At 38.0% G+C, this 72,089-nt stretch overlaps 4 protein-coding genes across 5 annotated transcripts; 3 read left to right on the forward strand and 1 right to left on the reverse strand.

Moving 5' to 3' along the window:
* The first annotated feature begins 2,050 nt into the window (after positions 1-2,050).
* LOC122022801 lies at positions 2,051-2,833 on the forward strand. Its single transcript, XM_042580917.1, has one exon. It carries the CDS (start codon positions 2,051-2,053, stop codon positions 2,831-2,833), a length of 783 nt encoding a protein of 260 aa, XP_042436851.1.
* A 6,343-nt stretch (positions 2,834-9,176) lies between these two features.
* LOC122024723 (isocitrate dehydrogenase [NAD] catalytic subunit 5, mitochondrial-like) lies at positions 9,177-13,250 on the reverse strand. Of its 2 annotated transcripts, none has more exons than XM_042583396.1 (8): positions 13,132-13,250; positions 12,576-12,772; positions 11,113-11,433; positions 10,824-10,985; positions 10,663-10,737; positions 10,068-10,177; positions 9,926-9,998; positions 9,177-9,685 (listed from the first exon to the last, which is right to left on the reverse strand). In XM_042583396.1, the coding sequence occupies exons 2-8, from the start codon at positions 12,744-12,746 to the stop codon at positions 9,494-9,496; spliced, it is 1,104 nt and encodes a 367-aa protein (XP_042439330.1). In that variant the 5' UTR covers positions 12,747-12,772; positions 13,132-13,250; the 3' UTR covers positions 9,177-9,493. The 2 variants fall into 2 exon arrangements, with proteins under 2 accessions (XP_042439330.1, XP_042439329.1); XM_042583395.1 differs by lacking the exon at positions 13,132-13,250 and adding an exon at positions 12,990-13,123.
* Positions 13,251-18,419: 5,169 nt separating this feature from the next.
* LOC122022802 lies at positions 18,420-20,116 on the forward strand. Its single transcript, XM_042580918.1, has 3 exons — positions 18,420-18,666; positions 18,720-19,238; positions 19,482-20,116. Exons 1-3 carry the CDS (start codon positions 18,420-18,422, stop codon positions 20,114-20,116), a joined length of 1,401 nt encoding a protein of 466 aa, XP_042436852.1.
* Positions 20,117-38,970: 18,854 nt separating this feature from the next.
* Positions 38,971-40,430, forward strand: LOC122025277 (1-aminocyclopropane-1-carboxylate oxidase-like). Its single transcript, XM_042584055.1, has 3 exons — positions 38,971-39,227; positions 39,304-39,539; positions 39,627-40,430. The coding sequence occupies exons 1-3, from the start codon at positions 39,129-39,131 to the stop codon at positions 40,234-40,236; spliced, it is 945 nt and encodes a 314-aa protein (XP_042439989.1). The 5' UTR covers positions 38,971-39,128; the 3' UTR covers positions 40,237-40,430.
* The last annotated feature ends 31,659 nt before the right edge of the window (positions 40,431-72,089 follow it).

Genomic DNA, 72,089 nt, shown 5'->3' on the forward strand with positions numbered 1-72,089 from the left:
TCGCAGTCGTCGTCTTGATGACTCGCCATTAGTGCGAGTCCGGAGAATGCTTCGACTTCCGATTCGGACGAAGTATCGTCCCACGTCGCCTTCAGGGCCTTTCGTTTCTGGATAGGCTTCTTACCCTTATCCTTGTCTTTGTTCTTCAGCTTGGGGCAGTTGTCCTTGACATGCCCTTCTTCGTCGCAGTGGTAGCAGCGGATTGTCCTTTTCTTTTTCCCCTGCAGATGGTTAGTAGATCTAGATTTACAAAGTTTCTTGAATCTTCTTACCATCATTACCATTTCCTCGTCGTCGAGAGAGGATTCCGACTCAGGTTCGTCTCTCGAAGCTTTGAGGGCGACGTTGTTCTTGGGCTCCTTCATTCTGCACATCTTGACTCATGGACTTCAAATGTTGAAAAAAATTCTTCTAATGAAATTTTTTCTAAGTACTTAGAAATGTAAAAAGCATCTACTAGTGATGCCCATTTTGAATTTCTTGGAAATGAATTTAACGCGTACCTGAGCGAATCTCGGTTACTTACCTTTTCTCCGAGATTCATGAGTCCGGTGATGATTTCTTTTATTCTGGAGTGCAGATGTGCGACTGTCTCGTCTTCCCCAAGTCGCAGGCTGGTGAGCTGATTGCGAAGCAGATCTCGTCTAGCGAGCTTGGCTTCGGACATACCTTCATGCAGCTCGAGGAACTTCTCCCAAAGTTCCTTTGTGGAGTTGTATTTACCGATCCTGTTGACTTCTTGAGGCGGAAGAACGCTTAGCAGATGGTACTCTACTTTGTCGTTTGCCATGAAGTCGGCCTGCTCCTTTTTTGTCTATTTATCTATTTCCTTGTCCTCTGGTGCTTCAAAGCCAAATTTCATTGTTAAAAATACTTCAATATCTGTTGTAAGAAATACCTGCATCAGTTTTTTCCAGGTAGCGAAATCCCCTTCATATTTTGGTGGGTGGATGCTTGGTCCGGCCATTGCGTTGCTTCGTTCGGCGGTTAGTCCTCCTGAAGCGCCTCGGCTCTGATACCACTTGTAGGACCGTTGGGCCGGCTAGAAGGGGGGGTTGAATAGCCCTGTACAAAAAAAATAAAAGCAACCCTTCTCGAACTTTTAAACTAACACTTGTATAAAATTAGCTAAGCAGAAATACAAGAAAGAAACGAGGCACCGTGTTTGACTTGGTTATAACCGGGGAGGTTGTTAATCCAAGGAAAGTGATCGCACTAAAAACTCCTTCGGGCGGAGAAGCCTCTTACACCGATGAAAGCACAAAAACAGAAGCTAAACTAGAATAGTGAACGCACAAGTGTTTGGAATGCTAATTACTGAGTTGATGAAAAGCTTCTGGACCAAGGCTATATTTATAGCCTTGGTCGGGGCGCCTGGAAGGGTTCCGGGCGCCCTGGGGGGATAAAACTTTATCCCCCAACGTTCAGATCGCGTAAATTGTGATCCTGGTCAAAATCAGGGTCCGGGCGCCCGGAAGGGTTCCGGGCGCCCCGGACTGTTCCGGGGGCCCCGGAGCCCAAAGTCAACATCGTTGACTTTTTTTGTCCGGGACCTCTTCTCTGGTTCAGTCCCTCCTCAGTCCGGTTCTTCTCCTCCGGATCCGCTCGCTTGGGTGATCTCTGCCATCCGGAAAAGGGCTCACCCGAACCCAACTTCCGGTCTTCTCGAGCGAGCTTCCCTCCGGCTTCTCGTCCCTCAGAATCGCTGCGTGTTTCCTTCTCGTCCGCCGGCGTACTCATCCGCAGTCTTCGTCCCTCAGACACACCGCGTGCCGTCCTTCTCGCTAGCTGCGTCTCTTGCTCCCCGAGCAATCTTCCGCTCCAGCTTTCGTCCCTCGGAACCACCGCACGCTTCCTTCTCGTCCGCCGGTGTACTCTTCCGCAGCACCTCGTCCCTCGGACTGCCGTCCTTCTCGCTAGCTGCGTCTTCCGCTCGACTACCTGTGTTCCTAAGCTCCTGCACACTTAGACACAAGGTTAAAACAAACAGGACCTACCTTAACTTGTTGATCACACCAAAACAACCTTGGGGTTCCAACAGCTTCATATGATGCAACAACATGAAGGGGATGTTGATTGTGTGAATGATGATGGTTTTGGAAATCCATTAACTTCTGATGATGAGGATGAAATACGAGATTTCCCTATTTATGATAAAAATACTGATTCCGAAAACCCTCAATTGAAGCTTGGGTTGATTTTTAATTCGAAGAAAGAGGCAAAATTTGTAATTGAGAGTTATTGCATCAGAAAAGGAATGTCAGTTATGTTCGTAAAGAATGATGGCAAGAGACTTAGAGAAAAATGTAGAAACAATGATTGTGGATGGTTAATTCATGTTTCGATGATGACCAACGACACGTGTTGGCAAGTTAAAACTTTCGAAGAGAAACACAACAATTGCGTTTGGACGATTGAAAATGAATGCATTACCTCAAGTTGGTTAGGGAAAACATTTGTCAAAAACTTCATGACAAATCCCAAGATAGGAAGCCTTGAGTTCAAGAATGAGATTCGTGAATCGATGAATGCAGAGATTTCTAGGAAAGTGGCTTACCTAGCGAAGAGAAAGACATTGAGTTTGGTCGAGGGAAGTGTTGAGGAGCAGTTTGGTAAAATTAGAAATTATTGTGCTGAGTTGATACGGACTGATAGAGATGCCACCGTCATTTTGAAGTTAACTGAGGATGAAGTTAGACCGAGGTTTCAAAGAATGTATATTTGCTTTTCTGCATGCAAGTTAGGTTTCCAGGATACATGTAGGCCTGTCATTGGTGTTGATGGTTGTTTTCTTAAATCAAAAACAGGTGGACAGTTATTGTCAGCTGTTTGATTAGATCCAAATAATAATATATTTCCAATATGTTATGCCTTAGTTGAGGGAGAAACAAAAGATACTTGGATGTGGTTTTTGCGGTTGTTAGCTGTTGACATAAAGTTAGGAAATGACTGTGCATGGACATTTATGTCAGACAAACAGAAAGGATTGATTCCTGCTTTGGGCAGTTTGTTTCCGAATGCTGAGCACAGATTTTGTGTACGACATATGCATATCAACATGAAAAATGATGGATATAAAAGTGTATCCATTAAAAATGCTTTGTGGGATGCTACAAAGGCGACAACAGTTCAAGAATTTCATAAGAGGATGCAAGAGTTGAAGGAGATTGATCGTAATGCATATGAGTGGTTAGCAAAAAAGCATGAGAATCATTGGAGTAAGGCATTTTTCAGCACTATCCCCAAATGTGATATATTGTTAAATAATATGTGTGAGTGCTTCAATAGTTTGATTTTGGATGCAAGAGAGAAATCAATAATTGAAATGTTTGAAGTAATCAGAAATTTGTTGATGCGGCGGTTTCAGTTAAATCGTGAGAAGGTTGAAAAATGGAATATAAGAAACTGTCCAAGGATAAGAGCTATCGTAGCTAAAATTTCTTTGGAGACTGTCAAACTTATTCCTATGAAATCAGATGATATGCACTTCCAAATTAAGGCAACAAGCAGTCAAGATCAGCACACAGTGGACCTTTCTACAAATTCTTGCAGTTGTAGACAATGAGATTTGACAGGTATTCCATGCAAGCATGCATTATGTGCACTTTGGTGTAAACATGAAGACGCTGAAGCTTTTGTTAGTCACTACTACAAGACTGAAGCTTACAAGAAATGTTATTCAAGATCAATAATGCCGATTAATGGGCCTGATTTGTGGCCAGATTGTGTGTTTCCACCTCCACTTCCTCCAGCTTATAATAAGAAAAAAGCTGGAAGACCGGCCAAATTGAGAATAAGAGAACCTGACGAACCTCCAGCAAAATGTCATACCAAATTGAAAGCTCCACATAGACAAAACAAATGCAAGAGATGTGGCCATTTAGGTCATAATCAAAGGACTTGTACAGATGACAGAAACACACAACAAGAGGCAACTTCACAGCAAAGTAGTGTCCAACCAGCAAACATCAATTCGGTACTCAATACAAGGGAGAAAGTACAAGTTAGTTAAAAACATTCTATGAAAATAGTTTCTTAAAGTTTTGTTAACAATTGTAATTTTGATACAGGTGAAGAGACAAAATAGAATTGAGATACAGATTGGAGGGAGCTCGAACACCTTATCAAATGTGAATGTAAGTTTACTTAATTTCATTTTATGCTTTTGCTTCCATGTATTAAACTATTAAACATATTGTTGACAGATGACAGACAGAAACACACAACAAGATGCAACTTCACAGCAAAGTAGTGTCCAACCAACAAACATCAATTCAGTACTCAATACAAGGGAGAAAGTACAAGTTAATTAAAAACATTCTATGAAAATAGTTTCTTAAAGTTTTGTTAACAATTATAATTTTGATACAGGTGAAGAGACCAAATAGAATTGAGATACAGATTGGAGGGAGCTCGAACACCTTATCAAATGTGAATGTAAGTTTACTTAATTTCATTTTATGCTTTTGCTTCCATGTATTAAACTATTAAACATATTGTTGAAATGAATTTAGGTGGATCAATCTACCATCATTCAAACACCAGTGTTTGTCAAAGGTGGTAGAAATTACACCACAATCTCCAAACTTCGATCGATATCAAGTGATTCAAGAAGACAAGTTCAATCAATGTCTCAACCAGTGTCAAAGCCTAGGTCTGGCCCAAATATTTTGAAGAAGAGAATAACTTCATCACAATCTTCTGTCATCAAGAAATGATCAATGCTTGTTGTATGAATTTTGGATTTTTACTTTTGGTACTGGTGTTTGTTGTGTATTGATATTGGTGGATATTTTTTGTGCTTATGGTTGTTATGTTTTGGTTAGGCACGATATTTTAGTGTTGGAGTTTATGTTTTGGAACGATGGATATATATTAGCTTTCTTCCAACCCCATTTGTATAAAGGTAAATAGTTTCTTTTAACACACTTGCTCATTATTAGCTTTCTTCCAACCTCATTTGTATAAAGGTAAATAGTTTCTTTTAACACACGTAGACTGCTCCTTGATTCAAGCAATGCTAGCACATTAGTTTTATACAAACCCATTTTATTTAAATTCATCAAGAAGCATAATCTCACTTTGCACATGCTATCGCAAAGAGAACCTATCGCATAGCCTTCTGGTTCATTTGTTTAAAATACAAAAAAAAATCTATTTCTATGGTAATTAACAGTTTAAAAAACACCATATCACTTGCTTATTTCCTCATATAAAAGGGACCATTAAATATGAAAACCATAACTAATAGATCATTCAGTTTGGTAATGAGTGATACAACACAAAGAGTTAATATCTGAGAACAAGATTAACTAATAACTAATAACTAATAACACAATTGAGTAGTAACAATAACAAGTTCCATCGCCATCACAAGTGCAAGGATTCAAATATTGTATCAATCTTTTTATATATCTTCACAACTCTTGCTGCATGATCGTGATTCTCACGTTTTAACTCCAGTTGAGCATCTCGTAGCTTAACAATTTTTTCAAATTTGTTAGGTGTTGTACTTGAACTGGAATTTGAAGTTGAAGTCACAGAATTGTTGTCACTGAAAGCAAATGAAGCAGCTACGGGTTGTTTCGACTGTGTCTTTAAAAATGCACCATAAGTTTTCTCTGCCTCTTCTCTACTCCAATATGATTTTTGTAAAGCACCACTAAATTTATTCACTTCATTATGTGTTTCTGCCCAACTATCATAAATACCATGATTACGTCCAACAAATACAACATATGTTTTGCTCTACATCAGAAATAGATTTAAAAGCACATTATTTCCAATGAGAAAAAGTATAAATTGCATTAAAAGATTTAAATTTTCAAAAGGCTCACCATTTTAACACGAGTCACTTTAACAAGTTCAACTATGTCTGCATAATATAGTCAATATTCCATAATTAAAACTTTTAAATGTAAACACAAAAGCCACAACAAAATAATTAGCCAAAATTAGTTGACAGTGCTTAGTGAGGGAGTATATCTGTATATGGCATTGTGATCAAACTTCCAACTGTACAAACTTTTAAAGCTTCCCTTTTGCACTTCGAAAACAAAATAACATAACAAACTAGCATATTTTTTCTTTTGCAAAGTAGGGCACAGAAATTGAATCGGTGTAGCCTCATGGAGGATTGGAAAGAGTAAATCTTTTTGAGAAACGGAGAGAAAGTGAAACTCAGTGAGATTAAATTATACCAAGTGCCTATAGCAATCAATCATTCACGAAACTCGATGACAGATGAATGCTAAGCTTGACAAAACTCGGTGACAAATGAATGAAAAGCTAGAATGTAAAATAATAGGATGAAAATGGTGGAAGGAGAGGGGAGACCTGTTAAAGGATGAAATGGAATCAGAGAGGAGAAAGAATGGCAACAGCAGCAAGAATCTGTTACCTCTCCCGAAATCGTTGAACAAGGCAATCACTGAAATATTCTACCTCTAGGTCATCTCTAGAATGGGGAAAGAACGCAACAATAAAAACAAGACGATTCGGTCACTTCCACCGGTTAAACAAGTCGCCCCGTCTACTTTAACAAAGATTTGGACGGAATGATTGATTTGGGAAAACGTTCGAAAATTAGAAGGCTAAATTTGGTCAATTGAAAAATGAGGGACAAAATCAGCACTACGTCAAATAATAAGGGACTAAATTGAGAATTACCCTAAAATTTAATAATGATTATATAGGGTCTATATTTATAAATTTTAAATATGATAGAATCAAGGGAGTTTTAGGAAGATATATAGGCCTTGTTCTTAAATATGATGATATTGAGTGCATTAGTGATTTTATATCAAAAAAACACCTTTGAATTTATTTTAGAAACTTAAATAGATTAATTAGAGTGCAAAACTAGGTCGGTGGATTTGGATACACTAAGGAAACTCTTAGAACTGTATTATTTTTAATTTGAATTGATTCTGATAAATCTAAGTTCATAAATGAGTTTGATCAAAAGTCATTTATTTGTGCATAGAATCCAAATTCACAAATTTTCGACATGGTCGCGCGGAAGAATAATATGTAAGAGAAGTGTTGTTAAATGAATACGATGAGTCAAAGTCCAATAGTGATTTCTCGCAAAGCTATATAAGTCTAATTTTGTTTCAGAAATCAGTGCATCCTAACTAGGATGAGAAACTAAGATCGAAGGATATGATTTCACCCAAAATAATTTTAAGAGTATATTAATTTTGATTTAGATTGAATTTAATAAGCCTCATGCTATCAATAAATTTTAATCAAAATTTACTATTTTTAACATGATTAGATCATGAGAGTTTCAATTATAACAAAAGATGATTACGTTTATCCCAGACGTCATTTACAGTCTGTCTCCAGATTATATAAAAAGAGATAAATCACGAGATCAGTCTATAGCTGATCGTCAAATAGCTAAAGAGTGATAAAAGTTTTTCTCCGATGACATATGTTTAGTGTTATTGTTAAGTATCATATGATGAGCCTAAGTTCAGAAATAACTTTATGTCAAAACTATATAAGTTTAAATTTATTTCAAATACTTGTAATAAATTAAATAGGGTGCAAACGATAAGTAGGTTTACACTCAAGAGATTCTGAAGAATACATGTCGATTTTGATCAAATTTAATAAGCCCAAGTGTCAAGAAATTTTAAACATTATCAAGGAGAGTCCCAGAAATATTGAAAATGTAAATAAAAATAAAAGGTAAATTTCATTATGAACCCATATTAGAATTTTCAAGACAAGGTTTTTTGTTTATATTGTTGCACAAATATGTATGTTGTGAAAAAATTCATGAATAAAGACTCTCTCACTGAACTAAGTTAACTTGTATTGACTATTTGTCAAATGCCAACTAGTGAGAAGTTGAAGTTGAATTTATAATTACAATTCAACAAATTTCCTTTGTCCGTGGTTGAGTAAATATGTTAAGTGTAAATCCATTTGCAACTTTTTAAAGTAATATAATTTAATCAACTCTGTTCTAAGGTATAATAAAAAATAATATTTTAAATAATAAATTACGAATAAAATAATATTATAATAATTTTTAAAGAGTGTTATCTTTTTTATAATATAGATAATTAATGATCCTCTTTTGAGTTTTTTTTTTTTTTTTTTTTTTTTTTTGCCTACAAAGACAATCTGATAAACTAAGCTCTCATTATGCGTTAAGAGGTCATGAAAAAAATCGATCATAGATAATCTTATCCTACTTTTTTTGCAAAAGATTGTTTACTATGATCTTTGATCACAAAATAATAATTTTATCATTACGCCAAGACTTCAATATTTCATACCACTAAAAAAACTAAAAATAATATTTACGGTAATTGAGTAGTAACAACTAAGATGGTAAATAAAAAAGACAAACAAACACCACATAAGTCTTATTTATGTTCATTTTACAGTAAAATAAATTCTAAAAACTAGTAAAACTCAATTTGTTAATATTCATAAATAATTAATAAATAAATTTATTAATTAATGTTTTTAAAATCTTAATTATTAATTTTTTATTTAAATATATAAAAACATAATAATTTAAATAATAAAAATTTAATCAATATTTTGTCTAAATACGGAAAAAAAACAATGTTATTGATTGAACTCAATAAAAAAACGCTTAAATTGAATGACAAATTTAAATAAAATTGATAATAATGAATAAACTTGAACCCATAGCCCCGCTTTATTTTTAATACATTTAAATAAATTTGATTTAAAACAAATGAATAAACTTGAATTTACACCCCTAGCTCCAAGGGTTCTAGTTGACTTTGCAGTAAATTTTACAGTGAAATCAAGGCTATTTTTTAAATTTAAAAACAAAAAATTGGGCATTTACAAAGGGAACTAATGGAGCATTAATGAAATTTGCAAATAACTTTTTGTTTATTTGAAATGTTCATGGCACATCACCACTTAACACAAGTAGAATGAAATAATAAACATATGATAAATACGTGAACACTTCTGAAAGAAAAATGACAGTTCAAATACAACAACAAAGGAAATATATGATAGATTAGTTTAAAGATGAAAGTATGTGAAAAAACAAGCAATTAACCCTTTTAAGAATACTCAATAAGGCCATTTTTTTGGAAGACTGAAGATTTCATAACAAATCCTCTCATGATTGGCATGAGTAATTGCAACACTCTTAAAATATTGCAACGAGCTAGTGATAAATGCTTTGAAATGTTAATATATGCAACCCAGGGAACTGGAAAGATTCATCCAAACATCATTTGAAACAATAAAGTTGAACATGAAGGGAAATCTCGTGCATATTTTTAAGTTGATTATGAAAGTGTTACCTCACCGGAGGAATGTGGAATGTAAACGAGGAAAAATCTCAAAGAGTATTATTGATATAATAATAATAATAATACTAATACTAATAATACTAATAATAATAGGGTGGGGGTGCACCTCATGACTGCCTCCAACCAAACTTTAGAAGAATTGCCTGAGAAAAATGGGAATCATGCAATCCTTAGAGATGATCACATACTGCTTTGGTAAAGTCTGTCGTCGATGAACTTCCACCAAGATCAACAGTCCGATACTTTCCTTCCGCAATAGTACTAAGTATAGCATTATGAATTTGGTCAGCTTTGTCATTTAAATTCAAGTGTCGTAGCATCATAACAGAACTCAGGAGGAGGGCCGTTGGATTTGCAAGATTCTGGAATAATGGATTACAAGACAGATCCATCATCAAATTAAATTAATAAAGATGTCATTGAACAAGGTGGCTGAAATGACAGCTAAGGTACAATGGATTATAAGTGAATAAAAACAAGTATCATAGACAGTTAAGTTGAAGAAAAAACCTTCCGACTACCCATACATGGTGTCCAGTTCAGAATTTTGATTAATTAATTCGCAGATAAGATACTGAATAATAGATATAAGAAATTGATACCTTGCCAGCAATATCAGGGGCTGAACCATGAACAGCTTCTGCTAGGGCAATGCCACCTTCACCAATGTTGCAACTAGAACACAGCCATTAAGATATTAGTTCACACTGAAAACATTGACCTGTAAAAGCAAATCACACTCACCTAGGGGTTAAGCCCAGACCTCCAATTAGGCCTGCACAGAGGTCACTGATTATATCTCCGTATAGATTGGGCATCACCAGTACATCAAAGAGAGAGGGATTTTTCACAAGCTGTCACGTTTAAGTAGACTAAACAACATTAGAAATCCCAGAGTTTCATGTGTTAACTATCCTTCTAGTTTATTAACTAGTGAAACAAAGATTTCATAATGGATTATGCGGGTATCTTAGCCAACAGGTTTTGGCTAACTCATGATTTCATATAGCTACATCATTTCCTCCTTCAGAACCTATAGGATTAACAGAGACTATTGAATTAATGAAGATTATTTATATTTAAAAGAGATTTCTAGTTCCATGAGAAGTTCAGGTTCTGGGAAAAATTTACTCCAGACACGCTGCTAAGATTGAGTGCTACTATGGTTAATGTCAATGAGCCAATTTGTCATGGCCTAATCAAGGATTCCATACAATGTTGTTTGTAATTCTTTAGCTAACCAAACATAGTAAAAGAGATGATGATGGCAGGAACCATATGATGAAAAGGATCACAATAATATTATAGTGAAAGGTTCTGAACCCTCATCAACACATACCATCATACAGCAGTTGTCAATTATAACTTCCTCATAAGTTATTTCTGGGTACTTTTCTGCAACCTCTCGGCAACACTGCAAGTATCAACTGAGAAGCCTAAAAACTCTGACCTAATTTAGGGCCTGGAAATTCTATGTACAAATCTGTGTATCTAAAGTACCTTGAGAAAAAGACCATCAGTCTTCCTCATAATATTGGCTTTGTGTATAGCAGACACTCGCTGGCGGCCATTTACTTTTGCATAATGAAAAGCATACTCTGCCACCCTTAAGCTTGCTTGTCGAGTAATAATCTTTAGACTTTCAACAACACCTCTTACGACCTAGAATTGTGCAGAAAACTACATCATGAACCATCAATTAATCATATCATACGTAAGAGTAATATCATCTATAAATCATACCACAAATAAGAGAAATACTAATCTATATTTCAGCTCGAAGGCGTACCTGGTGTTCAAGGCCACTATACTCTCCTTCTGTATTTTCACGGATGGTCACAAGATTCACACCATCATATCGTGTTTTATAGCCTGGAAGGCTATAGCAAGGTCTAACATTGGCATAGAGGCCAAGTTCTTTCCTTAAGGTGAGATTCAATGAGCGGTGACCTTTTCCAATAGGGGTAGCCATAGGACCTTTCAATCCAACCCTATTTCTTCGAACTGATTCCAGACTTTCCCATGTGAGAAAGCTCTCTGTTCTTGGATCTACTTTGTCACCCACAAAATGTTCCTCCCATTCTATTGGAATTTGTGCTGCATTGAACACCTGGAGTAACATAACCAGTTAAATAAGCAAAGTTAGGTCTGAACAATCATGCCATGCTTTCAGTGGTCATGATATTAAAGAATGGTGTAAAGTTCATATCTTCTTAATTTTCTTTTATATTTAATCCTTTTGCTTTCTGTATTTTTTTAATTATTTCCATATTATCATCTTAACACCAGGAAGTCACAAATGAAAGAAGATCTCCAGAAGAATGGATGAAATTATCAACACAATGATGAATTTAAGTCAAAAGCATAATCAATGGTCACAACTTGGATGATTTATATTTGACAACAAAATTCTAGCTATTTATTTTGAAGTGGAATCAACAAATGGCAATACGAAATATATGGCAAGTATGAAAATTGGAAAACATGAGCATTTCTTGTCATCAATCTGAAACTCTAAATATGCTATGAGATAGTTATACTTGCATTTGACTCAATCATACTAGATAGTCTACTTGGAAGATATATATAATTACTAGTATGATAAAATTGTCAAGAGCATTTTTCCTATGATTTTCAAATGTAGTTAATGTAGTTTAGTTTAATCAAACCCTTATAGTATCCTGTTTGTATATAATCATAAAGGAGTCCAAAAATTGACTCCAAGATGAAAATTAAGTCATTTATATATAATTACGATGCATGTCGTATTGGATGGATTAAAGGTTGTTCACTTCAAAAGAAATAAAAGGCAGGCACAAGCATAAAGGGACCAACATATAGTGATATAATTCCATTAATGCCTGCATATCAAAGAACACAGATCACAAATGACATGAGTGATATAATTCCATTACATACAAAATTAAGTTTACTGCTGGAGGCCAATGGTTTTACAACTACGCCGCAAGCAATTTTATGGGCAATCAAGCTAAATTAAGAATAGCATCCAAATAACCTTATTGCAATTTTTTTTTTCTTTTCTTCTCTCCAGCAAAGGTGAAGAGCAGAAAGAAAAGAAAACTCTCAATTAGGCGTAAAATGAAATCAACTTTCAAGCAATAAATAAATTAATTTGCTAAGGTAGACATGAACAATCTAAAATCCATCAATTCTTAAATAATTTAGATAGAAAGCAACATAGCAAGAGTAAGTACTATACAGAATGACCTAAGTAAGATCCAGTGAAACTACCTGCTTAACAGATTCAGCAATCTCAGGTCCAATTCCATCACCAGGAAAGAGGGTAGCACGGATAGATTCGCTAGGAGAAGCAGCAGTTAAAAACGATTGTCTCAAAGCAGGAAAAAGCTGATTCGGAATCTGGTTAATAGAAGTCCTCTCAACGAGCCGTCGAAGCGCCATCGGTAAAGGTGACTACACAGATCAACCTGCATCACGAAAGGCAACCATTTCTGAGAAGTCTGTACGCAACGAATAAAGACAACCATATCACGGACACAATATACGAACAGAAAATCAACTTGAGAACGACGAAGAGAGAAATTTGAAACATCACGTCAACTACCCAAGGAAAAGAAAGGCGACATCGAAAAGAACATTCAGATAACTCAAAACCCTAAAGAGACAAAGACAGCAAACTCAGACCTGGACAGTTCAACGAAGAATGAGAAACAAAAAGCGCTGCAAACTACAGGTGGTCGATCCACAGTTTACTTCTAAAAATACGAACAAATAAACAAGAGACAGAAGAGATCTAGTAGAGATCGGAGAAGCGAAAGAAGATGACCTGCGTTCTTGCACCAAAAATTGATCGAATATTGTTCCTGACGCTAAATCTAAACAGAGAGGAAAGGGAAGAAGAGAGACGGATACCCACAACGTCAGTTTTGGGTTTGGCAGAGGCCCGTCAAGTATATTTTATTCCAAATTTTAAAGTTAATTAATTAATCTATCGTGTATTGTGACGACTGATTCGGTAAAATTTATATAGGTAGATAACTCAGAGTCCATTAATTTAACGGTAATTTATCAAATCACTCACCTAGATATCTTAATTGACTAAAAAACGTATGCTACTTTGGTATTTACCAAAAGATACACTTTTTCAAGTGCACTTCCCTTTCTATCCTTATGACCAATCAAACTTTTTTTTTGTCGTTTTTCTTTTCTCCCTCTTCTCTTTCTTATCTCCTCTTTCATCAACGACATTTAAAATTTAGTTAATTTTTTGATAACATTTTAATACATTTAGATAAGCTAAAATAAACTATGAATAGCAAATTTGAACTCCTTGCAACATCAGGAATCTACAGGAACTGAAATGGATGTAATCTGAGGTCTCTAGGTCCATCAGTGGATTTCGGTCAAAACCCACTAATGGACCTAGAGAGCTCCAATTGCACCCATTTCAGTTTCTATGGATTCATGGTGTTGCAAGGAATTCAAATTTGCTATCCATTATTTATTTTGACTTTTAGAAAGTATTAAAATACAAGAAAAAATAATCAGCAAAAAAAATTCATATCAGGCCCACGTTGGGCCTGATATGATTCCATATCAGGCCCAACGTGGGCATGATATGATTCATATCAGGCCTAACGTGGAGTCTTTTTGCTGATTCTTTCTTTTTATATTTTAACACATTCTAAAAGTCAAAATAAACAATGGATAGCAAATTTGAACTCCTTGCAACATCAGGAATCTACAGGAACTGAAATGGGTGTAATCTGAGGTCTCTAGGTCAAAACTCACTGATGGACCTAGAGAGCTCCGATTGCACCCATTTCAGTTTCTATGGATTCCTGGTGTTACAAGGAATTCAAATTTGCTATCCATTATTTATTTTGACTTTTAGAAGGTGTTAAAATACAAGAAGAAAGAATCAGAAAAAAGACTCCACGTTAGGCCTGATATGAGAATCAGCAAAAAGGTTTCACGTTAGGCCTGATATGAATCATATCAGGCCCACGTTGGGCCTGATATGATTCCATATCAGGCCCAATATGGATCTCACTCTATTAAGAATTCTCAATTGTTTTAGGAACTCTTTATTTCCAATGTAGCATTTTATTTTGACTTAAATCTCAGTTCATGATGTATGTCTTTGTTGGGGGTTTGAAAAATTATGCGGAAAAACCTTAACTGCTGAATACCTCTTCAAATATGTTGGATTGGATATTGAAAAGTAATGATTTTTGCAATTCCTCTACCTTTTGCTTGGTATCTTTTTCCCATTTAAATAATTGACACACTTTTCTTTCAGCCTTCAGAATTTGGAGTGGTGTCTCTTTGTCCTTTTTCCTTATTTCTCGTAAGTGATCTCATTTTCTGGATTAATTTTCTTTTACAAAGAAAGAAGAAATAAGTGAGTCATGACTTATTTGCAGTTACATGCTAATAGAAGAATTAGGTCTATCTGGTATTGTGTCAATTCTATTTATTGGAATTATACGTATCTTCTCTTTTTTCAATAACTATACTATGACTATTTGTTCTAAGTGTTTGCATATGTATTTCTTATAGGTAATGAAACATTATACATTCTCTAATTTGTCAGAGAACTCTCAACGTTTTGCTACTACCTTTTTCCACTTGATTTCATCACTAGCTGAAACATTTATGTAGGAGGATATGCATTGATGCTCTTATCTATTTTTCTACTTAGAGCAATCATAAACACATCCATTATGAAATGAAGAGTTCCTAAAACAGTTAAGCATTCCTAATAGAGTGAGATCCACGTTGGGCCTGATAAGGAATCATATCAGGCCCAACATGGGCCTGATATGATTCATATCAGGCCTAACGTGGAACTTTTTGCTGATTCTTTCTTCTTGTATTTTAACACATTCTAAAAGTCAAAATAAATAATGGATAGCAAATTTGAATTCCTTGCAACACCAGGAATCCATAGAAACTGAAATGGGTGCAATCGGAGCTCTCTAGGTCCATCAGTGGGTTTTGACCGAAACCCACTGATGGACCTAGAGACCTCAGATTACATCCATTTCAGTTCCTGTAGATTCCTGATGTTGCAAGGAGTTCAAATTTGCTATTCATAGTTTATTTTAGCTTATCTAAATGTATTAAAATGTTATCAAAAAATTAACTAAATTTTAAATGTCGTTGATGAAAGAGGAGATAGGAAAGAGAAGAGGGAGAAAAGAAAAACGACAAAAAAAAAAAGTTTGATTGGTCAGAAGGATAAAAAGGGAAGTGCACTTGAAAAAGTGCGTCCTTTGGTAAATATCAAAGTAGCATACGTCTTTTGGTCAATTAAGATATCTAGGTGCGTGATTTGATAAATTGCCGCTAATTTAATATTAAGATAAAACAGAAAATGTTTACAGTAAATAATTTATTAATTAAGTATTTTTAATCTGTCTGTTAAAATAAATTTATTCGTTAATTTATTGAACCTAAGACTTAATACTTAGATGTTAGGAAAACTGAAAATACACCTTACCGTTGAACTATTGTCTCAAGATGAACGACCCATTGTTGCCTTTATATCATAACATTTAAGATGTGCCCATTGTTGCCTTTATATCATAACATTTAAGATGTTTAACAGCTAGAGTTGCAACTGTAACCTCTAATATACATAAAACACAAGATTAAAACATATAACAATTCATAGTGATCTCTCAAGATAAAGTTGATCGCTACTTGACGTCGGAAGAACAATCACAAATGAAACCGAAAAGTCCTTCAAGTTTCACGAGTCAAATCTCTTTTGTCCAAATGTTCTTCTTTGCCCACCGTCCAAGGGCGGAGGCACATACTAAGGGACCCGAGCTGTAGTCCGGGTCCCAATTTATTATCTATATATATATATATATATATATATATATATATATAATTTAAGTTTTACTTTTATTTTATTTTGTGTATCATTGAATTTTTAGCCCGGTAGCCCATGCCCAACCTAGCTCATGTCCTGCTTAATTTCTAACCTAATTCTTTTGCCCTCTTGAATTAAAGTCCTTCGAATTTCACGAGTCAAATCTCTTTTGTCCAAATGTTCTTCTTTGCCCACCGTCCAAAGGCGGAGGCACATACTAAGGGACCCGGGCTGTAGCCTGAGACTCAATTTATTATCTAATTATATATATATAATTTAAGTTTTACTTTTCTTTTATTTTAGCCCGGTAGCCCATGCCCAACCTAGCTCATGTCCTGTTTAATTTCTAACCTAATTCTTTTGCCCTCTTGATTCTATCATTGGGCAAAACAAGATTTGCAATCATGTTTTGTCCGCCCAGTTTATTTCCATGACATTTTATTTTTTAACAAATTTAAAACGAAACTTAAAAAAGTTTATTTTTATGACATTTTATTTTTTAACAAATTTAAAAGGAAACTTTAAAAAAAATTGTAATAAATATCCCTAATTCCTTTTTACTCTTCGTCTATTTTTTTTCCTCCCTGTGTGTTTCTTGCCGTCAACTCATTACTCCTAAGATTCTCACGATTGCTCCTCCGTGACTCTGATTTCTTTAGAGTTCCGCTGATCCCTCTTTTCCTCTTCGGTGATTGCTAGTTTGCTTCGTGATTCTTATTGCTCTCTCTCTCTTGATTGCTGCACGCCTGCACAAATACGACGTTGCAATTGCTCCACCGATCCTTACCCCTCCTTTTCTCTTCCGTTGTTGCTTCGTGATTACTACTGCTCTACAATTTCTATAAGTATAAATAACTGTTATCTCTGTTTTAATCTTCAATTAAAATGTTTTTTATTTTGCTTTGATAGCTGATTCCAATTCCCAAGATTTTTTTATCTAATTGAAATGCATACCTAATCAATAACCTAATTATAAGATTAAAATGCATTCCTAAATCCATCACAGTTAAATGTTTAACCGAATCAAACAACTAGTTTGAAATGTTACAACAAACGCAAAATGGTTTGCTTTTATTTGTTTGCTTAGTTTCACTTTTTAACTTTTATTCTATTAATTATTTATTATCTACTATGGCAAGAAATACTAGTAATGAAATGCATAAATATGCATGATTAAATGCTTAATCAAAGTTTTTAATACAATGTTGAAATTAATTAAAGATTCTTTTACTAGATATACGACCAAGCTTTAATTTTTAATATGTGATTACGCTTAAGAAAGGGACAACATATTTCTATTTCTTTTTGTTGATCTTTTTCTTATATAGAATTAAACCAGTTGATTTCTTAATTATTTTTTACTTTAAATAATGTTGAATTTTTAGCTATTGCAGTTGATATTGAATCTATTTAAGAGAAAGTGAGAATTATATTAGAAATCATTATTTAAAATTCATAAGATTTTACCATGTCAAAATATGTTTGTCCTAGGTTATTTTAATGCCAAATCAAGAGAGAAAAGGGGGAAACAATATTCTATCATTCTTTAAACCAAGAATTGATAATCCTTCATCCTCCGAGAGAACCGAGATTAATACATCAATTTCTAATGAAGAGTTCGAACCTCCTTCTAAATCTCAAAGAGTTGAGTTTGATGAAACTTCACTTGAACGAGATCCTGGATTGCGTATTCCCATGTGGAGACATCCTGTTAATCATCGTGATGAAATTAGACGAGCTTATATCAAAATGGGGCCATATCAACCCAAATTGCAGGAGTACCCACGGTCTGAATCATGAAAGCAACATCGTCGATTTCAATATGTATGGTTTAAAAAATTTCCATGGTTAGAGTACTCTCCTTCAAAGGATGCAACATTTTGTTTTCCATGCTATCTTTTTGAATTAAGTGAAGCACAACAATCTACATTTACAATAGAAGGGTTTAAAAGTTGGAAACACATTAATGATGGAGCCAAGTGTGCCTTTTTGTCGCATATGGGAAGTTATAACTCAGTGCATAATAAATTTGCAAAATCTGTTGTTGATGTGATGAATGTAACTCGGCATATAAATAAAGTTATGAATCGAGAATTTTCTGAACAGATTCAAAGAATCGATTAAGACTTACGGCAACAATTGAGAGTGTCCGTTGGCTTAGTTTGCAAGCATGTGGATTAAGAGGTCATGATGAATCTTCAGCTTCCTAAAATTGTGGTAATTTCATTGAGATGCTAAAACTTTTGAGAAAATCGAATGCTAGTATTGGTGATGTAATCTTAGAGAAAGCACCGGGAAATGCAAAATATACCTCACCAGAAGTTCAAAAAGAAATCTTGCATATTATTGGTAATAGAGTCAGAAACAAAATTTGTGCTGAAATTGGAGATTCTAAGTTTTGTATTTTGGTGGATGAAGCAAAGGATATATCTAACAAAGAACAGATGACTATAATTTTGAGATTTGTTGATGCTCATGGTTTTTTACGGGAGCGTTTTTTTTCCAAATTGTGCATGTTCATGACACCACAGCTGCAACACTTAAGAAAGAAATATGTGATGTCCTCACCAGATATAATCTAAAAATACACAATATTCAGGGTCAAGGGTATGATGGTGCTAGCAACATGTGTGGTGCTTTTAATGGATTGCAAGCTTTATTTCTTAAAGATTGCCCATATGCATATTATGTACATTGTTTTGCCCATCGACTCCAACTAGCGTTAGTTGCAGCTGCTGAAAATGAGATCTCTATATGGCTTTTCTTTTCAAATTTGACGACTATTGTTACTCTTGTTACATCTTCGTCCAAACGCAATGCCGAGTTACAATCTGCTCAAGTTAATGAAATTGCACGTTCTGTTGTTGCTGGTGAACGCGAGACTGGACGAGGAGCTAATCAGATTGGTACTTTGCATCAAGTAGGAACTACACGTTGGAGCTCCCATTTTGATTCTATTTGCGACTTAATAGATAAGTATAATGCAACTATTAATGTACTTGAAAATATTATCACTGATGGTTCCTCTACTTCGATGCGTGGGGAAGCTGGTGGTTCCTTAATAGTGATGAAATCTTTTGATTTTATTTTTATTTTGCATTTGATGCATAAAATTATGGCGATCACAGATTTACTTTGTCGTGCCTTGCAACAAAAATCTCTTGATATCGTAAATGCAATGGATTTGGTCTCTACAACTAAAGCACTTCTTCTGACATTGAGAAATGATGATTTTGATATTCTTCTTTCATATGTCAAATCATTTTGCACAAGATTGGATGTTGATATACCAGAGATGAGTGCTCGTTATAAACATTCTAGTCGTTCATGCCAGCAAAAGGATGTCATCACAGTTGAGCATCACTTTCATTATGATATATTTAATGCTACAATAGATTTTCAATTGGAAGAGTTAAACTCTAGATTCAATGATGAGACAGTAGAACTTCTTATGTTTAGCTCTGCTTTGGATCCAAAAGATAATTTTAATTGGTTCAACATTGATAAGATTTGTAATCTCGCTGAGAAGTATTATCCTGAGGATTTCACTGAACAGGAAATCTATAATTTGAGATGTCAGCTACAACATTATGAGCTCGATGTGGTTTGTCATGAAAATTTTCAAAAAATGTCCACTATCTCAGAATTGTGTCAAGGGTTATTTGAAACAAAAAAATTACAGTACTATAATTTGATCGACAAGTTGATTCGTCTAATTTTAACTTTACCCGTTTCTACGACAACTACAGAGTGCGCATTTTCAGTTATGAAGCATGTTAAAACAGTTCTTCGTAATAGAATAGGAGAAGATTTTCTAACAGATTCTATGATTATCTACATTGAAAGAGAGTTTGCTTCAAGTATTGATTCAGATTCTATCATTGATGAATATTATACTTTGAAGAATCGTAGAGCACAACTTCAATAATGTGTATGTATATATGGATCATAAAATAATTTTTTTACTTTGTGAGTTATCTGTGCTAATTAATTTTTTTCTATTTTTATTTAAGAAGTTGATGGTGTGAAAGTTTTTCAACTGAAAACTGCAGCTAGAGCGCAATTCAAGTGGTTGGTTGATTAGATACATTTTCATGTTTGTCCCATTACCTGCTATATATTTCATTGGCCACTCAACCTTTCAAGACTTTTTATTTGTTTGTGTTTGCTACACCTAATATTTTGGATTAATGAGGTGAGATTAGTTTTTCTTTTTATGTTATTGAATTTTATACCGCTAACATTTTATACTTGTCCTCTCGTGTTTTGCAGGATTCGACCTACAAATACTTCGAGGTCATTACTGTTGATGTAGCTCATAGTATCATTATCCGCAATGACTCAAGGATTAACTCCAGAGTTACCAACTTGCTTTTATAGTTACCTTTTGTCTAGAATTTGATGTGATTTCAACTCAGAATTTTAGTTACCTATTTGATGTGCTTGTCTAGTCCATAAGTTTTGTGATTCTACTCAAATTTAAACTTCTATAAATCTTTTAATAATTTATATTTTGTTATATTTTTAGTATCTATCATTTTCCTATCTAGTTGATGAATGAGACAATGAGTGTTTGTATAGATTTGGGTTAAAGTAATAGATACAAGTTATAGTTGTTCTATTTGTCTTGTAAAAATTAGTTTCTAAAATATTTTTGTGGGATAATATTATATATTTTTCTTAATATTTTTTTTAAAATATTAAGAAATTTAATGACAGATATTAAATTTCATCGCTAAACAACGGATATTAAATTTTACAGCTAAATTTAATGATGAAATCAAATTTTCTTTACAAAATGCATTAGCGATCAAAATTTTTATGACATATTAGTTTCTAATAATTATTTGTTCATGTCTAACGCATATATATAATTTTATTTTTAGTTAAAAAATTTTAGCCCTGATAGATTATAATTCCTAGCTCCGCCATTGCCACCGTCGCCTCCACTGTGCACACACTGATCACCCTCTTCGTCTTTTCTGGATTGCTCTTGGATGCTTCAATATATAAGAAGAAAGCATTGGTTTGTAACCGATGCTTTGATGTCATATAATGGAGGAAGATGAAGGTGAATGAACACCCCTTCATCTTCCTAACTTTGCAACTAATGCAACATCCAACATTTGCAACTAATGTAATGTCCAACATCTCCCACTCGTCCAAGTCAATCCATAAAGGTTATCTAATCACATAGATCATGTCAGTCACATAGACTATAAGATAATCATGTTACAAGGCCAAAGTCAAACATTAATTAGTCACAAAGACCAAATAAGTCACATACACTATATGACGATCAGGTCACAAATACCAGAGCATCAATTAATTAGTCATAAAGACCAAATAAGAACATTCATTCCATACATTAGGGAAAATAGTTAGTACGACAGCAAACACATTGAGCATTCATTACTAAGAAAATTATTACACCTTACATAGCTGCTCTATAAAATGAATCGGAGACATCAAAACTTTTCTTTACCCCAGATTAAATTATTTATATCAATATGAATACCTCTAATCCCTCATAATAACTATTATGTCAAATGCATATTCAATATCTCCAATCAATACAATTATTCATAATTACATTTTATGTACTGAACTAAAAATATAACTGGTACCAATGAATAAATATCACATATGTAAATCAATCTTAATCTTCTTTTTAAGCTAGAATCTATTCATTCTCATCAGTCGTTTTCCTAGTTATGCTCCATAGACCGAATCGCCCTTAGCTAATAGAAAACATACTAAAGTAACAGATACTGATCAGAACTTCAAGTAGACAACTAAATAGTCACTTAGGATAAGATTGAGATTAACTTATAATCTCAAGGGTCTCACACAGTAGAGAAGCAGAGATTCATTCTCCTACTACCCTTCTTGTCGCCATAGCACTGTGGTATGAATCACATGCTACGATGTTACTCTCTTTACTAAAAAGAGCACATGTTTTTTTTCCAAAATTTAGCATCGTACAGATTTCGATCTACACATACCTAATGTCTAATCCAGAATTCAACATATAAATTCCAATCTGGCCTTAAGCAGAATCAATAAATGGTGGGTTCATTTACTCTGATTATTACATAAATAATCTCATCTTGACACAATTATCAAGACGATATTAACTTATAAATATATCTCTATTCACAACTACATAAGTTGTCTCATAAGCAATGATCTTACCTCTATTTATACTTAACAAACAGAGATGATTGTCCATGTGAGTGGACCAATCTCAATCTGCCAACATGTTTATCAAGACTTTTATTTGAATATACCAAAGACATATACGCTGAATAGATTATGACATTTTTCATTTATTAAAATATCTTTATAATAAGTTACATTCTTCGAAGTCCCAAAGATTTCATATGTCCTTAAAATGACTCTTTAGTCAATGACTTAGTAAAAGGATCTACAAGCATATAACATGTTGGGATATACTCAAGAACTATCTTTTTCTTGTCATTAATATCCCTTACAAAATTATACTTAATTTCTATATGCTTGCCTTTGCTGTGATATTTGGGATCTTTGGAAAATGATATAGTAGCTTAACTGTCATAGTACAGTGTAACATAACTCCCACTGTGCTCAGTAATTTTCAGATGCTTCAGAAACCTTCTTGACCAGACAGCTTATTGTACAACTGATGCACAAGTCACACAACTTCCATTGTCGACAAGGCTACACAAGCGCAGTCATATAGCTTCTATTATCGACAATGCTACAAAAGACAAGCCACACAACTTTTATTGTCAACAAGGCTACATAAGCATGCTTGTTGCTATTCCATGAGATGGCGCCACCATTCAGCAAGAAGGTATAGCTAGATGTGGATTTTTGTCAACAAGGTCCCTAGCTCAATCTGTATCTATGTAGTCACTCAGGCTCATCTTAGATCCTTAAAAATAGATACACAATCTATTATCCTTTTAAGGTATTTTAATATCCTCTTCACCGCTTTCCAATGTCTCGATCCTGGATTTGACTGGAAATGACTAATTAAGCCAACAACATATAGCTTATATCAGGACGAGTACACAACATATTGTACATTAAACTACCAATAGCACTGGCATATAATTTTTTTCTTCATTTCAACTATTTCCTTAGAAGTCTTGGGATATATACTTTTGCTCAAAATAGTACCTCTTGCTATAGGTGTCTGTTCAATGTTGCAATCTGACATATTGAGATGTTATAGCATCTTAGTGATATAAGTTTCTTGAGATGAACCCAAAAACCTTTTAGATCGATCTCTGATGATCTTCACTCTTAAGATGTACTTTGCTTCTCTTATATCTATTATGTCAAATTATGATGAAAGCTAGGATTTGACTTCTATAACATATTTTATGTCACTTCGAGCTATTAACATATCATTAATATATAATGATATAATAATAAACTTTTCTTTTTTCCTTTCTTAGGTAAACACAATGATCCTCATTGATCATTTCAAAATCATAAGACAAAATGACTTCATTAAATCTTATGTTCCATTGTTTTGATACTTTCTTCAGCCCATATATAGATTTCTTAAGTCTATACATACTTTATTTTCTTGGCTTTCAGCAATATAACCTTATAGCTGTGTCATATAGATTTTTTTCATCAAGACTACCATTAAGGAAAATTATTTTTACATCCATCTGATGTAATTCCATGTCAAAATTTGCTACTATAGCTAGGATGGCATGTATTAACACAAACTTCACAACTGGGGAGAATGTCTCTTCAAAATCAATACCCTCCGGTCGGATATATCCTTTTGCAACTAAACGAGCCTTGTATCGATTAATCAAACTATCTGCTTTCCTCTTTATCTTGAGAATCCACTTATTCCCAATAGCCCTTTGGCTTGAAGGAAGATCGACTAAATCCCAAACTCAATTCTTTCTCATTGACTTCATCTCCTCATCCATTGCAATTTTCCATCTTTTTTCTTACTGAGCTTCTCAAAGCTTCCTCAACTGTCCAAGGTTCCTCATCGTCAACTGGAGAATCATCAATACCTCATTCTCAATGTCAAACCTTCTCCGAGGAATAATCTGACGACTATTTCTTCGTAGGTTAGACTGTTGAGAAATTGACTCATTTAGTAGCAAATTACTCTCACTATATTGACTAGATTCAGACATCTCCTGATTTGTCGATAAAGAAACATTATTCTCCTTCTCTATCTCATATAGTAGAATGGTCTTATCAACTTCACCTTATGTTGAAAATTCAGTTTCAAGAAAAGTAGTATCTCTTGACTCTATTTCAGAGATAGTTCTATCTTGTCGCTCTCCAATGAAGACATAACCCTTAGAAGTCTCAGAATTTCTTATAAAAATACACTTCTGACCTTTGGCTCCTAATTTTTCATATTCGTTAGTCTTATCATGAACATAGGCAGCTAATCCCCAAGATCTCAAATTACTCAAATCCGATTTTCTACCTGTCCAAAGTTCATGTGGGGTAAATGGAACTGACTTTGAAGGTACTTTGTTAAGTATATAGACCACAACTAATAATGCATCTCCCCAATAGAAGATTGGCAAATTAGCCTATGTCATCATAGACCTAACCATTTCAAGAAAAGTCTTATTTATTCTTTCAGCAACCTCATTTTACTGTGGAGTTGTAGGGATAGTTAGCTATCTAAAAATCCCTTTCTCATTATACATTATCTTGAACTGATCATACAAATATTCATCTCCATGATCAGTGCACAAGGTTTTAACCTTACGTTCTAATTGATTCTCAACTTCATTCAAGTAACGAATGAAGCAATATAATGCTTCAGATTTGTTAGAAATCAAATACACATGACCAAAACATGTGAAGTCATCAATAAATATAATGAAATAAGAACTCCCATTTCTAGCCTTCAGATTCATTGTATCACAAATATCCAAATGAATTAATTGTAATGGTGATTCAGCCCTAATAGCCTTACCAAATAGTTTCCTAGTTACCTTCCTAGCAAGACAATGCTCACATATAGACAAGATAATCTTAGCATGAGTGCCTAAAAGGCCCTCCTTAGCTAATCTATTCATTCGTTCTTGTCCTATATGTCCTAGTCTAGCATGCCAAATTTCATCATTAACATCAGCATTACTAGTAAGAGCAATATTTGAAAAACAATCCTCATTATTATTTGGTTCTATATCAAGAACCATAAAAGTATTTGTTACATAATCATGCTTAATTAACACAAAGTTAATTCAAAGTTCCACACAACGACTATAAAAATTTACACAATAACCTAAATCAAGAAGACAAATGACGGAAACCAGATTCCGTCGAATCTCAGGAGCATACAAGACATCATATATAAACAAGGTTCGTCTACCACGTAGGTTAAGCTTGCAAATACCAATTCATTTTACTTCAATTCTTGCATTATTTTCCACATATATCCATTTATTGTCAGCTGGTATCCAACGGTACTGCATATATATAGCTTGATCATGAGCTACATGGTTCGTTGCTCCTGAATCTACAATCAACAAAGGATAAGAATCAGTTAACAACACTGTACTTGCAACATGATGCTCATGGAAAGAATATAGAGATGGATCTATCTTTTTAAGCTTAATATAATCTCAAGCAAAATGACCCTTTTTGTCACAGTTATAGTAAGTCAACTTGTTCTTAGGTCTTTGTCCATATTTCTTTTCTTTCTTCTTAATTTGGTTTTTTGCAGCAACAACACTAACCCCCTTTCCTTTCTTAAACCATTTTTTCTTATTCTTGGAACCAGAACCTTCATCTATAAAAACTTGACCAGAAATCTTTGTAGATTCAATCCTCTCTGCCTCAAGTTCAATGTGGCACGAGACATCATGAAAGTCTTGATACTTTCACTATGAGTCAGATTCTGTTTCATCATTTCCCAAGAATTAAGAAAGGAACGGATAACTGTTGGAGCAATCTTGTGACCCTAGGTTTTGATGTTTGGGTAAAGGTTTAAGTTAGGTTTATTATTATATTTGATATACATTATGAGTGTACAGGATACAAGTATAACAAGGAAATTCCAAGTGTGATCTTGGCAAAGGAGAAAAGTCAAAGGATGAGTCTTGGTGGTGTAAGTCCAAGCATGTAGTCTTGACAATGTAAGTCTAAGTGGGACTCGGCAATGGATGAAGTCCCGGAGGCATGACCTCATGGCAAAGGAAGATCTGACAATAATGACAAGGCCGATGGAAGCTTCAGAAGGCAAGCCGTGAAGGATGGAGAGTCATCCGAGGGATGCAAGGTTGATGGAGGAGGCTAGAAGGCTAGGTCTAGGTTGGTCGGGCAAGGACGAGTGCTGAGTTAATGTACTCGGGGGTTAAACCTAGGATTAGGGTTTTACTATAGCGTTATTGTAACAATACTGTAGAATTACTATAGTAGTCGACTGGTGTTTTCATCAGTCGATTGGTAGCTGATCGTTGGCTTGTAACGGTCGAATTTTACTTATGACCAGTCGACTGGTAGCGGGAAACATAGCTAGGTGTTTCCTCCCGAGCTCTATTAATAGAGCTTGGGGTGCTTGGCCAAGGTTGACGAAAATAGAAGTAGTTAACCCCTATTAGAGTCTCCAAGGTCTTTTTAAGTGATCAAGAGCTTGTGCGAGTTTGTGGTTGGTTTCTCCACCCATAAGGAGCTACTCGAGCAAGCCAGAGGTTTTTTCAGGAGTCATCCACCGATGGATCGAGATCTTCCACCTTATGGATAGCTGTGGAGTAGAAGCTTTATCTCTGAACCACGTTAAATCAACGTGTTTGGTTTGCTTTCTCTTGTTAGTATTTATCGCTGTGCATACTAACCATTGTAGGAAGCAAACGTTAGATGAGTCATTATTTACCCCCCTCTAGCGGCGTCAAGGTCCTAACAATAACTGGCTAAACCTATTGTTCATCGGTTCATCCATAAATTGATTTATAGTCTCTAGAACTTCTTGTTCCTCAAGAACGTATTGTATCTTGAGGTGCCATATTTTGTAGTTTTTCCTATATAATTTTTCTCCTTTATTGAGTTTAGTTATGATGTTTTCAATTGTCATAATCTACAATAAATAAACACATTATTTATTATTTCGATATAATTCATATGCATGTAATTAATTATTGACTCACTTTAAATTAGAATTAGTTTACAAAATCAGGTGATAACTATGTTTCCACTCATCATTTGTATGTGTTAATCTAATCAACATTGATCAATTATATTATACACATCTCATCAAATGAACTAATCATATATTAAAATGAACTAATCATTTTCACATGAACTAATCATTGAATATGAACGAATCATATATTAAAATGAACTAATCATTTTCAAGTTTGTTAACACATAACATAACTCTGTTCGTATATAATGACAAAAATTATTACATGACTCAAATGAGCTAATATTGTTTGTACATATCGATAATAAACAAAACATTAATAACATAGATAAGCTAGCATCACTCATACTAGGATAAATGCTACTGTAGTGGGCAATTGTATCCCATTCATCCCAGACTCGACGATGGCATGATCAACTTCAGAATCATCATTTAGATCCATGTTTAGATTCATTTCTGGATCTACTATACACTCTTCTGGATCTTCTTCTGATTCCATGAGATCCATCTGTAAATCCTCGACGAGATCCATTTTTGGATCCTCCTCAAATTCTTTGAGGTCTATTTCCACAAGATTTGGATCCTCTTCATACTCTGTAGGATCCATTTCTTCGAGATCTAGATCCTCTTCAGGTTCTTCAGAATTCCATTCCAATTGAAGTAACTGTCGTCACATCTCTGAATATGAGATGTGCCCTTCAGAATAATCCCATATTTGGTGTGCTATATCACTGAGATGTTCTAGCAATAACTGAACAATTGTCCATCGTTTGTCTTTGTCCTAGACTGGGTATTCTTCTCACTTGAGTTTCTAGAATATCCGATCGAGCCGATTAATAAGCCAACCAACTCTGCAATACGGGTCATATTCCAACTCCTTGATCTCTTCCTAAAGCTCATGTTGTCATTCATAGCGATCAATCATCTTGTATATTGTTCGTGATATCTAGAATTGAAAATAATGATGTTAGTACAAAATTGACAAACCAGTAACAAAATCGGTCAAATTCAATTCTCACATATACATGGAACAAATATATACAGAATACATAAGTAAATAAGAAAAATTAATTTTCTTTATTTGGGATGTCTCGATTGACTGACACATTGGATCTGTCGATCAGAAATTCATATCTAAACCTTAGTCGATTGTCCTTGTTAGAACTAATATAATTTGGACAGGGATTTCTGACTTATGTTCTGTTATTATTTAAACTGATTTAAGTCAATCTCAAACTTATTAATCAAACTTAGGTCTGTTTGATCAATCCAATGCATATTGGGTTAAGTCTAACCCATTAGAAAAAATCTAATTAATCTTTTTGATCAAATCTGACACAATAGAACTAATTTGGTCATCTTTGATCAACCCAACTTGTGTAATCAAATTACCCCAATTAATTCAACAATAAACTGATCTGGTTAAACTAACCAATGGTTTGAACCAGATCTAGATATTATTGAATCAAACTAGTCTGATTAAACTAACCAATAGTTTGAACAGACCTGAGTTTGATTGGACAAGCTGGTCTAGTTCAATTTTTAATTAATTGAACCATAAATTAATTAAATATGTATTTATTAATTAATAATACATTTTTATATATATATATTTAATTAATTAATTAATATATTTAATTAAATTTTAAACCTGAAAGGTACTGTTCGCGTATGGTTTGTTCATGTTTTTTTTTTAGTTTTAATCAATTGAACCAATCGAATAAAATATTTTTATGTATTTTGAGAAAGTTTTTTTTCTTTTTATTTAATAAAATTAAAAATTTCTCAGAACACATAATTATGTTTTTATGGATGAATAATAATTAATATTGTTCATCATCATTAATTGATTACTTAGATCGATTAAAAATCTATTTAATTGATTATAACGGTACTTGAATATATTATACCAATCGCCTACATAGATTTACTATACTTCGTTAATTTAATCGATTACATAGATTTTAAATAGATTAAGATCTGTTTTAATCGATTAAACTTCTTCTTCTCTTTTCTGTCATGATCGCGACACTCTCTTCTTCTGTTGCGACGAACACGGTTGCTATGACTATCGATTGTCGGCCTCTCGACGTGGTCGCCGACACTCTCCGGCCATAGAAGCTAATAGTCAGCAACCTCTCAGGGCTCGACAACTACGGCATATTGCGACCCAGTCGCAATCTTGCCTAGTGACGGTGGCAGAGATATTTTTCATTTCGATGAAGACATAAGTTTAATGCTTAGGCATCACTCTGATACCATTGTAGCTTCTAATTTGCATGAAACATAAGATTAAAATATGTAACAACTCACAGTAATCTTTTGAGACGAACTTGGTCACTGCTTAATGTTGAAAGAGCGATCACGAATGAAACTGGAAAGCCCTTCACGTTTCACGACCAAATCCCTTTCATCCGGATGTTCTCCTTTGCCCATCGTTGCCTCCACTGTGCACACACTGATCACTCTCTTCCTCTTTTTTGGATTGCTCTTGGATGCTTCAATATAAAATAAGAAAGCATCGATCCAATGCGTTGATGTCATATAATGGAGGAAGATGAAGGTAAATGGGCACCCTTTCATTTTTCTAATGTTGCAACTAATGCAACGTCCAACATTTGCAACTAATGCAACGTCCAACATAAACAAGCTAAGCTTTTGAATATTCAAGCTCATTTGCTAAGGTAACCAAGTCAAATCGAGTTGAGTCTAAAATGAATCAAACCTTTGAAATAATTGTTCAAGTTTGGTGTGGTTTATTTTTTATGAGTTTAAACTTAGTTCAAGCTTGACTAGTTTAATTCATTTAGATGTTATCGAGCTCTCAATTCAAGTTTGGTTTGAGTTTGGTTGGTTTAGATATTAGCAAACTCTAAATTCAAATTAGTTTCTTTGATTGTTTAAAACTTTTTACTTGTCTGATTTATTATTGATCTTGATAATTCAAACTTGTTTGTTCATTTTAAAAATTTTATTTATTTATTTAGTATATTGATAAGAGTTTTATTAATGAGCATGATTCACAAATGTATTCACGAATATTAACGAGTTGAACATATGTGTTGGACCCCGTGGTTGTTTTGATGTGATCAACCAAGTTAGGTTGGGTCCTGTTTTGTTTTAATCACTGTGTCTAAGTGTGTAGGAGCTTAGGAACGCAGGAAGTCGAGCGGAATACGCAACTGGCGAGAAGGACGGCACGGGAAGGGAGCCGATGGGCTCGGTGCGTTCGAGGAATGAAAGAGCTGTGGAAGAGCACACCGGTGGACGAGAAGAACGTATGCAATGTTCGAGAGACGAGAAGCCGGAGCAGAAGCCTGCTCGAGGAGAACACTGGAAATTGGATTCGGGTGAATCCTATTTCGGTTGGCCGCAATCACCCAAGCGATCGGAGCTTTGGAAGAAGAAAATGAGTGAAAATAAGTTGGAGCTATTTATATGCTACAGCATTGAGGGCACCCTCCACATTGAGGACACCCTTCACATTGAGGGCGCCCTCCATAGCATTGAGGGCGCCCTAAAATCAGTCAAAGTGGCTATTTCGCATTTGGATAAAACTTTATCCAAATGCCATGCTGGAGGCGCCCTCTATGCTTATGGGAGGCACCCTCAAGCCGAAGATAGAGTTTCCAGGCCCTATAAAAAGAGCCTTGGAGCTAGGGAATTGATCATCAACTCTTGTACTAACTTCCTAGCAACTACTTAAGCTTTTGTCGTATAAAAGGTTTCTTCGCCTTCAGAGAAGGAGATTCTGACTGAGCTTTTCAACCACCTTGGATTAACAACCACCTACGTTGTAACCAAGTCAATCTCTGAGTCTCTTCTTTAATTTTATTCTTTTATTTTTATTTATTATTGTTGCACCTTAAGAGTTGACAGAACGAGGAGGGTATTTTTTTTTGTTTCAGGCAATTCACCTCTCCCCTCTTGTCAGCCCGCTGCATCAATAAGTGGTATTAGAGTCCAAAAGCCTCAGAAGGACTAATCACCATATGAAGCAACAAAGATCAAGACAATGGCCGGTGCAAGTATTCACCCCCCAAAATTTGACGGAGACTCCGCAATATGGAAACGCTGAATGGAGGTATTTTTTAAAACAGATTTCGATATTCTATTAACAATGAAATACGGTTTTGTAGCACCTATGGATCAGCAAGGAGCTGAGAAAGAAGAACATCAGTGGACGAAGAAAGAGAAAGTTGATTTCATGGCGAACGGTAAAGCAGAGTTTCATCTGCTCAGCGTCCTTCCGCCCCAGGAGGTCAACTGAATCGGCAGCTACATCTCCGCCAAAGATCTCTGGGACAAGTTCCTAGAGCTCCACGAAGGTACTTTAGAAGCGAAGTTAGCAAGGTGGGACATCCTCCGAACTCAACTAACAAATATCTGGATGAACAATGGAGAAATGGTAGCGCAACTCCAATCACGAATCAAGGAGCTAATAACTCAGTTAAACAATCTCGGAGAATCGGTAACAAACCGAGGTTCGATCCGGTATGCGCTCAACGCCTTCCCGAGAACTTCAGAATGGGCATCCTTAGTAGATGCATACTACATCTTTAAGGACTTTGAAGTAAGTGCACTAGAAAATCTATTTTCTACTTTCGAACTTCACGAATCTCGAATCACATATTCAAAAGACATAGAAAAGACAAACCTCAACATTGCCCTGAAGGCAAGAACGAAAGATCAAGAGTCCGAGACATCTATCGATGAAGACGAAATGACTACTGGTAAAAAGGTTCAATAAATTTCTTAAGTCTAATAAGTTTAAATCGCAGTCAAGAAGGCATCAGCGAAACAAAAGGATGGTCCATTGCTACAACTGCAATGAAGAAGGGCATATCAAAGACGACTGTCCAAAATTAAAGAGCAAAGATAAGGAAAAGAACAAGAGACCAGCTCGGTCCAAACATAACCTTAAAGCCATGTAGGATGACTCATCATCCTCCGAATCTGAAGTCGAAGCATACACCGGACTAGCCCTAACGACAATCCATCAAGAAGAAGATGAGACCAGCTCAAAGATGAGCATAGATGAAGGGGGAGGATCATCGGAAGAAAGCAGCAATGAAGAGGAAGCATTAGCACTTATGGTAAGTGAGGTACGTACTCTTTCACCTGAGCACTCTTTTAATTTCATTAAAGTACTTTCAAAAGATTTAGTAAAAATAGAAAAAAGAATGATGAGTTAACCAGAATGTTAGATAACTTGAAATCAGAAAATGAAAAATTAAAATTACAAATTGAAAATTTGAAAACAGATACATGTTGTCAAAAACCAAATAATTTTTAAAAGTCGAAACTTAAGATTTATGGAAAATTAAACTGGTACATTAGAAAACATCAAGGACAACTTAGAAAAATACCTAAAGGATATGTACCCCCAGATATCTAACTTAAGATTTATGGAAAATTAAACTGGTACATTAGAAAACATCAAGGACAACTTAGAAAAATACCTAAAGGATATGTACCCCCAGATATCTAACTAACCCACTAGGAAGGAACCTCTATTGGGTTCCAAAATCATATCTAGATTAAACCTTTTGCTAATCAAGACTTTCAGAAGAACTTAAATGTTTAAATTCCTTAAAAGGTTTTGTCTAGAAGTGGTTGATGATCCAATAATCAAGAAGGCTTAGTGTCTCGTCACAGCCTAGATCCGATTATCGAAATAAATGTTTAATTGACAAAATGATAAGTAATTAAGATAATGTTTTTAAATTCTTATCAACTATTTAAACGTTTCAATTTTTTTTGGAAATTTCTAACTTAGAAATTGTTTTAAATTTTGTTTAACTTGAAAATTTGAAAATTTGTAACTTGAAAATTTTTATTTAGATTTTTTTTAAAAAAAAATTACATTGATTTTTTTTATGTGATCAAAGGGGGAAAAATAGCTACAAGTTTTGGGGGAGAAAATTATTATAACTTCGGAGAATATTTTTATTTTAGCTTAGAAAATTTTTAATTTAAATGTTGCAATTTCTTTTATTACAATTTTTATGCCTAAATTATTAGTATGGTAATTTCTTTAAATTATTACTTGTTTGTTTTACCCTAACTTGAACTTGGGTTGATGCATATCAAAAAGGGGGAGATTGTTGGACCCCTGTGGTTGTTTTGATGTGATCAACCAAGTTAGGTTCAATCATGTTTTGTTTTAATCCCTGTGTCTAAGTGTGCAGGAGCTTAGGAACGCAGGAAGTCGAGCGGAAGACGCAGCTGGCGAGAAGGACGGTACGGGAAGGGAGTCGGCGGGCTCAATGCGTCCGAGGGACGAAAGAGCTACGGAAGAGTACACCGGTGGACGAGAAGAACGTACGCAATGTTCGAGGGACGAGAAGTCATAGCGGAAGCATGTTCGAGGAGAAGGTCGGAAATTGGGTTCGAGTGAGCCCTATTTCGGTTGGTCACAATCACCCAAGCGATCGGAGCTTCGGAAGAAGAAAAGGAGTGAAAAGAAGCTAAAGATATTTATACGCTGCAGCATTGAGGGCACCCTCCATAGCGTTGAGGGCGCCCTAAAACCAGTCAAAGTGACGTTTCACATTTGGATAAAACTTTATCCAAATGCCACGCTGGAGGCGCCCTCCATGCTTATGGGAGGCGCCCTTAAGCCGAAGATAGAGTTTTCAGACCCTATAAAAAGGGCCCTGGAGCTAAGGAATTGATCATCAACTCTTGTACTAACTTCCTAACAACTACTTAAGTTTTTATTGTGTAAAAGGCTTCTTCGCCTTCAGAGAAGGAGATTCTGACTGAGCTTTTCAACCGCCTTGGATTAACAACCACTTAGATTGTAACCAAATCAATCTCTGAGTCTCTTCTTTAATTCTGTTATTTTATTTTTATTTATTATTGTTGCACCTTAAGAGTTGAAAGAACGAGGAGGGTATTTTTTTTGTTTCAGACAATTCATCCCTCCCCTCTTGCCGGCCTGCTGCACCAACAATATGTGTTTAAATTTATTTATTTATGAGTTGCTCAAATTTATTTATTTAATTAATCTTGTATGTATTGAACAAACATAAATAAACTCTTATCAAGTTAAATGCTAAGTTTGTTTAAGATCGTTTAATTTATTTACAACCCTATTAATAGCTAATATAATATATAATTTTATTTTAAATTAAAAAAATGATTAACCAGACTGGGTAACGTCGAGCCTGGGGTGATCAGCCCGACCCCACGAAAGTTTCCCACCGGCCACCAGGGTAAATCGGGAAGCACTCGCAGCGAGCAGCTTAGGAGCCCAATATCCTTTAGTTGCGTGCCCCATTTGCAGGAAAAGTTCTTGCATATTCATCATAGTTAATTGGGGCTCGAATCGTGAGTATCTGGGTGATAACCTGGATGTCCTACCGTTGCAAATTTTATTTTAAATTAAGCACATTAAAAAAGTTGTCACCTAATTATTAATATAATAATATAATTATATAACACGGTGATAAATTAACTATGTTATTTAATAATCATGCATAGTAAACGAAGTTTTTTAAATTCTCACGCAGCATAAATAAACGTATGTAACGTTGGAATCACTCATAGTGCTGGGTTGTCTCGATACCTCATCTATACTTTTTGATTTTATTCTGATAGATAAAAAATTTTCATAGAACCGATCAACACCTTAAGGTGAATGAAAGGAACCACCTTGAGTTGAATGAAAGGACATTTCAGCTTTCATTAAAGACATTTCAGCGATGCTTTGTATGTTACTAGACTAATACTTTGGCATAGCGATTCCATTTCACATCAATAAATCAGATTTATGTCAGTTATTGCCCCTAGGCCGTAGCGCAGTTTATTCACATGAGATAAAATTATTTTCTTAGATATAGGTTCAAATTAGCCTATTATGTATCTAATTTACTTACCTATATTTTACTATATGATCAACAATGCTCGATAATACAATTAAAGGGGTAGATTTGTTGCCCACATCCATCCATTTTTAATAGACACGTGCCCTTTAGAAAAAAATTCTTTCTTCCCTTGATTATTTAACAGTCGACTATAAACGGACTTCCTGATTTATTTTTTTCATATAAATTAGAACCGACTATAAAAGATGTGTAAACGTAATCATCTTTTACTATATAATAATATCTTAATAAAATAAATACAATATGGATCATGTTATTTATATGTATATATAATTCATCTGGGAAGTAAATTACCAAATCGTTCTGTTGGAAACAAAGCTATTCAGTATGGATATGAACCTGAAGAGGATCATCACATTGTCTTTGAATTCCCTAGGAGAAACAACTGTTCCACATGCCTTTGCTGCTTGTGATAAAGAGCTGAACATGAAGGGGGCAAGACGTACTAACATCACATTGTCATTTCCCCTACTGATTCTAATTTGTAGGTCATCATTGTGATGGTGGAGAGCAGTTGGCCAACATGCATGATTCACTTGTAAGTTGTCCTTCGGATGGGTCTAGTGGTTAGCACATGAGGTATTGTCATCATGATATCTGGGGTTCGAATCTCGGTAAAATTGAGGTAAATATCTCCTTTATGTGCTAGTCACTATTCCAAAGGCTAGTAGCCGTCCGTGATTTACCTCCGCTGTGTTGGCCCTGAGACAGATTGGCGGGGGCGCTGGGGGCGAGCGTATTCGTCTTTTTGCCATCATAATTCACTTGTAAGTAGCAAATTGACTGTCACATGAGATTTTGGGGTCGAATTTTGAGATTGACGAGATATAAATCCCTGTAACTTGTGTAAACTCATCTCATCTACCACTTGTCTTCTCAATCACCGTAATTTATCTCCTCCATGTTAATCCTGAGACGAACTGACGAGGATACCGGGACAAACGTATTCATTTTTTACCACATGATTCAGTTGTCAATCTGATCTCCTCTCTGATGGACAAAGCTTACTAAACCAGTAGAAGCTACTAGAGTTTGGATGAGGCAACTTCCAAAAACATGCCTCACACAGCTCCTATCATCATGGAGCCCAAAAACATGAGATGGAGACTACTACCAACCAAACTATTCATAACATGCTGTGTCCCTAACAACTTCCACCTTTCTTATCATACCTGATGAAACAGAGTAGCAGATGGAGTTGTTAATACCTAGCAGAGGTGCTAGTCAAGCATCATGGTGGACATTAGAGTTATTGTTAATTCAGCACATGAAAATGAGGCCAATAATACAACTTGAACTGAAAGCTTGAAGAGTAATTGACTAATATGCATCTAATTAATAAATTCTACGTGTGCCAATCAATTGGCATGACTCAATCAGTTATGAAGCAACAACAGAGGCAGTTTTTATAATTTCAGATCAGCAAGGTTGTGACATACTTCTTTAATCATTCTTTGACTTTTTGAAGTCAAATAGTAAATAAGAGTTGCGCTTGATTAAATCCATTTCTTAATTAAACCTCTAATTATAACGCATAATTCAACAGGACATGAGCCAGATGGAGGTATGCCGCCCTCATTGCTGGTAGAAGCTTCATGGTTGACCTGAAAACAACATAAACAAAAGGAGAGAAGTTGTGCATTAGTGGAAAAAAAATGTAACAGCAAATTTATACGACTATACTTTTTTTCACGAGGAAGGATGTAATTTTTTAATCTCGTATTGCCTCAAGATAATGCAATTGGTAAGTTGAAAAGCAGGAACTTGATGCAGTGGAGCATTACCCTTGCACCAACAAACATTGTTTTCAATTTCTCACAGAATCATGGCGTTTATGAATGAATCTGGAAATCTGGAAGGAAGACAATGAACCAACTTCTAGATCGTTGCTCTTCCTCAATCAGGCTGTAAAGGGAACTTAGTATTCAAACTGTTTTGGTCAAAGAAATTTTTCACTGACGATTAAAATAAATTAAAAAATACTTTGCGGTCAATCAATTCACTGTTTTAAGTCAAAAGTAATAAGAAATTGATTATTTACTTCATTCCTGTAATATTTATTTTCTTGAGGCTTTTCAATCTTAGCATTCATAGGAGTGTAACTGTTGGATTCATGATTATTAGACTATTCAAAATTTTCAGTCTAAAATTATTTTTAAAAAGGTTTTAAAACAGAGTGAGATGGAAAAAGAAAAAAAAATTGTCAGACGAGCTCAATCAATCTAACTGGTCTAATTAATCGGTCTAACCAATTGTATCTATGCTGAATTGCTCATCTCAATTGGCCCATCCATATAAATGTTCAATTTGATTGACTTACAAAGACCATTCGACGAATTGAATTTGCCTACACCAATAGAGAAAGTTCACTAATAAACTAGAAGGCTTATGAAAAATATATATATAATTGTTTTTTTTAAGTTTTCTTTTTGAAAGGCTCATATTTTTGATTGAATAAAAAGTTTTTTTTATTGATCCTTATTTTTTTAATCAAATACTTTAAAAAAAATTTAAAAAAAAAAAAGAGAAAGAGAATATTTGTAGTAAAAAACAAACGAGACATTTGGATTAGCTGAGTGTCGTTTTATTTATTTATTTTTAAAAATATTAGGTTTATACCAATTTTGTATTTGAATTGATTGAACTAATAAACCATTGAAATGGTTGGTTGATTGACAGAAATGCTCTGAAATATTTCTAAGGATAATACGACGTGCTCAGAACAAAGCATTCAACATTCAAATTGGCAGGTAAACTGAACCACTTGCTATAAATGTGGCTTTCTTTCAATCTCTTCAACAATTAATGTCCCACCACGCAATTAATTTTGTACTCTTCTCATTCTAATTCTAAGTCAGCACTAGATTTGTTCAAAGTCGATTCAACAGAAAATGAAAGCTACTTATATCAATAATGCAAATTATCTCTCTACTTTTTTTTTATATATAATCTAAATACTAATTTAAAGGTGGAACAGCGATTTGAAGTACACGTTCAAAGTTAATTTTTAAAATATTCATGTTATTTGAGATTCAAATTTTGATTCCTTAATACTCCTCTGAGTCATGATACTCAATCGAGTGCCTTGTCCTTCACTGCATCACCGAAGTCTTCTCCCTCCTCGGTACATTGTTCTTGGACAACGCCATAGGTCACGGGATATTCTTTCTGCAAGTCTAACAGTCGATAAGAAGCATGCCACGTTCCATGTGGGGACTTCATTTCAGAAGCAATCAGGAATGCATTTGACCAAGAGAAAGAAGTGCTTTCAATTAGAATGAAAATGAAGTCGGCAGAGAATTGCATTCTCAGATTGCTCCCAGCATGATCAGCGAATCTAGCAACCTAAATTTGCTTTGAATCATTGGCAGTAGTGCTTTATTGCCATTAATGTCTGGGAAGCACTGCTAGTAATCGGCTTAAAGAGAAGACTGAGATTCGGTCAACGGAGAAAGCGACTCATAGGGGTGGAAGACGAAAAAAGCATGGCTGAGTTATGGAGCCATGAAGCATCAGACACGAGCAGACCAGCTGTGTGCGTCCACTGCAATAATGCCCTGCCGACACGACACCTCTGTACGTTAACTTGGGCACTAATCCATGCTTTTACAGGTCTAGGGTTCAATTTTGATGAATATATATATAATTATCTGGAGGCGTTCTTCTTCTTCCTGGCATCGCCTCGCCCCCATTGACTTGACCAGCTTTTATTTAACCTTATCTGGATATTAAATTAAGCTAATTACACCGGCCACAATGATGACTGGTTTCTTAATCCGGCATTAAATTAGCAGTTGACATCCAACAAATTTGTGCTATAAAAGGCCACCGGAGGCCTTGCAGCTCCGGCACCCACTGCAAGAGAGTTTCTTTCGTAATTAAGCTTGTAGCCTGTTCTCGTGTGATCCATCGAGGCAAAGATGATTCCAGTCATTGACTTCTCAAGGCTGCACGGCGATGAGAGGGTCCAGGCCTTGGCAGAGATTGCCAATGGATGCGAAGAATGGGGATTTTTTCAGGTATCGTGCGTGATCAGAGCTCGAATAGCGATTCGATTCCGGAGCTTGATGTGCTTGCTTGTGTGTTTGCGTGCAGCTGGTGAACCATGGGATTCCGGAGGAGCTGCTGGAACGCGTGAAGAAGGTTTGCTCCGAGAGCTACCAACTGCGAGAGGAAGGCTTCAACGCGTCCAACCCTGTCCGGCTGTTGAATGAGCTGGTGGATCGAGAGAGCGAAGGGGAGGCCGTCAAGAAACTGAAGGACGTCGATTGGGAGGATGTGTTCGTGCTCCAAGATGACAAGCCCTGGCCGTCGAATCCCCCTGCCTTCAGGTAGATCATTTAATTTGTTCTTCTAAAAGCCTTTCACTTTTAGGATAAATGAATGATGATCAACTAATTAGCTTTAAACATGTGCAGGGAGACGATGAAGGAGTACAGGGAGGAGCTGAGGAAGCTGGCGGAGAAGGTAATGGAGGTGATGGACGAGAACCTGGGCCTCGAGAAGGGCTACATCAAGAAGGCCTTCTCCGGGAACGGGCAGCACGAGGCGTTCTTCGGGACCAAGGTGAGCCACTACCCGCCATGCTCGCGGCCGGACCTCGTCGACGGCCTCCGCTCGCACACCGACGCCGGCGGAGTCATCCTGCTCTTCCAGGACGACCAGGTGGGCGGGCTGCAGATCCTCAAGGACGGCGAGTGGCTGGACGTGCAGCCCGTGAAGGGCTCGATTGTTATCAACACCGGAGACCAGATCGAGGTGTTGAGCAACGGGCGGTACAAGAGCACTTGGCACCGCGTGCTCGCCACCCGCCATGGCAACCGCCGCTCCGTCGCCTCCTTCTACAACCCCTCGCTCAAGGCCACCATTGCGCCGGCGGCGGAACTGGTGGCGAGCCACACACAGGTGGCCGCCCCTGCTGCGCCCTCCTCCTATCCCAAGTTTGTGTTCGGAGACTACATGGATGTGTACGTGAAGCAGAAGTTCCAAGCCAAGGAGCCCAGATTTGAAGCAGTGGCGGCTATGTGAAGGTTGCAATGCACTGGCTCTCATGTAACTTTTTAATTATATGATCCATAGACATAGAATGACTGTGTCTTACAGTTTGATTTCGTGTTTCCTTGTTTGATCTAGTGGGTAAGGTTGTCTGTCGTGAGTCTGTTGTGGAGTCTGTTGGTTTTCTTTGTAGACTAAGATATATATTACCATGAAAGCTTGTGATATCCATGGCTTGTTAGAATTTTATGAGCATGTGGGGAAAAAAAAACCTTAATGATATAGAGTTGATTATGAAAACTTTCATAATTGTCATCATCTCAGCCACTAATTGAGGTGACTTGAGGCCTGGCTAGGGAGTTTTGATGTCCCTCCTAGTCATTGCTCAAAAATTTTTGAACCCGATATGTTTAATGCTCTCTTCCTTGGTGGGCCTTGTTGCGATAGCTACGAGAAGCTCTTCATTCTTGCCACCTTCCTTGGGCAGTTTGTATTTTGGCTCAATGGCTTAAGGCTAATTATGACAAAGTGCAAGATTCCTCCCAAACTCCTCCTATGAAGACACTTCCATTCTGCAACGTGCAATCCAACTAATGGCGTGGATGGTTGACCATCGATTGCTTCATGAGTTGCTTGCTTATTACCCATTCGAGCTCTGGAAGAATGAGTGATCCCATCTTATCCCTTCCGGAAACTAAATAGATGAGTGACCCATAAGAAGATAGAAATGTTGACAGAAAAATGATCAAGAGTTAGAAGCCGCGGATTTATGCACACCACAAGAGAGTAAACAGAAACGTTCGTGAATCGGATTGGTTTGGTTATTGGAGTAAAAAACTATCCGAGCTTATTAGATCAGATATATCAGGACTCTACATCCGACCCTATATACGCGGTTCTTATGTATAAGATATCCGACGATTTGTCAATTATTTGGATATCCGACCCTATATCCAATGAAATATAAAATATAAATATAAATACAATAAAAAAATAAAATATTTTAAAATGATAATAGACATTACTCATTACATGTTGTAGTAGCTAATTGGTAGTAGCTGCTATAACATGTAGTAACTTATCGGTAGTAGCTGTAATAAACAGGGGTGATCGTGGATCGAATTGATTTAGTTATTGGGGTAAAAAATTATCCGATCCTACTAGATCAAATAATGCAATTTCAGGACCCAACATCCGGCCCTCAGTTTTTTCAATTCAGTTTGGGTCGGTATAAGTGGGTTGGTTGGTTTGGCGAGTTGACTGCTAACCCCTAAGAGTGAGAACCAGGGAGGAAGCTCTGGCACAGGCACTCTGACGTTCAAATCAGAACCGTAGTCTCGACGAAAAATGGAGAAAAAGATGAATAGTAAAATAGTAATATGGATGTATTGTGTACGCGTACCTGGAGACAGGAGAGGACAACTTTTTATATCATTTCTCATAACCTCCACAATAATGATGTCTTCTCCAGTGTTAGAATATGTCACGTAGTGGAGGATGTACGACAACCCTCCTCTGGGCAGAGGAAAGTTTTGTTACGTATGTATGTCATAGTAGCGGAATATTCCCTAGTGAGTAACCATTATTCTCGGATAGGTGGTTGCGATTCTCTAATAATATTGTCTCCGAGAGGGAGTCTGATAGGTTTGGAGACGACCAGGTTTAGGTTGAGAGTCATGCCCATGTGAGGTGGGGAGCCAAGCCCTGTTGAGGTCCGATTGGCGTGGGTTGTCGAATTTATGTTGAAAGTCATGTCCATGAGAAGTGGGGAGCTGAGCCCCGGAGGTTCGCCCGACTCTGAGGTCGATAGAATTTATGATGGAAGTCATGCCCATGAGAAGTGAAGAGCTGAGCCCAGGAAGTCTGACCTGCTCTAGGGCTAATCGGGTGTATGCTGGGAGTCATGTCCATGATAAGTGGGGAGCTAAGCCCTGGAGGTTCAACCGGCTTTGGGGCCTATTGGGTTCATGCTGAGAGCCATACCCATAAAAAGTAGGTAGCTAAGCCCCGGAGGTTCAACCAACTCTAAGGATGATTGGGTTTATGCTGGGAGTCACGCTAATGAAAAGTGGGGAGTTGAACCCCGAAGGTCCGATCAATTCTGGAGCTAATCAGGTGTATGATGGGAGTCATGCTCATGAGAAGTGGGGAGCTAAGCCCCGGAGATTCGACCAACTCTAGGGTCGATCGAGTTCATACTGGGAGTCATGCCTATAAAGAGTGGGGAGCTAAGTCTCGTTGAAAGTGGTATGTTCAAATACGTACACCTTGATTTTGAATGTCACCTTACCTTGACTTTAACTACTACATCATTTTGTATATCAATTCCACATTACCTTTAGGGCCACTCACAACGCATCGTGTCACAAGCCTCTCCTTTAAGTCTAGTCAAAGAGATTCATGACCGATGACTAGACCCCATTTCTACTATTGTTCGATCCTCCGATCGGCTAGCGACTCTAACTATCGCCTCTCAATGTTACCGTTAATGTTATCTTTCTCAAAAAAATGTTTGTTAGACGCTTGAGATGCAAGGTAAGGCATCGGTGATACACTTGAAAGCATATTAGCAAAATGATTTGATTGTCTTATCCATCATAAATATTGTTTTAAATGCGATCGTCATATGTCTCAACATAAATGTCTATCAAATTTATGTTGGGAGTCATGCCTATGAGAAGTAGGAATTTAATCTTCAAAGATCCGACCAACTCTGGAATCGATTGGGTTTACATTAGGAGTTATGTCCATGAGAAATAGGGAGCCGAACCCCGGAAGTTAGATAGGCTCTAGGACTAATCGGGTTCATGTTGGGAGTCATGCCCATGAGAAGTAGTATTGGGAGTCATGCCTAAGTGAATTGATGCTGGGAGTCATGCCCAAGTAAATTGGTGTTGGGAGTCGAGCCCAAGTGAATTGGGCTGGGAGTCATGCCCAATTATAATCCGCAGGTGTGGCCAGAGTCGGGAATAGTCAACCAAATGGTCATTAGGTGCATGAATCATACACGCTTATTACTCACACCTATGGAGAGAATCTAGAACAATTGACTGGATAGTTGTTAGGCGCGTGAGTCATGCACCTTTATAACTCGCAGCTGTGGCGATAGTCTAGAACATCCGACCGGATGGTTATTGGGTGTGTGAGTCATGCATATTTATAACTTGCAGTTGTGGCAATAGTCTGGAATAGTCAATCGGGCCGTCATTAGGCGCCTAAGCCATGCACGCTTTATTGGATCGAAAGGATTTAGATATATTCACAATTGCATGATATTGTCCATTTTGGGCATAAGCCCTCATGATTTTGCTCTTAGACTCTACCCAAAAGGCCTCATTCCAATGGAGATATCTTTTTCTCTTATAAACTCATGATCTTTCTCATGTGTTTTCAATGTGGGACTATGTTTACAACCTTGCAACCTAATAATCCCCCCTCAAACAAAGTACCACAGGCTTCCCACGTCCGATCCTCGACCCACCAGGTCTTCCTGCCCCTCAATCCACCGAACCTACTAGGACTTCCTTGCCTAGTCGCAACTAGGACTTCCTTCCTAGTGTCTAATCCTCTTGATCCGAGCATAGGAGCCCCCACTTTTTTTTTTTGAGGTTAATATTGTACACACATGGCTCAATCCGACCATAGCTCTTGTGCACAGTCAGCGATTAAACCTTCTGGCAGTCCGGGCTCTGATACCAATTGTTGGATCGAAAAGGATTTAGATATCTCCATAATTGCGTGATATTATCCACTTTGGGCCTAAGCCCTAATGGTTTTGCTCTTGGACTTTATCCAAAATGTCTCATTCCAATGGAGATATCTTTTTCTTTTATAAACCCAGGATTCTTTTATAAACCCATGATGTTTCCCATGTGTTTTTAATGTGGGACTATGTTTGCAACCTTGCAACCCAACATGCTTATAACTGGCAACTGTGACGAGAGTCAGGAACAGTCGACTGGATGATCATTGGGTGCATGAGCCATGCACACTTATAACTCGCAATTGTGGTGAGAGTCGAGAACATCCGATCGGATGATCATTGGACGCATGAGTCATGCACGCTTATAACCCGCATATGTAACGAGAGTCTGGAATAGCCGACTAGATGGTCATTGGGTGTGTACGTCATGCATGTTTATAACTCGTAGTTGTGGCGAGAGTTTGGAACAACTGACCGGATGATTGTTGGGAGCGTAATCCATGCACGCTTATAACTCGCAGCCATGCCAAGATTCTGGAACAATCGACCGGATGGTCGTTGGGCCCCTTGACCATGCATTCTTATAACTCACAGTTGTGGTGAGAGTTTGTAACTGCCAACCGGATGGTCTTTGGGTGCGTGAGCCATGCACGCTTATGACTCGCAGATGTGGTGAGAGTCTGAAACATTCTCATTAGATAGAAGTTGGTACAAGTATAAAATGCCTTCAAGTGTGATAAGGTTGGAGGTAATTCGTGCTTTATGGATGATCCAACTTCTTACCATTGGCATCTTGAAAATAGTAGGCACTAGATAAGAGTTTCTTGATGACTTTGTAAGGTCCATATTCCATTGGGGTATAGACTTGGTCATGTCTCCAACTGGCTTTGTCCTCCTCCAGATTAAATCGCCTTCTTGGAAGAAGTGATGAATTATCAGTCGATCGTCGCTCTATCCCATTCATTGTTTGTAAGATGTTAGCCGAGCGACAGTTTTCTCCCTAGTCTCACTGATAAGGTCCAGCTCGAGGAGATGTCAATCGTCATTTTCCTAGTCATACAGTAATCACCAATTGGATTCTTCGCCAACCTCGAAGGGGACAACTGCTTCACCATCATAAACTAAGTGGAAAGGAGTATGCCCATTTGAAGTGGGGAGCTGAGCCCGTAGTCACCGGGAGTTAAGCCTTGAAGTAAATCGGAGCTGAGGTCGGATGTTAGTGGGAGCTAAGCCCTGAAGTAAATGGAAGTTGAGCCCGGATGTCAATGGCAGGTAAGCCCTAAAGTCAACGAGAGATGATAGGGAGCAGAGTCCTGTAAGTGTCCGATAGAGCCGGAGAGTAGATCCCTAAGAGCTTGTCCGATCAACCTTAGTTGATCAGGAGATAATGGGGTGCAGAGTCTCGTGATCATAAGTGTGAGCAAAGCCCTAAGAATCAAAGTCTTTCATAGTATAGAAACACACACTCACTACTGGTAACACACATTGTAATGCTAGGTTAGGGCTTTGAGCCTACTGTAAGTCGAATAGAGCGATCATAGCCTCTTTGGCTGTTGTAAAGTACTCCTATCTTAATGTCGAGAGAGCGGTGGCGGTGGTCGTGACGAGCGGGCGACTGCATGGATGTCGAACGAGTGATTGCGTGAATGCATAACAGGCGGCTGATAGGATGTCAAGCAAGCGATCATGGTGATCGTGTCGAGCGAACGACGATGGTGATCATGCAGTCGAGCAAATGCCGAGAGGGCAACTGTGGTGATCATACTGAGGGGGCGACTGAGCGATGCCATAGTATTTAGTCCGTGGCTCCCAAAGGTACGCAGAGTCGCGGAGAGAACATAATGAAAAAACCAGCCTGCCGATCGGCTGATGATCTAACTTGGTTCCTTGACTACCGAATACCGATGGAATTGGGGAGAGAGTATAATAGAAAACAAATCTGGCGACTGACTAAGAATCTGACTCGATCCCTCGACTCTCAAATACCCGCGGAGTAAGGGAGAGAATATAATAGAAAATCAACTTGTTGATCGGTTGAGGATTTGACTCAATCCCTCAACTCCCGAATACCCACGGAGTCGAGGAGAGAGTATAATAGAAAAGGTTGGTCTTCCAGAGAAGTTAAGGTTGATAGCGCCGAATCCTCTTCGTCAATGGGGAACAAAGAGACATTTCAAAAGATGTCATAATCCTTTGAAAACCAACTCATTATATAGTGCACATCTATTATAAGTCCATTGATGATAATGAATGTGGATAATGAATTCTATATATATGATATCTACCTCTAATAATTTAAAAATCAAATAATTTTAAGTTAGATCATTTAAACGGATTCAATTCGTATTAATATATACAAATTATAATTAAGCTCGCATAATATAGATAAAATCAAGTAAACGACGACAAGGGTGAAAAGGAGCGGGAAAGAATGGGAAGGAGGCATGGGAATACAACACTTACAATTAAGATATATTTTTAATTAAAATCTTCTTCTAATAATAAATTTGATTAAAATAGATAAAGGTAATGGAACAAATATTATATTATTTAACATATATGACATATATGGATAGAAAAATAATAAAATGTTTTATAAAAATCACGAAAACAAGAATCTCGCATAATCATATAATACAAAATAATAAAAATGAGAATAAAAAAATGACCGACATTTATTATATATATTATTTCATTAATTTTTAAAGGTTGTTAGATAATTTAAGAATATTAAAAGAAATATATGCAAATTAAATTTTATTTCACCATTTAAAATGCATAACACAATTTATATTCAATCTTGATTCTTGATAAAATGATCAACAATAAACAAACTTTAAAGTCACCTTGTAATTACATTCTCCTCCTTTGTACAAGGATGAACACCAAGTGCTTACACTAGTATCAATTTGTACCGTTGCAATCGGTCCGTGGGCTATTACCCCATTCATGATAATCCCAACAACAATTAATGGTGTCAGAGACATCTTTAATTTGAGAGAAAAAAAATATATAGCACTTTAGTAAACATGAACTACACAATAAATGAATTCAATGATGATTTAAAAGATATTGTTAACTTACTCGCAATGTACAAGGTTGTAAAAATAGTCCCTTCGGATGGATCTAGTGGTTAGCGCATGAAATATTATCATAATGAGATATAGGGTTCGAATCTCGACAAAACCGAGGAAAATACCTCCCTTATATGCTAGTCATTATTCCAAAGACTAGTAGTCATCCATGATTTACCTCCTCCGTGTTAATCTTGAGATGGATTGGTAGAGACATTGGAGATGAATGTATTCACCTTTTGTCATAACAAGATAGTAAAAATAAGTAAGACATAAAGAATTACAACTCTTAACATGGTGTACTACTAATTCGCTTTTACAATTTGTATGTATATTTTTGTGTTTAACTATGGTGTAAGACCAATATATATATTGGTAAGAAAAGTAAAGAGAGGGGAAATTTTAAAAGAAAATGTAATAAATAAAACAATCAACCACATAATTTGGAGCAAATGACTCATTTAATTTTTTAAAATAATAGTATATATCTACCTTTGTCATATATAGAAATAAATTTACAATTCTCCAAAATAAATGTAGACAAGTTTATCATCATGATTGTATGTTATTTTTTATTAGAGTTCGAGAGGAGAGAAGATAATTTATTTTACTTTAAATAGAGTAAAGGAGTTAATTATTTAAAAATTACTCAATGGCATCTATAAGATTTGGCTTATTATTTTTACTAATTTAATTTTGTTCAGTTACAATAAAAAAACTTACTTCATAATATTTCTTAAACTCTTTCTTTTATTAGTACAACTGTAGATAATATTTATTCTCTCAAATAAATTTGGTGAAGTATCAATAATAAATAATTCTAGCCTTTAGGTTGATGCATTTGGTATCTAGTTACTCTAACAAATCTTAGCGTCAATATTCAGTGATACAGCGAATAACATGGGACCCTTGAAGTTGGGGTCAAAGTTTCTATAACATGGGACCCTCGAAGTCGGGGTCAAAGTTAAGAAAGTTGACTAATGTGACGATCAAAGTTAATGAGAGGTCAATACTCGAGGCCATCACGGTCACATGTCTTAGTCAAGTGATCTAGCTGATTGAACCGCCGAGTGGTCTAGTCAATTGGACCTCTGGTTCGATCGGATCTCGAATCCCTCAGGATTGATGAAACTCCGAGCTGTATTAGTGCAATTTAGAGTCGAGTCATCTTGATATGATCATATATGCTAGGCGTACGGCCCGACCAGACTCTTTGGCCGAGCGGAGAGGTCGAGTCCTCGATAGGTTCATCATTCCTTAACCGACCCGACTAGTGAATAAGGTCTGATCGAACGATATATATAGGGGACTCGGTCAATCTATCATCAGTGTATATTAATGGCCTACCAATCCAACGACCTAATATTCCTTTTGGCATTTTGTGTAACCGTTATCAAATAATCAAGGGAATATTCCCTGTGCAGTCTTTACGATGGAAGCTTCCACCCTGCAAAGCATATCAGTGATGGGTCTATTTTCAGAAAGATGTCGGAATAGTCAGTCATTTTTTTAGAAATACATTGATATTCGTGCATAGAGGAAAAGTAACACTATATAAGAAGTCTCGTCCTAAGGGCACACGTACACAACATTAGGCACTCAAAGCTTCAATTCTACTATTCACTGTAGTCCTTTTCCTCTCAACCACCTGTCTAACATGAGTGTTGGAGTGCATGTACCGAGACCCCTCCTTGGCCCGGTTGTCGACGTTTTCTCACCTCTATGTTTTTTTTACACGCAGAATTGCTTGATGCCCTCTGCTTCTAGCTCAAAGTCTTCTCGTGGTCAATATCAAAGCCACATATCCAGCATTGTCTTTCCTGATTTCAGATAGGATCACCCAATAAGTTCAAAATACCTCGTTGTAGGTCTGACCTCCCCCATATAAAGGGTCGAGCAAATGTCCTCGTGATTTTACCCCTTTCATGAGAGTGTGAGACAGTTTTGCAAGGGCAGGTAAGCCGACGACTTCACTATTATTGTTCTAATAATAAATAATTCAAAAAAATCAATCTTTTAAGGGTTAACTTGTAAAGAATATTATTTTATAAGATATAATCTATATATATATATAAAAAGTTAATGCTATGTTGTGGACTGTACATTGTGGGCTCGTATGCGTTATAGCATCCAGGCACCTAGATTCAATTTTTTTAAAAAAAAAATTAATATTTACATAAATAAACATTATACCCTGTAATTAAGTATCTAAAATTTTTAATTTTGAATACTATAACTCAAAAGAAAAGTCTGAACCCTAGAGGGAAAATCTTATTGACTCAAATTCATTATAACTCAACTCTTAAATTCTAAAATCTTGAACCCTCAATACATATGATATACCCTATGAGTATTTAAAATTTTTTATTTTGAACACTATAACCCAAGAAGGAAAGCCTGAACCTTAAAGGAAAAATTTTATTAATTAATTCAAACTCATTATAACCAAGCTCCTAAATCCCTCGGCCGGCTGAGGGTTTGACTCAATCCCTCAACTTCTGAATGCCCACGGAGTCATGGAGAGAATATAATAGAAAAAAATATGTCGACTGGCTAAGGCTTTAACTCGATCCCTCAATTCCCAAATTTCCACAGAGTAAGAGAGAAAATATAATAGAAAATTCATATGTTGATCGACCGAGAATCTGACTCTATCCCTCGACTCCCGGATATATGTGGAGTTAGGGAGAGAATATAACATAATAAAAATCCAGCATTTATGTCACCTAAGGATCTAGAGAATAAGGGTTTCGCACCCCGATCAACCGAGAATGATGCCTAAGAAATTTTATTTTTCCTTCTGTACTGTGGTGGCGATGTGTTCATCGAAATCCTCTGAAATCATGGTGATGATAGAGAATTTTTCGACGTCGTCCATCTTCACGTTGTTGGACCCCCGTGGTTGTTTTGATGTGATCAACCGAGTTAAGTTAGGTCATGTTTGGTTTTGATCCCTGTGTCTAAATGTGCAGGAGCTTAGAAGCACAGGAAGTCGAGCGGAAGACGCAGCTAGCAAGAAGGATGGCACAGGAAGGGAGCCGACGGGTTCGGTGCATCTGAGGGAAGAAAGAGCTGTGAAAGAGTACACCGGTGGACGAGAAGAACGTATGCGATGTTCGAGGGACAAGAAGCCGGAGTGGAAGCCTGCTCGAGGAGAAGGCCGAAAATTGGGTTCGGGTGAGCCTTATTTCGGTTGGACGCAATCACCCAACCGAACGGAGCAGCAGAAGATCCAAAGGAAAGTTGGAGTCATTTATACACTGCAGGTAAAGGGCACCCTCCATGATATAGAGGGTGTCCTCCATGATGTATAGAGGACGCCCTCCATGATGTATAGAGGGCGCCCTCCATGATGTATTGAGGGCGTCCTCCATGATGTATTGAGGGTGCCCTGCATGTATAGAGGGTGCCCTCCATGTTATTGAGGGCACATTTGACCCAGTCTATGTAGTCATTTTGGCAGCGGATAAAGCTTTATCCGTTGCCTCGCTGGAGGCGCCCTCCAAGCCCCTTGGAGGTGCCCTCAAGTAGTAGATAAGATTTTTCAAGGACTATAAAAGGATCTCTGGACTTAGGAAAAATACAACAACTGAGAACAACTACTGTAATTATTTCTTAGAGATTTTCTGAGCTTTTCAAAGAGTGTAAGAGGCTTCTCCACCTACAGAGAAGGAGATATTTCTAGTAGAGCTTTGCAACCGCCTTGGATTAACAACCACCTACGTTGTAACCAAGTCAAATATGTTTGCCTCTTTTATTTTTAATTAGTTGTTCATTTTAATTTATTCTAATTGTGATATTGTTACTAATCTTGGTTGGAAAGAAGGGAAAGATTTTTTTTTTTAGACGTTGTGCCCTCTCACCGGCCCCGCCACTGCGCCAACACACGTTCCAGATCAGGTGGAGAGGTTCCCACAGATGACACTAAATTTGATTCCGTCTGGAAGTTGAGTAGATGAGTGGCTGGTAAGAAGGCAGGAATGTTGATGGAGGATAAGATCTTCAGTATTGTGGTGACTTTCAGGTTAGCAGTAGAGAAAAAGTCATATTGTTGTTGTTCTCTAAAAGATAAGATACTGCTTTGCCTGACAAACATCTAATAAACTATGAATTTGCCTGAAGCCCTACTTGTATAAATTGAGAGTTGATCTCGTCTGGAAGCGATGAGGATGCACTACCGGTAAGGTGGTTGGAAACCAAGAGGAAGGGGTGGGGGGGGGGCAGTTGTCCCCGTAGTCAAAAGAACTTGGGAAGAGTAAAGGAGCGAGGGAGGGGTTAGAATGGAGATTGGGTTGCCCTGCCCTTCTGTAAGTACCCCGTGGTGGTTTTGATGTGATCAACTAAGTCAAGTTAGGTCTTGTGTATTTGGTGTCTTATGTGTAGGAGCTTAGGATAATAAGATGTTGAGCGAAAGACCCCTTGGACGAGAAGGATGGAACGAGAATCGAGTCGATAGGCTCGGTGCATCCGAGGGATAAGAAGATGTGGAAGAGTACACCGATGGAGCGAGAATGACACATGTGGTACTTCTAAGAGATGAAAAGCCAGAGCGGAAGACTGCTCGAGGAAAAGGTCGGAGTTGGACTCGGGTTAGCTAAACTCTAGAAGGCCGGAGGATCATCCAAGCGACCAGAAAAGGAGCCAGCGACCGAAGAAAGCATCGAATGGTCAGCTTGAGGTTGACTGCTCCAAGCACCCGAACTAGTTGGTTTGGGTGCCCAGACAAGATGGTACGAGCACCTGGGACACCAAGGTGACCAAAGGGCACCTCGTTGCAGTGGATCACTCTTCGGGTCTACGTCAGCAACGGTCTGGGTGCCCGAACATGGTCCAGGCCCCCGGACATGAAAAAATTCATCTTCAAGTCATTGCATAGTCATTGCATTGAGTTAAAGGTTATCACGATGGGAGTGCCTGGAGACGGTCCAAGTGCCCGGAGTTGCCACGTCAGCAAATAGCTAGTTTCAACTAATGAGCTATAAATAAAACCCTAGTCTTCTTCATTCATACAACACTCACTATAATTGAATTTTCCATTTTGTTCTTCATTTGTCTGAGCTGTCAACGTCCTGTACAAGGCTTCTCCAACTTTGATTTGTGTTGAAGAAGGAGTCAATATATAGAGCTTCATTTGCCTTGGATTAGCAACCTCCCCAGTTATAAACCAAGTAACCTAGGTTGTCTCGTACTTATTTTAGGCAAATTAGTTTCGTTTATTAAAGTGTTTGTCTTAATCAAAGTCAAAAGTTTTAGAAAGGGTATTTTTGTCATTCAAGAAATTTACCCCCTCTTGTTGGCCACACCGGGACCAACAAGTGTTAGAGCGAGGACGCTTCAGAATGACTAACCGTCGACCAAAGTAAAGAAATTGGTGGTTGGACCAAGTCTCAACCCACCAAAGTTTGAGAGGGAGTTCGCACACTGAAACGCCGAATGGAGATATTTCTAAGAACTGAATTCAAAATTCTTTTAATAATTAAGTACGATTTTGTGGTTCCCAAGGATCAACAAGGAGAAAAGAAAAAAGAATACCTTTAGACGAAGAAGAAGCAAAATGACTTTGTAGTCAACAACAGAGCACAATACCACTTGCTAAGTGTATTATCACCTCAAGAAGTCATTCGCATCGAAAGCTACACCTCAACCAAATATCTCCTAGAGAAATTCCTAGAGCTCCATGAAAGCACATCTGAAGTGAAACTTGCATGACAGGATATTCTTCGGAGTAAGCTAACAAACCTCCGCTTTGAAAAAGGTGAAACGGTAGCTCAACTACACGCGAAGATCAAGGAGATGATCACCAGACTAATCAATCTCAACGAAATTGTAACCAACCAGGACTCGGTCCGTTATGTGCTCAACGTCTTTCCAAAAACTCCAGAGTGGACCTCAATCATAGACGCATACTACATCTCGAAGGACTTAAAGGTAAGTATTGTAGAAGAACTTTTTTCAACATTAAAATTACATGAATCTAGATGTGCAGGTATAAGAAAGGAGTCAAGCCAGAACCTGACACTGAGAGCCGACAAGAAAGACGAACCCGAGTCAAACTCAGTCCTTGATGCAAACCAAGAAGCATATATGGTAAGATTTTTTTAAAAAAAAATTAAATCTAACAAGTTTAAAGAAATACAGACCAAGAAAAATCTAAGGAGCAGACGAAAGATTCAATACTACAATTGTCAGAAAGAAGGACACATGAAAGATGACTGCCCAGAGCTCAAGAAAGAGATAGACAAATTAAAGGGCCAATGTGAAATAAACACAAAAATCTCAAGGCCACTTGGGATGAAAGTTCATCATTTGAATTCGAGATAGAAGTCTATGTTGGACTAGCACTGATGGCTAGTCACAAAGAACCAAGCAATTCAAAAGTTAGCATTGATGAAGGGGGAGCTACATCTGAAGAAAGTAGTTGTGAAGAAGGATAATCCAATTTCAGATCCGACATGGTAAGTGAGATATGTCTGATCTTACCTCCTAATCAACTATATTTTGGAATAAAGTCTATGTCAAATCGTTATGTAAGCTTAAAACTAAGAATATAAATTTGAAAAAGGAAAATATGAATTTGAAAACAATTTTAGCTCAAGTATGCCCACTAGAAGAATTTGATAAAGTTAAAATTGAAAATGCAAAATTGAAACAAATAGAAAATTTAAAAAAATCTGCATACTCAAATTTACTACTTTAAATTTAAGAAATTATCAAGAGTTAAATTGGTATTATAGGTTCTATAAGGGTCAAATTAGAAAAGTGATAAGAAAGTACATTCCAAGAAAAGTTTTTATTAATCTAGTAGGTAGGAACCTATGTTGAGTCTAAAATCATGCTTAGATTAAATCTTTATTCATGTTTTAATTTTAATTTGATTTAATATTTTCGTTGCATACTTAAAATTGTTTAACTTTTTCAATTAAATTATTTCATATCCTTTCTCTTCAAAATTAATTAAATCTTAAATTTTATGTGAAAAATAATTTTATTACTTATCAGTAAGAAAGTTTTTGAAATATTTTGACCATTAATAAATTTTCTACAAATTTTTTACCAAAATTTTAATGTTTAATATTAAAAATTCTCAAAAAATTAATCTTTAAAAATATAATTTTTCTAAGGATATTCTTTCTATTTTACATACTCATAAAATTTTGTAAAAATTTTTGAGCTCAAAATCTATTTTTAAATATTTTTTTAAGAAAATATATCTCTCTATATAAAATAATTAATTACTTTTTATATTAATTTTGTTTATTTGTAAAATTTTTATTATAATTCTAGATTATTGTGTTTAAAAGTGACAAATATTTTTAAAATTTTTCAAAAATAAAAACAATTTTTAAAATTATTTTTCTAAAAATGGGGTTTTAATCGAAAAAAAATCAGATTTTTGAAAAATAAATTCCATACATTTTTTTAAGTCTTTGTCACTACTTAGATACCCTTAGAATTTTTTTTTGATATTTACCCCTATTTTTAGTGTGATCAAAGGGGGAGAAAAGATTAAGTCAGGAGGAGGTATAATTTTTTTTATTAAAATACTTTAATTTGCATATTTATTTACTTTACTATTTTTTGTTAAACCCTAAGTTAATTTTGAGTTGATTATCAAAAAAGGAGAGATTGTAAGTACCCCCGTGATGGTTTTGATGTGATCAACCAAGTCAAGTTAGGTCATGTATATTAGATCCTTGTGTCTAAGTGTGCAAGAGCTTAGGATCACAAGAAGTCGAGCGAAAGATGTAGCGGACGAGAATGATGGCACAGGAATCGTGTCGACGAGCTCGGTACATCCGAGGGATGAGAAGCTGAGGAAGAATACACCAATGGAGCGAGAAGGGCACACACTACGCTTCCAAGACACGAGAAGCTGGAGCGGAAGACTGCTTGAGGAGAATGCCGGAGTTGAGTTTAGGTGAGCTCAACTCTGAAAGGACAGAGGATCACACAAGCAACCGGAAAAGAAACCAGTGACTGGAGAAGGCGTCAGACTGTCAACCCGAGGCTGACTGCTCCGAGCGCTCGAACCTCTAGGGTGCCCAAAGGGCACCTCGTCGCAGTGGATCACTCTTCAGGTCCACGTGATCAGTAACGGTCTGGACGCCTGGACATGAAAAAATTCATCTTCAAGTCGTTGCATTGAGATAAAGGTTGCCATGCTGGGGCGCCTAGAGTTGTTACGTCAGCAAACGGCTAGTTTCGACCAGTGGGCTATAAATAGAGTCCTGGTCTTCTTCATTCATTCAACACTCACTGTAATCAAGTTTTCCATTCTGTTCTTCACTTGTCTGAGCCGTCAACGTCATATACAAGGCTTCTTCGCCTCCGACTTGTGTCAAAGAATAAGTCAACATATAGAGCTTCATTTGCCTTGGATTAGCAACCTAGCCAGTTGCAAACCAAGTAACCTCGGTTGTCTCATACTTATTTTATGCAATTTAATTTCGTTTGTTAAAGTGTTTATCGTAATCAAAGTCGAAAGTTTCAGAAAAGGTATTTTTGTCATTTCAAGCAATTCACCCCCCCCCCCTTTTGCCGGTCGCACCGGGATGAACACCTTGCACTCTGATACTCAAGTCAGTCTCTGGCAATGTCAAAAATAGAGAAGATAAACAGTGCAAGATAATAATGAAATATGAGTGTATGTAGTAAAGAGTATCTAGCTTATCTTGGCCCGCAAGGGCGGGGTTTTTTATAGCATAAAGGAGTAATGTGTCACATTCGAAGCTATTAGAGGAGGTGGTGCATTTTTTAACAAATGTCATGTTCATATTAAAGAATATGTCATGTCAAAGGTGTTATAGGGTTATGCCACACATATCTTACACTGTGGAGATCTTGTGGGTGTTGGTGCAACATCCCTCAGGTCAAGGTTGACCTGGTTGACCAAGCTTGAGTCTTGGTTTGAGTTTCGATGTTTGACAATGCAAGGTTGATTGAAGAAGAGTCAAGTAGGTCAAGGATGACCGGATACTTGACTGGGAAGTCCTAACTGGGATGTTAGGCAGAAGGCAATTGGGAAAGTCCTGGTGAGTGAAGCCAGGCAAGAGAAATCCAGATGGGTCAAGGTTGACCAGACATCAGGTGAGAGTCCAAGTAGGTCAAAGGGATTGACTGGATACTTGGCACGAGGAAGAAAAGTCCAAGTAGGTCATAGGGATTGACCGGATACTTGGCAAGAAGAGAAAAGTCCAAGTGGGTCAAAGGGATTGACCAGACACTTGGTGAGAGAGTCCTAGCTGGTCAAGGGTGACCGGATGCTAGGTCTTATGTACCAACAAGTCATGGTTGACTAGATGTTGGTTTAGGGGGCTTTGGACTTGGTTTTGGGCAAAAACCAAGATCTGGATTGATCAGCCGATTGATCCAGCAGATCTGAATTGATCAGCCGATTGATCCAGCAGATTTGGATTGATCAGCCGATTGATCCAGCAGATCTGGATCGATCAGTGGATCGATCCAGAAGATCTGGATCGATCGGCCGATCGATCCGGTGAGTCCCTGCAAACAGAACCCCTCTGGATCGATCCCCTCTGGATCGATCGGTGGATCGATCCAGAGGTCCCAATCGATCAGTGGATCGATTGGGACGCTGCTGCTTCGCGCGATAAGCACTGGATCGATCCGTGGATCGATCCATGCATTTTTCCAGAGCACAGAGGCGCTCTGGATCGATCCGTGGATCGATCCAAAGCCTCTCCGATCGATTGGGAGCATTCCAATCAATCGGGATTCGACCGTTAGCGTCGATTTAAGCCGCAGGCGTTCATTTCCTTTGGCATCACTTCCACGACAAAGCTCAGAACTTCACCGATTCATTCCAGATTCATCACAGCTCCTCCCCAGCACTCTCTAAGCTCCTCACCGCCAGTTCTTGAAGGTTCTTGGAGGTTCATCCAAGTCAAGAGGCGAGTTGCAACGAGAAGAAGAAGAAGCTAGGGTTTTTACTGCATCTCTTGTAAGCTTTTGCTTATTCTTTACTACCCTTTCTTCTACTTGTATTGAGAGTCTTGTAGGGCTTCTCCGCCTTCGGTAGTTACCGAAAAGGAGTGTTCATTAGTGGAGGTGTGTGTGTGTGCGTGGATCCTTGGACTAGTCACCTCTTGTGAGGTGGATACCAAGTAAAATCCTATTGTTAGCATTGTTGTAGTTTGTTTCTTTGTATTCCGCTGCGCATCACTTTGAAGAAACAAGCAACAAAGCTCGACGAGCACACGCAGAGCTATTCACCCCCCCTCTAGCTACTTTTCGGTCCCAACAAGTGGTATCAGAGCGAGGCCGCTCTTCACCGGAATCATCGCCGGAAGGGTCAAGCATAACAAGAAGAGCTAGAGGGTGAAGAAGTTGAAGCAAAATTGTCAAAGTCAAAGAAATTCAAAAGCTCAACTTCTACAATGGAATTCCGAGATGGGCTCGGATTCGACACGAGGGTGGCTCCACCATACACTTCCACGAGCTTCGATTCTTGGAAATCAAGAATTGAAAATTTTCTTATGATGGAGATAGAGCAATGGTTTGCTCTTATGGAAGGCTTCAAGACTCCAACAAACTCAAAGGGCAAAGTTCTCAAGAGGAGCAAGTGGAGCCAAGAGCAAGTCCAAAGGTGCGAGGCCAATGACAATGTGACCAAGCTTTTGGTCAATTTATTGCCAAGCACCATCCTTTGCAAAATTGGAGAATTTGAAGATGCAAAGGAATTATGGAGTAAATTGGCCAAGCTTCATGAATAGATCCCCTCCACTGTACAAGAGCAAGAAGAATCCAGAGAGGGTGACTCTTTGGAGCAAGACCAAGAGGAGGACTCCGAGGTTGAGAGATGCTCAACCTCCGAAGAAGAAGTCCAAGAAGAAGCTTCATCTTCGAGGGAGTGCAATGAAGAGAACAAGGAGGGAGCATACTCCTTGTTCCATGTACAAGATGATGAAGCCTCCACCTCTAGGATTGAGGGGGAGTGTAGATCAATGAACCCGGAGCAAGAAGAGGCCTCCACATCCGGGTCAAGTGAAGAAGAAGAAGATGGTGCCACCTCCAAAATTCAAGAAATATCAAATGGAGGAGCAAGTACCATCCCTACACAAGAAGGTATAAATGTTTCAATTAAAAATAAAAATCATATAATATGTTTTGAGTGTAGGGAAAGTGGGCACTACAAGAGCAAGTGTCCCAACTTGGCCAAGAAGAAGGGCCAAGTGGCACAAAAGAGTAAGGAGAAGCCCAAGGAGACCATCCCCGGAACAAAGAAGAGCAAGGAGCACATTGTGTGCTTCTTGTGCAATCAAAAGGGGCATTACCGAAGTCAATGCCCTAAGGGGAAGAAGAAGGTGGTCAAGGTTCTTGGAGGAAGCTCAATTCAAGGGGGAGCTTCCAAGGTAAAAAAGAAGGTAACTTTTATTGAGCCTACCCCTTTACGTTATGGTAAAAAGCATGAGAGTTCTAATTTTTATCATTTTAATGCAATTTACCATAAGAATAGAAAGCATGAGGGCATTAAGGAAAAGCATGTGGCCCTACATGCCAAGACTACCCAACCTAAGGTTAGGAAGGTAGATAGACATTTGGGCAAGAATACTAAGGATAATAGATACAAGCCCAAGAATAAAAATGCTCATGGATCAAATGAAAAATCAAATACTAAGGACTTAGTGAGGGAAAATCAAGTCTTGAGGTCAAGATTTGATAAATTAGAAAAGACCCTAAAAAGATTGGAAAATATCCTATTAGGGCAAAATGAGCATAACCTAGGTTTAGGGGTACAAAAGCCATCAAATGGCCATAGAGGTTTGAGATACAAAACCAAAGCAAAAAATGATGTGCCTAGTTATCATAGGGTTCCATATAGTTATGGAACAAACCCTAAGTCTAGAGGTCAAGTCAAGGATACAAGGAAAGATATCCCTAGAAGTATCTTTGCAACCAAAGTGACTAAGACTTCTAAGAAGTCTAAGAAAGTCACTAACAAGGTCACAAGGGAGACTATCCCTAGAGTTGACCTAGAAAATGTGACCAAGGCTTCTAAGAAGCCCAACAAGGTCACTAGGAAGGTATCTAGGGAAATTATCCCTAGTGAGTACCTAGAGCATCCAAGGAGCACCAATAGGTGTTGGGTTCCTAGGAGCATCTTCTCTATCCCATAGATGGGTTAGAGAGTGTCAACTCCGATTAGAAGGGTAGTTAACCCAACTTTGAGGAAATTGACACTCAAGGAGCATTTTCAAGGTTTTTGTTAACCTTTGAAAATGAAATGAAATTATTATTTACTCCTTGAAAGAGTAAAATGTGCCTAATGGTGAAAAAATTGATTTTATCTTAAAATGGCATAAATTGGGAAAACCTAGAGAAATACCAAGTTGGGATTTTGGTATTCTCTTAGAACCTTAAGGCAATCCGAGCTTTAATTTAAAGTGCTACTCTTGAGGAAAAGTGGTATATGCCAACATTTGAGGATATGCTTAATTTTTAAGTGGCATAAACAAATCAAGAGAAATAGAAATGTCAATTTGGATTTTGGCATTTTCTTGAAGCATTTATGGCAATCTAAGTTTACCATTTTAAGTTAAAACAAGTGGTATATTTTGAGTTAGCTAAGTGGTTAAGGATACTTAGATAGGTAATCTAGGTATATTCTGTTTATGCTAAACATTGCCATGATTGTTTGCCCATGATATGCCATGACATCATATTTAGTTCTGTATTTTGCATTCATTCCTTTATTGTGAAAAATATAAAAATACCATGTCATGTCATACATACATCATGTAGTTATAAGACTCTTTCTTTTGAAAGATATGTTATATTGATGTATGCCATAACATTAATCATGCATTTAGTTTGATTTCCTTAAAATTAAGGACAAATATTTTTACCAACAAATGGTATAAACAAATGGCATTTATATACAAGTTATACCAATAAGTGATATATCAACAAGTGGCATACCAACAAGTGGTATTTATACACAAGTGGTATACACAAGTGGAATCAACAAGTAACATCCTTGGTGGATGTTCACCACTCAAAATGCCTAAATAGAGATGCATGAACCCTAGATTAGGGCAAAACCAAATTTACATCTCACAAAGGCCTATAAGATGACTTGTATGTGTTTTAGTGTACATTAGATACAAGTGAGATGTTAGGATGATGAACAAAACTCAAGATGTTGATTTAGTGCATTCTTTAGAGTTTTAGGTTCATCAAAACACATAGTTATGTGTTTTCCCATCATTGGGAAAGCTAATGTACAAGTCATGTGCATTAAGCCCAAGGAACATGGTGGGATATTGGTTTTGAAAATATTTTTTAAAATGATTTTGAAAAACCTTGGTGAATGCTATCTTTTGATAGTAATCACCATTGAATAGTTAAGCACAAACTTGAAGAAAACACTAAAGTTTTTGCAAGTTCTCAAGTTTATGTCAATCTTTGAAAATATGATGTATTTTCATAGAAAACTATTTTTCCATGATAAATTATACCCTAAATAATGTCTACACAAATTTTTATGATTTTTGGAATTTTGTAGAATTTTCTAGGGGTTTCTGAAATTGGCTGAAATTGAATTTCAGCAATTTCAGGCCTTCAATCGATCAGTGGATCGATTGGAGTGCCTCAATCGATCAGCCGATCGATTTAGAAGGCATTTCTCGCGAGCAGAAGCTCGCTGGATCGATCAGCCGATCGATCCAAGAAGACTGAATCGATCAGTGGATCGATTCAGCAGGGGTCAATCGATTGGAACCCAACTCCAATCGATCGAAGATGCTGATTTTGGCTGGGAAGGTCTGATTTCAGCATCTTTGAACCTATTTTAGTCTAGGTAACAATTCCAAACCCCTGAAAATACATTTATATACATAAAACGGGTGTTTTCGTGTGGAAAACAAGGATGGATTGGTTAAGGAAGGCTAAGTTGAAGTTTAGGTTGAGGTTTGTTTCAAATTTTGAATATTTGAACCTCAAAACTTCTAAAATTGGGGTTCCTAAAGTTTTAGGGATTCCAAGTCATTGTTGGTGCAATGACAGAAGTTACCACCATGTCTTTAGGGGGAGGGACTCTTTAAAGACATAAAAATTATTTTTCATGAACCTTGGAAGGTGGTTAACCTTCCGTTAAGAACATGCTCAAGGTTGAGCGTTTGAACTTTAATGGGGAGTGGATATCCTCATTGTTCAAGTGGTTTCAAGTGGATAAATGCTCAAGGATGGACATTTGCCTACATTGGGGGAGAATGTAGGGTTAAGGTTAATGAAGGGTATGGGACCTTCATTATCGTGTTGATCACAACGAGTGAAGTTGTGAACAACGATGAGCAACTCTTCAGGGGGAGAGTTTTCTACAAGTGAATTTGTTGATGTGTGCCCAAAAATGGGGCATGGGTTGATGTGTGCCAATAGGGGGAGAATGAAAGGGAGTAAGTTAGGCTTTTATCACCTAGAGGGAGTTTGCCCTCTTAGGGGGAGAATGAAGGGCTTAACTTATGTATTCATTACCTAGTGGCATGAAGAAGGTTTAGGCTATGGGATTAGCCTAACTTACATGTGGTATTGTAAGTGATAGTGTTGGTATTGTCAAACATCAAAAAGGGGGAGATTGTTGGTGCAACATCCCTCAGGTCAAGGTTGACCTGGTTGACCAAGCTTGAGTCTTGGTTTGAGTTTCGATGTTTGACAATGCAAGATTGATTGAAGAAGAGTCAAGTAGGTCAAGGTTGACCGGATACTTGACTGGGAAGTCCTAACTGGGATGTTAGGCAGAAGGAAAGACCTAGTGAGTGAAGCTAGGCAGGAGGAAAATCCTGGTGAGTGAAGCCAGGTGAAAGACCTAGTGAGTGAAGCTAGGCAATTGGGAAGTCCTAGTGAGTGAAGCTAGGCAAGAGGAAAATCCTGATGAGTGAAGCCAGGTGAAAGACCTAGTGAGTGAAGCTAGGAAATTGGGAAGTCCTAGTGAGTGAAGCTAGGCAAGAGGAAAATCCTGATGAGTGAAGCCAGGTGAAAGACCTAGTGAGTGAAGCTAGGCAGGAGGAAAATCCTGGTGAGTGAAGCCAGGTGAAAGACCTAGTGAGTGAAGCTAGGCAATTGGGAAGTCCTAGTGAGTGAAGCTAGGCAATTGGGAAAGTCCTGGTGAGTGAAGCCAGGCAAGAGAAATCCAGATGGGTCAAGGTTGTCCAGACATCAGGTGAGAGTCCAAGTAGGTCAAAGGGATTGACTGGATACTTGGCACGAGGAAGAAAAGTCCAAGTAGGTCAGAGGGATTGACCGGATACTTGGCAAGAAGAGAAAAGTCCAAGTGGGTCAAAGGGATTGACCAGACACTTGGTGAGAGAGTCCTAGCTGGTCAAGGGTGACCGGATGCTAGGTCTTATGTACCAACAAGTCATGGTTGACTAGATTGATCAGCCGATTGATCCAGCAAATCTGAATTGATCAGCCGATTGATCCAGTAGATCTGGATCGATCAGTGGATCGATCCAGCAGATCTGGATCGATCAGCCGATCGATCCAGAAGATCTGGATCGATCGGCCGATCGATCCGGTGAGTCCCTGTGAACAGAACCCCTCTAGATCGATCGGTGGATCGATCCAGAGGTCCCAATCGATCAGTGGATCGATTGGGACGCTGCTGCTTCGCGCGATAAGCACTGGATCGATCCGTGGATCGATCCAGGCATTTTTCCAGAGCACAGAGGCACTCTGGATCGATCCAAAGCCTCCCCGATCGATTGGGAGCATTCCAATCGATCGGGATTCGACCGTTAGCGTCGATTTAAGCCGCAGGCGTTCATTTCCTTCGGCATCGCTTCCACGACAAAGCTCAGAACTTCACCGATTCATTCCAGATTCATCACAGCTCCTCCCCAGCACTCTCTAAGCTCCTCACCGCCAGTTCTTGAAGGTTCTTGGAGGTTCATCCAAGTCAAGAGGCGAGTTGCAACGAGAAGAAGAAGAAGCTAGAGTTTTTACTGTATCTCTTGTAAGCTTTTGCTTATTCTTTACTACCCTTTCTTCTACTTGTATTGAGAGTCTTGTAGGGCTTCTCCGCCTTCGGTAGTTACTGAAAAGGAGTGTTTATTAGTGGAGGTGTGTGTGTGTGCGTGGATCCTTGGACTAGTCACCTCTTGTGAGGTGGATACCAAGTAAAAGCTGAAGCGCCCAAGCGGCAAAGTCAATGGACATGAGTTGGATTTTCGATCGGAGAGCTGAGCCCCTAAGGTTGATATAGGACCAACCAAAGACTGGTCGATCGACTCTACTCTGCTAGGAAAAGTGGTGGGTTGATTCTACTCGTCTAGGAAGACTGGCCGGTCGGATCTGGTGGGTCGGCCCTGGCAAGTCAGCCTTGGAAGACTAGTCGGTCGGATCTGGCGGATTTGCCCTAGCGGGTCAGCCTTGGAAGACTGGCCGGTTAGATCTAGCCGGTCAGCCTTGGAAGACTGATCTTGTTGGTGCAATCGACCTCCAAAGTTTTAATGTCAGACAAATATGTTTAAGTATGCTTAAGTATGGAGCTTGATCTAGGGAAGTCCTAGGTGTAGGCTAGGCAAGGGAAGTCCTAGTTGTAGGCTAGAGAAATCTCGGTAGGTCGTGGAAGCCAGATGGATAGGTCTGGAGAACCTAATCCCTGGGCAGCCGAATACTGAGGCAAGAGAAATCTCGGTAGATCGTGGAAGTCAAGTGGATAGGTCTGGAGGACCTGATCCTTGGGTAGCCGAATACTAAGACAAGGGAAATCTCGGTAGATTGTGGAAGCTAGGTGGATAGGTTTGGAGGACCTGATCCCTGGGTAGCCGAATACTGAGTCTTGGTGAGTGAAACCAAGTGGTGAAAAACCTAAGGGGAGATAGCCTTAGGTAACGAGAAGTCTTGAAAGAGTGAACTCCAAGCAAGGTTGATCGGATGGTTTCCGGTCGACCGGACCAGCGGATATCAGTAAATCTAAGTTTAGGTTTACCATTGTATTCTGCATTATTATTATTGTTGGCTAATATAGTATTGCAGGAAAGGGCTTAGTGGATCAGGCGATCAGACACTGAGCAGGCAAAGCCCAAACATGTCTGGAGGACCATGTTTGGCAGGTAAGTTGAGGTAAACAACTAGAAGAGCGACAGTGAGATCGGGTTCCTGAAGGGAACAACCTAAGGTCGTTGATCCAACTGAAGAAACCGGGAAGGTTTCCAAGTTGAGATCAAGATAGTTTTACTGTCTAATATTACTCATACATTAGATATTACTGTGCTAACCTTTGTGTTGCAGGGATACTTTGTTTAACTCTGTGTTGCAGGTTCGGTCGGATCAGTCGACCGAATGTAGGGATCGATCGACCAAACCAGGATGACTCAGCACAGGTCAGTTTAATCAGCAACGAACAAAATCAGAAGGAAGTTACACTGATCGGTCGACTGAACCAGAGGATCGGTCGACCGAATGATCAATATTAAAGGCGCAGTAAATGCAAATCATGGCAAATCTCGACGAACAGGGAAGGAGCATGTTCGGTCGATCGAACAAAGGGATCGGTCGACCGAACCCTTAATGATCAATTAATGTTGAAGATCGAATCAGCATCGGATCTCAGCCAGGAAGGAAGGAAGCTGGTTCGGTCAATCGAACCCAAGGATCGGTCGACCGAACATCAGCGATCTTATAAAAAGAAGATCGAGGTCTGAGGCTGGACAACGCTTTCTAATCGACTCCAAGTTCTCTTCTGCGCACGCTGCTCGTGCTACAAGTCTTCTACAACTCTTAAAGCTACTCCGTCCGGAAGTACCGACCTAAGCTTCAACTTTGACATTTGTCAGTATATTATTTTAGCTTGCATTGTATTCATTTATCAGTAAGATAGTAGATTGTTACTATCTTGCTCATTTGTATGCACTGCTTCTTTTCGAGGATTTCGGAAAGAAGAGTTATAGTGGATTGTCTATCGGTGTGGTCAAGGATCGAGGACCTTGGAGTAGGAGTCGACCTAGACTTTGAACCAAGTAACCGAACGAGTTTTTCATTCTACTTTCCGCTGCACGACTCTATTTTCTAAAGTAAAAGAAAAGTTTTAAAAGCGCGATATTCACCCCTCCCCCCTCTATCACACTCATTCGATCCAACAGATCTGGCAAGTCGGCCATAGCGAATTGGCCTTGGAAGACTAGCCGGTCATATCCGATGGGTCTCCCTTGGAAGACTGATATGAAATTCAGACTACCTTTTAATGTGGCTAACTTTTATACGATCATGATTATCCACCACATTCTCCTTGTACCCCTCGTTCTTCGTGATCGTTGCCACCTTCCCTGAAATAAATGACCATTATGACCGTGTTTTCTACCTTTCTCATGATAACGGCTGCGTTATCCACATCCTCAATGAATAATAGCTTGTTGTTTTAATTATGAATAATTAGGGGTCATTTTAGTTTAGCTAGAGGGCACTTGGAACCCAAGTCAGGAGTTAGGGAGTCAGGAGCCAATGTCAAGAAGTCGGAAGTCGGGAGTACAACTTTGAATTTTAACTCCCACCCTAGTAAGACTATTGATCTTTCTAGCCATGTGGTCTCCACTAATTACCCCTGTATCAATGACATTTACATCTACAAGTAATTTAGATATAGATCGAATTAGTGAATCAACTGAATATATCTTCACTCCCTTATTTTGAAATATATCATGGTTTTGGGTCGTGATGGAGTTTGACATTTTTATATATGGTCAAGCGATACTTCATTCGACAAATTGCTAACCATGATCACTAGATATTCTTCTCTTCGTCGAGTATTCAATATAGAAAACCTAACCCTCCTATACTGTGAAAATGATATATTCAGACTTGTTGAATCTTTTGTTCAAACCCCGGGCTAAGCTCACGACCAAGACTATGGTCGGCCGAGCTCGCGATCGGCACATGGTCGGCCAAGCTCGCAACCAGAGCTGAGGCCATGGTCGAGCTCGCGATCGGCAAATCTCGTGGCTAGGGTTGAGGTTGTGGCCGAGTTGTAGCTGGCCGAGCTTTCGTCAGAGCTCATGGTCGACCGAGCTCGCCCTAGTCGATGCCGCGCTTTGCCACACAACCTTGGCACGAGTCGAGATCACGGTCAAGACGCAATCAAATCGGGGGGTGACGGGATGAGAGAAGAGGTAAGGGGAGAGGAGTGTACTGACGGGATGCATGTCGGAGATCGAAAAGGAGAGAAGGTGTGTGCTGAAGATTGAAGAGGAGAGGAGAGGAGCGTGGCACCGATAGTGGAGGTGAATATTGACCATCGATTTTTGTTATGTTTTTGTCGTTCATTCTTTCTATAGTGTGTTGTACACAGTGGATTAATAATAAACAAAAAGGAAATAACACTCGTGGGATTTACTTGATTTTCAACCCCCTCAGGATCAGTACATCTAAGGCTTAATTACGAGAGACACCCATCCAATAGTGGTCTCCCTTATAGAGTATTCCGAAGGTGGAGATACTCGTCTTACAATTCATACTACAAGCACAAATAAGATATAGAATTAAGTACAACTTGTAAATAGAAAATACAAACAAACTGTTGCAACCGATCTGGAAATCCTGAGCACAGTGCACCCTTCCTAGAGCCTCCCTGGTCGCAAAGCTTCGTAGTACGTTCGTCTGAGTGCAGAGATGAAGAGTAGGATAGAAGAGGTTATCTTGAACGTAGAACCTTGGTCTCCTTTTATAGAATTAGATCATATTCTTATATGTATCAACTCTTATCTGGATGAAGCCATATCTGGATCAAGCGTTACCTCTATCAACATCATCTGGCTTATCCTTATCCTCATCCAAATTATAAAGATGAACCAGATATTTTATCACATCATCTTCTATGTCAACATTTCTAACAACTCAGCAATCTGGATCAAACCCAATTGATTTACCAAACTATTGGTTCGGTCTACTAAATTGGTTGGGGTTCAATTTGATTCGAGTCAAGTTTGGTTTACCCATTTGTGTTTGTCTGCTCTCTGTTTTGCTTCCAACTCCAAATTCCTTTAAAACAACCATACAAAATACAAACAAGCAATCTAGCATATATTTGTACGTTTATTTAACCTACTAGGCTTACATTTTGCTTGAAGGTCCTTCCTCCAAGTCTACCACCTAAGGGTTAAGCCTTTAGGATCAAGCCGCACTCTTGTAAGTCTACCTAACCTTCTAGACTTCATGCTTAGATTGCATCCAAGACTTACTACCTAAGGCTTACTCCTTAGGATATCCATTGTCTATCTTCACTCATTAGGACTCCTATTGTCTGGCTTCACTTACTAAGACCTTTACCGTCTATTTTCACTCACTATGGTCTAGCTTCACTCACTAGAACTTTTACCTTCTAACTTTGCTCACTAGAGCCTAGCTTCACTCACTAGGACTTTCCCCTCCAGGCTTCACTCACTAGGACTTTCCCCTCCGGACTTCACTCACTAGTGCCTAGCTTCACTCACTAGGGCTTCCATTGCTTAGCTTAACTCACCAGAACTTCCCCTTATCTAACCTCCATCTCGGACTAGTCACTCAGTAGACTTCTCACCTGCCTAACCTCTAGTTAGGACTTACCCTTGCCTAACCTCCAATTAGGATTTTTTCTTGCTAGTCATCTAGTTCTAACTAGACCTCTCTCTTCCAAATATCAAGTCTTATTTGGATCAACCCTTAATCAAATTGACCAGACATAGATACATTATCAAACATCAAAACATTGAAAGCTAATTGTACTAACACTTACTTGTTGTAGAAGACTATTTCTCCAAGTGGTGGAGGCTAAGGCCCTGGCTAAAATCACTGAGTGGGTCATGATCAAATTCTTGAGGACTAATATCTTGTGTCGACTCAGAATCCCTCATAAGCTAGTCTCAAACAACGATCAGTAATTCTAGGGGTGCCAAATTCAGAAATGGTGCCAAAGGTTTTATATTAACCAAGCCTTCATTTTTGTAGCACATCCTTAAAGTAATGGCCATACCAAAGTTACAAACAGAGAGATTATCAAGGGGCTCAAAATTAAACTTGATCATGTGGGAGATATCTAGGCCAAGGAGCTCTCAAGCATCCTATGGACTTACTGCATGACTCCCCGAGAGAACACAAGATTGACTTCTTTCTACTTAATCTATGGCAGTGCAGTTGTCCCCGTTGAAGTCGGCGAAGAATCCACTCGGTGATTACTGTATGACCAAGATAATGTCGATCAACGCCTTCTCAAACTGGACCTTATCAGGAAGACCAGAGAGAGAATTGCCACTCGGCTAACAGCTTATAGACAACGAATACGACATAACTACAATCGACGGATAATTCCTCATTTCTTCCAAGAAGGTGATTTAGTCTGGAAGAGGACAAAGCCGGTTGAAGACATGACTAAGCTGGCACCCCAATGGAATGAACCTTACAAAGTCATCAAGAAATTTGTATCTAGTGCCTACTATCTTCAAAATACCAATGGTAAGGAGTTAGATCGCCCATGGAGCACGAATTACCTTCAACCTTACCACACTTGAAAGCATTTTGTACTTGTGCCAACTTCTATCTAACAAATATGTCTCAGACTCTCACCACAATTACGAGTTATAAGCATACGTGGCTTATGTGTTCAACAACCATCCGGTCGGTTGTCCCAGACTCTTACCACAATTGTGAGTTATAAGTGTGCATGGCTCACGCGCTCAATGACTATCCAATCGGTTATCTCAGACTCTTGCCACAACTACGAGTTATAAGTGTGCATGACAAATACACCCAACGACCATCTAGTCAGACATCCCAGACTCTGGCCACAGCTACGAGTTATAAGCGTACATGACTCACGCGCCTAACGACCATCAGATAGGCTATCCCAGACACTCACCACAACTGCGAGTTATAAGCGTACATGTCTCACGCGCCCAACGATCATCCGTTCGGCTATCCCAGACTCTTGCAATAGCTACGGGTTATAAGCATGCATGGCTCACGTGCCCAACGACCATCCGGACGACTGTCCCAGATTCTCGTCACAGTTGTGAGTTATAAGCATGCATGACTCACGTGCCTAATGACTATCGGTCAGCTGTCTCAGACTCTTACCATAGCTGCGAGTTATAAACTGCATGACTCACACGCCCAATGACCATTCAGTTGGTTGTCCTAAACTCTCGCCACAGCTGCGAGTTATAAGCGTGCATGGGTCACACGCCCAACGACCATCCTGTAGGCTAACCCAAACTCTCACCACAACTGTGAGTTATAAGCATGCATGACTCATGCGCCCAACGACCATCTCGTCGGCTGTCCTAGACTCTCACTATAAGTGTGAGTTATAAGCGTGATGACTCATGCGCCCAACGATCATCCCGTCGACTGTCCCAGACTCTCACTATAACTATGAGTTATAAGCGTGCATGACTCGTGCGCAGAATAACCATTCGATCAGCTATCCCAGGCTCTCATTAGAACTGCGAGCTATAAGCATGCATGGCTCACGTGCCCAACTACCATCCGATCGGCTGTCCCAGACTCTCACCACAACTATGAGTTATAAGCATGTATGGCTCACGCATCCAAGGACCATCCAGTCGGCTTTTCTCGATCCTCGCCACAACTGCAGATTATAATTGGGCATGATTCCCAACACCATTTCACTTGGGCATAACTCTCAACATCAATTCACTTAGGTTTGGCTCCCAACACCAATTCACTTGGGCATGACTCTCAGCACCAATTCACTTGGGCATGACTCCCAGCATCAATTCACATGGGCATGGCTCCCACCCGACCAACATTCCTTACAAATCACCACTCACTCAGTATCCCTTGCATATCGTCGATCGCTTAGCATTCCTTATAAATCGTTGCCTGCTCGGCACCCATACACGCCGCCCGCTCAACACTCATAAACCGTCACTCGCTTGACACTCATAAATCGTCGCTTGCTTGGCATTCTTCAGAATTGCTGCCCGCTCGATATTCCTTAAATATCACCGCTCACTCGGAATCCCTCACAAATGATCACCCGCTCGGCAATGATAAATTATCGCCCGCTCGGCACTCCTAAATTGCCACTCACTCAACACACCGCATGAATCGCCATTCAACACTCATCCCATATCCCCATTCACTTGAACTCGCCGCTCCCTTGACATAAAGCCAGTCATGTGGCATCCGAAACCTTGCCATGTATGGCACATCACACTAGAAGCATAATGTTCAAATGGTAACGGAAAGCATAAAAGCAATTAAAAGCAAGAGACACAATGCAACAAATGCGAATACAACATGTTTAAGGTGTTCCGCCCACAAAGGGCTCATAGTATAGGGGTGGCTATGTTAGTAGATTGCCTGAATTCAAGAAAGAGGTTATTAGGAAGCTCATTTATAATCCGCTGGCGGTCTAGGAATTGCTCAGGCGAGTCGGTCGATAAATAGCCACCTCTTGGAGCTGCTTGGCCGCTCCTTCGGCTCCATACAAAAACATCTTTATAGTGTGTCGGCCGAGCTCCAAGACAAACTCGTGAGATCTAAGGTATGTTATTCGTCTGGCCTCGAAACGCTCACCCTCTCCCACCTTGTAAGCCACTAACTTGGACTCGAAAATCGTCAGCTCAGATTGGGCAGACTCCAGCTTGGCTTGCAGTGAAACTAACTTGATCTCTTAGCTTGTAGATTCAAGTTCCCTTACTGGTTTGATATTGGCAGATCCTTAGCCGCTAATTCATTGGTTTTTTCGACTGACTCTGAAGCATGAAAAATCTTCAGTTCCTCTAGCACATCAGTCTTTTACGCCAGAGTCTTTTATGCCAAAACGGATATATATATTACTTTGGCCTTTACTACAGCTTTAGCTCGAAACTTAGTCTCACTGGTTTGCAACAGAATTTCTAAAATTAGGAATCAAAATCCAACTTTTGATATCTAAAATAGCAATAAAATTAAGTTTTCGTCGCTAAATTAGTAACGGAGTTAAGTTTCCATTACTAAATTAGACGAATTTAAGATTCCGTCTGAAATTAAATTCCATAACTATACTATTCTTGTAGCGTTCTATTTAGAGGCTGTGCAATCTCCTATATAAATGTATTTAGGAAATTTTAAAATATAATTTTATTAGAAAAGATTCCAAGGCACTATGGAAGATAACTATCTATGACAATTTAAAATATATTTATTTAAAAAACAATTACTACATCACTAGCCATAGCAAATGTAATCATAGATGTCATCTATGTTCGGCAAATATATAATAGAATTTGTCACCACAATTTATTGCAACCTAAAACTAAGTATGCTGCAAGTCAACTACGACGAAGCTATTTGTAACAATTTTTCCTTATCGTAAATGGTCATCTAAGATAGCATTCTACTTTATATTTTCTTTAGTATTAATGAGACTGCCTAAGCTTTAAGATCCTGATTTTTTTCATCGTATAACAAACGGTTGGAAATTTAAATGGAAACAAATTGAGGTGAAAGGATATTTTATTATGAATGAAATTTTAGTCTCATATTTAAAGTTTCATGATAATATGACTGATTTATAATGTGTCATAAGCATTGATATTAAGAATATATACATAAGAAGAGACTCTCTTTTACACGTCAAGTTGATTTGTTTGCGAACACAACTTGTGCATCAAATGTCGAAGGATCATTGATTAATTGAGAATTTATAATCGCCAAGTGAAACGGCCACGACCAACCATTGATGGTCGATGACCTATATACAGAGGTTGTGATCTTAGGTAATAGAGAGACGCAATAAGAAGAAGAAGCAAATTCCTTCATCTTCGTTCCCTGAATTACTATATCGTCGGAGGGGACGAATCTACAGGGCACTCATAGACCCTTTCGGATTGGGCTGTCAAGCATCCCAGCCGACTTGGGAAACTTCCTGAGTACTCGGATCCGCACTCCGACCACTCTATAGTCTAGCAGCTTAGCATCCAAACTCGGTGCTCATCTACTTGCTCGGGAGACTCGATAACTCTCCCTACTTGGCTCATGGAGACCCACTCGGGGTACTCGACAGCAGCTTGGCTAACTCGGCACTCAGCTAGCTTAGCGCTCGACAACTCGAGTAAGTTGCTATTCGATATTCAGGCCTCCTGATTTAGCATCTCGGTAGTCGAGTGACT

This window comes from Zingiber officinale, chromosome 9B, assembly GCF_018446385.1.
Source record: "Zingiber officinale cultivar Zhangliang chromosome 9B, Zo_v1.1, whole genome shotgun sequence".
Taxonomy (NCBI): Eukaryota; Viridiplantae; Streptophyta; class Magnoliopsida; order Zingiberales; family Zingiberaceae; genus Zingiber; species Zingiber officinale.

What these genes read in the sequence shown, in the direction of transcription:
- LOC122022801 (XM_042580917.1), top strand. Translation starts at nt 2,051, where the DNA reads ATGCAACAACATGAAGGGGATGTTGATTGTGTGAATGATGATGGTTTT.
- LOC122022802 (XM_042580918.1), top strand. Translation starts at nt 18,420, where the DNA reads ATGCTAAAACTTTTGAGAAAATCGAATGCTAGTATTGGTGATGTAATC. An exon ending in GAGATTTGTTGATGCTCATG is followed by an intron (nt 18,667 to 18,719) that starts GTTTTTTACGGG and finishes ATGACACCACAG; the next exon opens with CTGCAACACTTAAGAAAGAA. An exon ending in TTCGATGCGTGGGGAAGCTG is followed by an intron (nt 19,239 to 19,481) that starts GTGGTTCCTTAA and finishes TTGATATACCAG; the next exon opens with AGATGAGTGCTCGTTATAAA.
- LOC122024723 (XM_042583396.1), bottom strand. Translation starts at nt 12,746, where the DNA reads ATGGCGCTTCGACGGCTCGTTGAGAGGACTTCTATTAACCAGATTCCG. An exon ending in TTGCTGAATCTGTTAAGCAG is followed by an intron (nt 11,434 to 12,575) that starts GTAGTTTCACTG and finishes ATGTTACTCCAG; the next exon opens with GTGTTCAATGCAGCACAAAT. An exon ending in ATAGTGGCCTTGAACACCAG is followed by an intron (nt 10,986 to 11,112) that starts GTACGCCTTCGA and finishes GCACAATTCTAG; the next exon opens with GTCGTAAGAGGTGTTGTTGA.
- LOC122025277 (XM_042584055.1), top strand. Translation starts at nt 39,129, where the DNA reads ATGATTCCAGTCATTGACTTCTCAAGGCTGCACGGCGATGAGAGGGTC. An exon ending in AAGAATGGGGATTTTTTCAG is followed by an intron (nt 39,228 to 39,303) that starts GTATCGTGCGTG and finishes GTTTGCGTGCAG; the next exon opens with CTGGTGAACCATGGGATTCC. An exon ending in TCGAATCCCCCTGCCTTCAG is followed by an intron (nt 39,540 to 39,626) that starts GTAGATCATTTA and finishes AAACATGTGCAG; the next exon opens with GGAGACGATGAAGGAGTACA.